Here is a 70,741-nt window from a genome sequence, read left to right on the forward strand (position 1 = left end):
AGAGGGATGGATTTGATTCACAAACCCTTGCACTCGTCAAGCAGGGGGAAAGGCTCAGGGTCCAAGATGGATTTACAGGGTGACAAAGGATCCCCTGAGCAAACAAAATAGGGTGTGATGCCCAAAAATATGAAGGAGAAAGCATTGAGTGGTGTGCATGACCATGCTGGCAACCAAGGGCAAGCTATAACTCTTCATTTGGCAAGGCAGCATTTCTTCTGGCCCAAGATGGAACATGATGTGAAGGAGTATGTCAAGTGCTGTCGGAGATGCATCCTGGCTAAGTCTCCTGAGCTGTCTGCTCGACCTCCCCTGGAAAGCATCAGAACCTCTGCTCCTATGGAGTTGGTATGTCTCGACTTTTGGCGTGCTGAGGGCAACAAGCTACGCTCAGTGGATGTATTGGTTCTGACAGATCACTTCATCAAGTTAGCTCACGCCTTTCCATGCTCAAATCAAATGGCAAAGCAAGTTGCCAGAAAGATATGGGATGAGGAATTTTGTGTTTATAGATTTGCTGAGCGGATCCACACGGATCAAGGTGCCAATTTTGAGAGTGAGCTAATCACAGAACTTCTCAACCTCTCTGGTGTCGCCAAGTCACACACAACTGCGTATCATCCCATGGGGAATGGGGGAACGGAAAGGTTCAATCGAACTCTGGGAAATATGCTTCGCTCACTCCCTCTAAAAGCTAAATTGAAATGGCCGCAGCAGATACAAACTCTAACGTTTGCCTACAATGCTACTGTACACGAAACCACTGGCTATGCTCCATTCCAAGTCATGTTAGGTCACATTCCGAGACTCCCTGTTGATATAATGTTCAAGCAAGTTTTGAGGGATCCTGTGCTTGTTGACTATAGTAGCTATGTCAAAACACTGAAGTCCCATCTCCATGAAGCAGTGAGCATCACTCAACGGCATACAGTTAAAGAACAACAGAAACAGGCCAAACATTATGACAGAAAAGTCAGAAGCACTCACCTGAACAAAGGAGACAGAGTGCTTCTCGCTAAAAAAAGGAGAAAGGGGGAAAAGAGAACTTGCCGACAAGTGGGATGCTAAGGTGTACACGGTCATTGACAGAAACTTACATACACACATATATAAGGTGGTGGATGATAAAGGAAACGCCAAGGTGGTACATCGGAACCTTCATCTAGACATCAGCTTTCTGCTGGTAGAAACACCTAAGGATGATTCACGTGAATCTCAATCAGATGGAGCTGTAGATCCAGAGTATGAGGGTCAGTCAATGGACCTTTCAGGCTTTGATGAAGAGGAAAGCTCTGGAGATATGACCAGTTCATGGATACTCAGTGGAGTAGATGACCCCGCAAATCAGGACTCTTCAGAGAGACAGGAGACAATCAGAGATGAGATGGAGCAAGAACAGTCAGCGTACAGCTGCAGGGACAATCCAAATCAAGACCGTCAAGCTCAGCTATCTCTCAATAATGAGTCTGCTATTAGCATTCCTGACTTTGACAGGGTAGCTGTAGTCCCTGACACAGAACCTTCAGGTATTCCTGACTCAATTGCACCCACTGATTTAGCTAGTGACCAAGACTTACAAAGTCCGGGTTCACGTGATTCACAAGATGTGGTCAGAACACGCACTGGCAGGGTAGTGAAATCTGTGAGTCGTCTTATTGAGACAATGGCTCAGAGACCATTCGTATGGAGGGCTTAGCCACCAAACTAGGAAAGTAGTCCCAGTCTCTTCCAACTCTGTTTAAAAAAAGGTTTTCTTTATTTCTTCTGTTGTTCTAAAGAATATTCATGGATATGTAAAGCCATCCAAGTGATGTGTAGAATGGTGTCAAGGGCTAATATAATGTGAGGACGAGGGTTGTATGATGTACTTGGTAGCGTACTTGTCCAGGAGGTTCTCAGGCCTGATCAACCTTAGATTCCTCTGAATCTGCCTGCAGATAGCTTGTATAACAAATATGAGATCTTGGAGTTCACTTGTGCCAGTAGTGACTCAGTAGAGTTTGTTATCTCTTGTGTTCCATATCTTGATTGATATGCATTCAGGATTTTGGTGAAATTCAGGAGGGGTGAAAGTAAGAGGTGTAAATATAATTGATGTATTTCACCGAAAATCCCTCATTTTGTGTTTTGTGAGACATAGGTTCCGCTTTGCAGACTACTTTATGGGGAAAAGATGTGACTATTACAATTTTTACTTTTAAAACCCATAAAAATTCAAGGATGTTTTCAGACCAGGAAATACCAAAACTGATGATGTTGGTAAGTTTTTAGGTCGATAATTATCACTCCTTGACCTCTCACAGGTGTTCAGAATTAAGATGATTAGGATCAATTGGTCCATAAATATTTCTAGTTTGTAGGCACTCCTTGATCATTCAGTCATGTCTCTCCTTTGGCAATGTGCAATTCTTTTGGCTGTCGTAGCAACAAGCGCTGCCAATGAAGGTATGTCTAATAATATGATTATGTAGCACTGATACCATGTTAACTTGAATAGGCTACTTATCTCATGCTGACCGCCTAACAGACTAGCCAAGTTGTGGTGTTGGCTCTTGAGATGTGAATGATGACATTATCAAATTTATATTTTTAGATTTTAATGTGGATTGTGAAAAACACTCCATTAAAGTGACATGGAAGGTCAGTCCAGAGTTGGTTGAACATGCTGCCCGTCTTTTCCTTGGACACTGTGTTCCGTCCACATTTTCTGTTCTTCCCACGGGAGAAGGGATGGCGACATTCCACTACAACCTCAATGGCTGTGCCATCAAGAAACGGGTAATGTCCAACTCTTGACCCAATGTATGCCATTTTGGATCCTGCGACGACTAATGCTTCTCCTTCTATTCCCCAGGTGACTGGCAAAAAACACATCTATTCAACCAGCCTGACTTACAGACCTAACCAAAAGCCCAAACCTGCTGCTATTAGTCACCATATTAAGTGTGTTTACATAAGGTAACCATCTATACCAGGGGTACTCTACTCTTACCCTAAGAGGTCTGGTGCCTGCTGTCTTTTGGTTCTACGTTATCATTAATTGCACAGACCTGGTGTCCCAGGTCTAAATCAGTCCTAATTAGAGGGGAATGGATTTTTTTTAAATGCAGTGGAACTGAGTTGAGTTTTAGGGCTCTATTGGGTGTAGTGCACTCTAGCTATGGTGTTGGAATCAAATCTTCCTAAGCCTTTGCCACCTTCATTATTAAACTAAACATTCCCCCTTGTATGTAGACCTGAGGGATTGATTCCCCCATTCCTTATCCCTGCCTATGGTAGTGCTGAGGGTCATGGAGGATTGGTTTTCCACATGGCACTCCTCAATGGTGAGTGACTCATACAACATCAATTATTGTAAGGATATGTTCAGTCAACTTACCTGGTAAAGAAATTCCTAGCAGAGGACACTTCCCAAAGCTAGTTGAAACCTGTGGCTGTACAGTACGTATGAGCATTGCGCCCCTTCCCCTCTCTGTTGCATGTAGAAGACCTTACTGGTCTGGCTAAGAGCAGCCTGTTTCCCCTGGGCTCTTTCATCCCCATCTGGGCAGCAGTGGATCAGAAGGACCATCAGCCCTTGCTGCTGCTCTTGGAGGAGTGTGTGGCGGCCACAACACCAGAACTGCAGTCTGCGAGCCTGGTGTACCCCATCATCACCAACAAGGGGTATGTACCAGACCTGGCTATGGCCACGTAGGGTGCACGTTTTGGTTTTTGACTGCCTAGCGCTACACAGCCTACAGCCTAATGTTGAAAAGTCTTGAATACATTTTAAAGTTAGCTTATTTGCTGGATGGAAGTTCTGTTTGTCTGCTCATTGCACAATGCATTTTCAGTTGCCTTGCAGATGGGAAGACTGGGAACTCCAGGTTCCTGCCTAGGTACCACTCGTCTGCTATTCTGCTTTACCTGCAGTCCTTCAAGTTTGCCTTAGGCGAGGAAGTGAGTGGACCACAAGTTCTCGGTAGGACTGGGTTGTTTTCATACTGTAGCTCTTGACTGTTCTCTTATTTCACCCCAGGTGTATATTCATTGTAAGCTTGTTGCATGGGACCCTGAGGTTTTTGATATAGAAAAGAAGGCCTGCCACTACATTAAAGAGACTGGAGAGTAAGTATTGGTCACATAACGACCATAATGACGTTAGTGCCAATGCAACAGCCAACTTTTTTTATTCATAGATGGGAGCTGCTGGACGACCCGTCTCAAAGTGACCTCTGCAAGTGCTGTGACTCGAGTTGCAAGCCTCGGTTGAAGAGGGGTGTGGATTCAGGTATTTTGAGGCACTTCATTTCAAGCCTGACTAAACTGTAGTTCCATATTCATTTGAGCTGATCACTCTTGAGTTCTGATGGGACTGCAGCTTGAAGTAACTTATATATTTTTTCTCAGAAGCCCAGGGCCTGGTTCAAAACTCTGTTCTTGGACCGCTCACAATAGTGGAAAACTCTGAAACCCGGATCCCCAGTGAATTTGTAAAATATCCTACTGTAGAACAAGGTTGGTGATTTTTGGCATTGAAGACTATAGTTTACACTTGGCTTTTAATTGTATCAGCTTTGCTGCCAAATGAACTTGAACCTGTAACCTACTCATCTGTCATTGTGTTCTGTATTCAGTTGACTGGTTGGTGTAATGGTCTGGAACACTTTGCTTGTCAGGTGTGTGTGTGTGCTGGTTATTTTACTGTAAAATCCCCCAACGGCAATGAGATGCATGTTACTAACAATTCTTCAACCTGTTACAGGGACGGCTGTCTTTTCTGTCTCTACAGCCATCTAATTGTAGGTGGCCTGAAGGGTGCATCACTTTCCACTATCCCCAGTCCTTTGCCTTGAGCATGTTTCAATAAAATGAGTACTTTACAATAGTGTTTGTTTCTAATGGTTGTCAAAATGCTATGATCCTGATGAGATGTACCCTAAATCCAGTAGTGCGGAGCCGGTATCTACACAAAATAGCCAAGAGGTGACCGTCTGGTTGTAAGAAGATGATCTCAATGAGAGTGCTCAGTGTTCTGGACTTCCCAGTGTCCTGACTACTCTTGAACTGTAACACTTTCTTCTCTTGGCATAATTAGTTTGCTAATGATAGTCACAGCAGGTGTTCATGCAATGGTAGCGCTATTTGAAAGATTGTCATAAGTGAACCTGCTTCTTGTTGGCTATACTTTTTCAGCAGTAGCCCACCCCAAGATGCAATTGACAAGCCAAGTTTAGGGATTGTAGGTGGCTGCTGGCCATGCTTATGTAACAATTCAGGAAAATGGCTGTAGTTTACCTTAATTTAAATGTGTTTTTTTTAGGAGAGTGCCCATCAGGGGAATATACCCCAAAGATTATCTTGGTTTCAGTGTCTTTCATACCTCACCGGCAAAAATGTCTACCTTTCTAACAGTTCAACTAGACTATCCTTCGCATAAGGCAAGATTGAAAATCCCAGCAGTTCAAGAGCAAACTGGTTTTGGCACATTCATTGACATATAACTGATTAAACATTTCCTAACACTGGCATTTCCCCCCTGACAGGACAAATGAATCCCACCCCAGTTAAATTTCATCACAGCTCATGAGCCCAGTACTTGCACTGTATCTGGTAACAGAACTCATTACAGACCAAGCGTCACAGGTTTCTTTCTCCCTTTTTAAAATGATTTCTTTGCGTTGTCCTCCAGGAACCTCTTGTGAAGATGTCGACTGTAGCTGACTTGGCCTTTTCCTTGGCCTGGGGGGTGACTCCAATATGGCTAGTGTTTGTGACCTTGTACTCTTGAAAGGGAACTCATGACTATTGGTTCAATAATGATGGGTTCCCGAGTGGCGCAGAGGTCTAAGGCACTGCATTTCAGTGCTGGAGGCGTAACTACAGACCCTGAATCGACCGGCCGTGATTGGGAGTCCTGTAGGGCGGTGCACGATTGGCCCAGCATTGTTAGGGTTTGGCCGGGGTAGGCTGTCATTTTAAATAAGAGTTTGTTCTTTACTGACTTGCCTAGTTAAATGTGTGCTGACGTTTCCCTTACCAATATTTGGAGGAAGGTCACTGGAGACCTGTGGGGTGTGTTGTGGAAATTTCCTGTATTACCAAGTCAGGAGAGCAAACCACACGCAAGTCTGTTAAATCATAAAGTCCATATTTAATGGAGCTTCACCATAGCCCTGTGACTCAGATCAATTCAGTGTCTATAAATTAATTCTGAGTGCTTACAGAACAATTCTTAGTATCATTTATAGTGAAGACACACCCCTCTCAACTCACATGACAAATAACAGATCTTAGGAACATTACAAAGGAAGACTTGACTTGAGAGAGGAGTATCCCATAGCCAGACACCATTAGCTATAAATTATCATTCAGTTTGGTCTCCTAAACAAAGTTCCTATCCACTTCTTGGTACCACTTAGGACCAAAACATTACTTCATCCAATGGCATATGTCAATTTGAGATACTCCCATCTCAAATACACCCCCTCCTTGACAAGATCAGAAAAGACAGTGAGCCTCCTAGGCTTCACACTAAATCAAGATAAGGACAACCTCAGAGGGGACATGTAATAGTTACAGACACATTCCCATAAGAAGATAAGCCTGCCCTCTCCCCTCTCTGGGGCACAAGTAACTTTCCCCATACCATAGATCATAGATCATACCAAGATGGCATAGCAGTTCAGACGTTTTTTGTCCTCATCTTGTCGTGTCCCGTATATATATATATATTTACAACTTTTTTCATACATTTTTTTTTTGTTTGATTTTTCCATGGACTCATTCTCGGAGCACTCTCTTGCGACCCGCCTCACCAATTTATATTTATAGAAAAGTATAGAAAAGTATTATTTACCTCAAGTCTGTGATCATCCAACAAGCTAGCCAGAAACTCCAAACTCCAAGAAGCTAGCCAGAAACTAGCCAGAAGCTAGCTAGGAGCTAATCCAGAAGCTTATCACAAGCTAGGTCAGAAGCTAGCCAGAAGCTAATCAGAAGCTAGTTAAAGCTTTCGTCGATTCCGGAGTGAACATCAGTTGTTCCGGAGCTGGCCAGCTGAGGAGTTCCATCAATCGCTCCTGGGCTGCGGTCACCTATCCGGACCCGTTTTGCTGCTTTCGCGGAGCCCCACCGGGCCTTCACGGCTGAACCGACTTTGTCTACCCGAGGGAGTTATCCGTCTGGTTCCTCCGTCGCGACGTTGCCTGGGCGCCCATCTGCGGCCTGCTAACCATTAGCTGTCTTATCGGCTGCTATCTGAATAGATAATCGGACAATTTTTTTCACGTTTTTTTTTTATTGTTATTGTTATTTTTTTCTTCTTCTTGGGCCTCTAGCTATATCTATTGTTTTTATTTTTGTTGTTGTGTGATTTGGATTATTATTTTTTTTACCTTAATTTTACTACGCATGTCAGTTAAGAACAAATTCTTATTTTCAATGACGGCCTAGAAACAGTGGGTTAACTGCCTGTTCAGGGGCAGAACGACAGATTTTGTACCTTGTCAGCTCGGGGATTTGAACTTGCAACCTTTCGGTTACTAGTCCAATGCTCTAACCACTAGGCTACACTGCCGCCCCAAGGCCCGGTTGGTCCCCTCTACCACACGGAACCCCACTAATCTACTGACGGAGCGCAAGAGGTGGCTAATAACAGACGTCCATCCTATGCTAGCTTGCTACCGATGGCCTGGCTGGCTGTCTGGATCGCCGTGACCCCCAACCAACCTCTCCACTCTCTGGACCCTTTTGATCACTCGACTAAGCATGCCTCTCCTTAATGTCAATATGCCTTGTCCATTGCTGTTCTGGTTAGTGTTTATTGGCTTATTTCACTGTAGAGCCTCTAGTCCTGCTCACCATACCTTATCCAACCTATTAGTTCCACCACCCACACATGCAATGACATCTCCTGGTTTCAATGAAGTTTCTAGAGACAATATCTCTCTCTTCATCACTCAATACCTAGGTTTACCTCCACTGTATTCACATCCTACCATACCTTTGTCTGTACATTATACCTTGATGCTATTTTATCGCCCCCAGAAACCTCCTTTTACTCTCTGTTCCAGACGTTCTAGACGACCAATTCTTATTGCTTTCAGCCGCACCCTTATTCTACTCCTCCTCTGTTCCTCTGGCGATGTAGAGGTGAATCCAGGCCCTACAGTGCCTTGCTCCACTCCTATTCCCCAGGCGCTCTCTTTTGACGACTTCTGTAACCGTAATAGCCATGGTTTCATGCATGTTAACATTATAAGCCTCCTCCCTAAGTTTGTTCTATTCACTGCTTTAGCACACTCTGCCAACCCGGATGTTCTAGCTGTGTCTGAATCCTGGCTTTGGAAGACTACCAAAAATTCTGAAATTTCAATTCCAAACTACAACCTGTTCAGACGAGATAGAACTGCCAAAGGGGGCGGTGTTGCAACCTACTGCAAAGATAGACTGCAGAGTTCTGTCCTACTATCCAGGTCTGTACCCAAACAATTTGAACTTCTACTTTTAAAAATCCACCTCTCTAAAAACAAGTCTCTCACCGTTGCAGTCTGCTATAGACCACCCTCTGCCCCCAGTTGTGCTCTGGACACTATATGTGAACTGATTGCCCCCCATCTATCTTCAGAGCTCGTGCTGCTAGGCGACCTAAACTGGAACATGCTTAACACCCCAGCCATCCTACAATCTATACTTGATGCCCTCAATCTCAAACAAATTATCAATGAACCTACCAGGTACCTCCCCAAAGCCTTAAACACGGGCACCCTCATAGATCTCATCCTAACCAACTTGCCCTCTAAATACACCTCTGCTGTCTTCAACCAAGATCTCAGCGATCACTGCCTCATTGCCTGCATCCGTAATGGGTCAGCGGTCAAACGACCCCCACTCATCACTGTAAAACGCTCCCTGAAACACTTCAGCGAGCAGGCCTTTCTAATCGACCTGGCCGGGGTATCCTGGAAGGATATTAATCTCATCCCGTCAGTAGAGGATGCCTGGATATTTTTTTTAAATGCCTTTCTAACCATCTTAAATAAACATGCCCCATTCAAGAAATTTAGAACCAGGAACAGATATAGCCCTGGTTCTCCCCAGACCTGACTGCCCTTAACCAACACAAAAACATCCTATGCGTTCTGCATTAGCATCGAACAGCCCCCGTGATATGCAGCTGTTCAGGGAAGCTAGAAACCATTATACACAGGCAGTTAGAAAAGCCAAGGCTAGCTTTTTTCAAGCAGAAATTTGCTTCCTGCAACACTAACTCAAAAAAGTTCTGGGACACTGTAAAGTCCATGGAGAATAAGAACACCTCCTCCCAGCTGCCCACTGCACTGAAGATAGGAAACACTGTCACCACTGATAAATCCACCATAATTGAGAATTTCAAGAAGCATTTTTCTACGGCTGGCCATGCTTTCCACCTGGCTACTCCTTCCCGGTCAACAGCACTGCACCCCCCATAGCAACTCGCCCAAGCCTTCCCCATTTCTCCTTCTCCCAAATCCGTTCAGCTGATGTTCTGAAAGAGCTGCAAAATCTGGACCCCTACAAATCAGTCGGGCTAGACAATCTGGACCCTTTCTTTCTAAAATTATCTGCCGAAATTGTTGCCACCCCTATTACTAGCCTGTTCAACCTCTCTTTCGTGTCGTCTGAGATCCCCAAAGATTGGAAAGCAGCTGCGGTCATCCCCCTCTTCAAAGGGGGGGACACTCTTGACCCAAACTGCTACATACCTATATCTATCCTACCATGCCTTTCTAAGGTCTTCGAAAGCCAAGCCAACAAACAGATTACCGACCATTTCGAATCTCACCATACCTTCTCTGCTATGCAATCTGGTTTCAGAGCTGGTCATGGGTGCACCTCAGCCACACTCAAGGTCCTAAACGATATCTTAACCGCCATCGATAAGAAACATTACTGTGCAGCCGTGTTCATTGATCTGGCCAAGGCTTTCGACTCTGTCAATCACCACATCCTCATCGGCAGACTCGACAGCCTTGGTTTCACAAATGATTGCCTCGCCTGGTTCACCAACTACTTCTCTGATAGAGTTCAGTGTGTCAAATCGGAGGGTCTGCTGTCCGGACCTCTGGCAGTATCTATGGGGGTGCCACAGGGTTCAATTCTTGGACCGACTCTCTTCTCTGTATACATCAATGAGGTCGCTCTTGCTGCTGGTGAGTCTCTGATCCACCTCTACGCAGACGACACCATTCTGTAAACTTCTGGCCCTTCTTTGGACACTGTGTTAACAACCCTCCAGGCAAGTTAGAATGCCGTACAACTCTCCTTCCGTGGCCTCCAATTGCTCTTAAATACAAGTAAAACTAAATGCATGCTCTTCAACCGATCGCTACCCGCACCTACCCGCCTGTCCAACATCACTACTCTGGACGGCTCTGATTTAGAATACCTGGACAACTACAAATACTTAGGTGTCTGGTTAGACTGTAAACTCTCCTTCCAGACCCATATCAAATATCTCCAATCCAAAGTTAAATCTAGAATTGGCTTCCTATTTCGCAACAAAGCATCCTTCACTCATGCTGCCAAACATACCCTTGTAAAACTGACCATCCTACCAATCCTCGACTTTGGCGATGTCATTTACAAAATAGCCTCCAATACCCTACTCAACAAATTGGATGCAGTCTATCACAGTGCAATCCGTTTTGTCAACAAAGCCCCATATACTACCCACCATTGCGACCTGTACGCTCTCGTTGGCTGGCCCTCGCTTCATACTCGTCGCCAAACCCACTGGCTCCATGTCATCTACAAGACCCTGCTAGGTAAAGTCCCCCCTTATCTCAGCTCGCTGGTCACCATAGCATCTCCCACCTGTAGCACACGCTCCAGCAGGTATATCTCTCTGGTCACCCCCAAAACCAATTCTTTCTTTGGCCGCCTCTCCTTCCAGTTCTCTGCAACCAATGACTGGAACGAACTACAAAAAGCACTGAAACTGGAAACACTTATCTCCCTCACTAGCTTTAAGCACCAGATGTCAGAGCAGCTCACAGATTACTGCACCTGTACATAGCCCACCTATATTTTAGCCCAAACAACTACCTCTTTCCCTACTGTATTTAATTAATTTATTTATTTTGCTCCTTTGCACCCCATTATTTTTATTTCTACTTTGCACTTTCTTCCATTGCAAATCTACCATTCCAGTGATTTACTTGCTATATTGTATTTACTTTGCCACCATGGCCTTTTTTTGCCTTTACCTCCCTTATCTCACCTCATTTGCTCACATCGTATATAGACTTGTTTATACTGTATTATTGACTGTATGTTTGTTTTGCTCCATGTGTAACTCTGTGTCGTTGTATGTGTCGAACTGCTTTGCTTTATCTTGGCCAGGTCGCAATTGTAAATGAGAACTTGTTCTCAACTTGCCTACCTGGTTAAATAAAGGTGAAATAAATAAATAAATAAATAAGCATACTTATGAAAATTGATAAAACATCTTATTTATTAATATTACCAAAAGAATTTGGATTCTGACACAACAGGTGGAAGTTATGTTGGAGGTTGATGCGGCAGGGGTAGCCTACAGCTCGAGCCAGACTGGTTGCTTGTGGGATATACGGATGGATAATCCTGGGTGCTGCTTCATAAAACTGTTAAAACCAGTCTATGCCTGCCAACTGCCTTTCCTTATTCAATGTGTTTTGGATTCCCATCCTCTCCGCCAGGTCAACTGACCCGTAACCTAATTCCTATTCTGAACCTAGCCTAACCGTAAACCCTATTCATATGCTATTTAGCATATGCTTTTATCCTAACCCCAAACCTTATTCTAATCCTAACCCTGGCTCCTATTCTAATTCCGACCCCTAATCCTGATAACTGGGGGATTATCTGACTATGATAAGACACATTATGCTAACTAGCTGGCACGCATTTAATTCACCTCAGATGTTCTGCTAGTTAGGTTGCTGGCTAGCTAACTTGGCTAGTCAGTGCCTAAATTACAGCTAGATACAAATAATCAACAATAAAGAGAGATATCTTGCCGCATTGGTGTGGCAGACGGATTCCTGCCCTCAACATACTAACCTAACATATTACCACTTTACTAATAAAATCCAAATGTTTCCCGCTAAACAAATGGATGATTTATCTAAAGCTTCCTTACATGTATTGATTATATATACAACTTCTTCTAAATGATAAATAATGAAATACATTTAACTCAAATTTTTTTGAATGCATGACTTCAAAAATGTTGAAATAGAGAACATTTGTTGTTGTTGTGCGAATTTCATTGGGGAGGGCACGCCTTACCCCAGGGTGCGTCTCGCCCCATAGTACCCTGTATCCCAGTTGATTTGTTGGTAAATTTACAACACTTCTAAGCGATGAATAAGAAATGGGAAAGTTCCAATTCCAAACAAGCTTAAGTCTCTTTCTGTACCTGTTCAAATTCTCTGGAAATGCAGTATTGCTTTCTTCCTTCCACTAGATCACGAGCTATTCCATACTTGTCAAGTGATTTTTTGTTTAAAAAAAATGTACATTTAGAAAGTTGGCATAAAAAAAATAGTCCCTACAATTGAATTGCCGACAATACGATGCGCTTTCATTTCTTATCTCGTATATCTCGTCACATCAACAACAACAAAAATTGCTAAAACCCAGTGTCAAATATAAATTATGTGGTTGAAGTGTTTTTATTACCCATTTAGGAAAAATGTGAATTAATACATTTGAGACAGGTGGCAGTGCATACAGGCTATCTGTTTCATGTCTCAGGTAGCCCTCGAAAGCCAGCATGGACAGAATGCAATAATTGTCTCATGCCATATTATAATTGCACTCCTCTAGATCTGAAATAATTGAATGGTGAAACTTGCATCCACCCAGTCAACCATAAAAGCAAGCCAAAGCAATTCAGGCATTCTTGAAAGTCTGGACTATCCTTGTCCTGCAAATAAACCTTTTTTTGTGGAAAAAAAATACTTTTGCAAGCAGTAGGCATTTATAATTAAATGAAGTGGAACTTTATAGTTAGACCTACTGGATGATGTTCTACCTTCAAAATTATTTGGCAATCATCATTTATTAGAAACAACACAGTTTCCATCATGCAAGAAAGTTTGACCAAACAAAAATCGCCCCATGTCAAATGGATAAAAAATGTGTCAATCTTCAGAAAATGTCTCCTACATCTGCCATTTCTACACTTGTAGCAATAATATTTTTTGCAACATTGCTTTTGTCGAATAAGCCTGGGTCAATGGAAACCTGCCTACTGATCTGATAAGACAGATATGACTGTGTTTAAACAGGCAGCCCAATTCTGGTATTTTCCCACTCATTTGTCTTTTGCTCAATCAGATCAGATATAGGGCAAAAGATCAGAAATTGGATGCTTGTGTAAACGCAGCCATAGAAACCACAATCAGTTTTATTGGCACAAGATTAAGGGTGTGTTCCTCTGACCAGGCTTTGCTGAGGCATGCCAGATAAGTATCAGCTAACCACATATGTTATAGCAATCTGGTTCCTGACACACTCATTGGTTGATGCATGTACTGTCTGAGCAAGGGATCGCAACCTAATGCTGTGTTCAGTAACCAAGTGGTAATTCACCATATATGACTGGGAAAATTCCACTTGAATGGCCCTCCAACTGGTAATTACGAGTGGGAAACTTGTCTATCATCCTGAGCTCCCACATGCTGACCTCTGATGTCATCTACTATGAAAATTACCTCAATAATTGCATTTTTTTCAGTTAAATGCAACAACAAAACATTATTTATAAAAAAGCAATCTATTAATATGGTTTTTGAACACTATAGTTTGTTTACAAGCATGATAGCTGTACTTTTAGTTTATTGTTCATGCAGCTTGGCGTTTCTCAACGAGTTCAAAGCATGGGAATGCATCCAACTAGTTACGAATTCACAACTGGTAAATTCAAATCTCCCACTTGGTTACAAACGCAGCATAAGTATCTGATAATTAATTGCAAGCCTGGAATGAGTTCATACTAATGATTTCCAGATCAGTGATTGATTTCCTGTGTAACAGGTGTAAAATGTACTTGATGTATCTCACCAAAAATCCCTCTAATTTATTTGAATTTATTATTCAAAGGTTATTTTAAGATGTATTACATTACTTTCAAGAGTGAATTATTTTTATTGTATTTAATTTCTAAATTGTGTTAATGCTGTGATGTCATCAACGGGAGCCATGCTCTTACTCCTCAGTTGCTCAGAGCGTGATGAGGAGCGGCAAATATACTTGTATGGAGTCCAGACTGCAGCAGTAACTTTTGCCTTGTATTTGTATCCATTCCATGCAGTCATTAAAAGAGAGACAACTGGCTGAATTGTGTCCAAAGCCTTATCTTCCACCTACACCTTACCAGAACCCAACGCAAAAAGGTACCGGTGCAGAACCGGTTACATTGGTGCCGTGGCCCGGATCAACGTGGATCATTGTGAATCGCCGTTGATCAACACCAGCTTGGTCACCAGGTGGCCAGTCCTGACTTTGGAAATCTTATCACACAACTAGCCCATCAGATAGGACAGTCTATATCATCTCAAATTAGGAAGGAAGGTGAGAAGAAGGAAGACATGCTCAGAGCTCCAGTGCAGGCCAGACATTCACTGACACACCCGCCCTTAATTTATCCGGTATGAACTTGGTCATGCAGTCTGACGTGAAAGAGCCTCCATGTTTCAGAGGGGATGGGTCTGACAAGTACTCAGTACATGAATGGGAGGAACTCATGGACGTTTCCCTGAGAAAGAGGGGCTTGCCGGTCATAGAACAGTCACAGGAGATCATGTCCAAGCTTATGGGGAGCGCTAGAGACATCATAAAGATAACACTCAGCAGCAATACATCTCTGAAACCTCACGAGAACCCCAAAGTGATAATAGATATACTGAAACAACATTTCAGTGAGTTGACATATTCATCCATGCCTCTTGACGATTTTTATAACACTTTCTTTGCCAGTACTAGGAGAAAATGCCATGGAGTACTGGATCCGGTTGAACAAGGCAGTAGATGTGGCCGACGAGTGTTTGAGGAGGCAGGGTCGGAGCACCGAGGACTCCAGCCGAGATGTAATGATGATGTTTGTGAAACACTGCCCAGATCCTTCTCTTTCTGCGGTTTTAAAGTTCAAAAAAGCTGATAGGTGGACAGCAGCTGAGATACAAGAACGTCTAGACGAGTATCAGTCTGAAATGAAAGCCCAAATGTTGACCAGGTCAAAGCACCCTGCTGCTGTGAGACAGGTGGTCACACATGTCCAGATGCCTGTACTTGAAGATGAAGTGACATCTTGTCCAGTGTCTCCTAACCAGAGTGAGGTAATTGTCACACCCTCTAATCAAACTGAAGGAAACTGCAAACCTTGATAAGCTTACTTGATCGCAGAACACTCAGACAACAGTAAGACCGCAGCACCCACCTAACCAAGGGTACTCTTACAGGAAATATTGCAAGGTGTGTAACGGTTCAAACCACTCTACACTTGCACACTGCAGAAGGGAGGGTCTGTGTTGGTCAGGTCACTGGAAGAAAAACTGTCCGAAGTCTGGGCCTAGATACAGTGAGGAGGACACACGAGCAACCAGTGGAGCGGAGCCGTTAAACTAGCGGGCCCGCATTTGGAGGGGGGATATGCGGGTGAAGAGAAACAAACCCTTGAGTGTGATGAAGATTTAGAACGACGATATGTGAACGCATGTAGTACAGCACCAGAAGGGGTTCGGGTCAAAGTGCAGAATATACAGAGTAGCGCCATTTGATGAACTGTTTTATGCCCCAGTCACTGTAAATAACCAGTTCCAATTGAAAGGGATGCTCGACACTGGCTCCATAGCCTGTTCTTTAAGCGAAGCAGCAGAACAAAGAATGCTGGCGGAAAATATTATTCTAGAGAAGAAGCCACCATCAGAGCCAGTCATTCTCGTTGGTTTAGGGGGAAACAAAATGCATGTTTGAACTTGACTTTAATGTGTATGGGATTAGTTGTTTAGTCCCTGTGCTCATAGTCCCAGGTCAGCATGATGATCTCATCCTCAGTACACACTTGATAAAACACCTTATGCATCAAATGAAGGGTACTGACGAGTACTGGAGACTCATATCAGAATATGCTTCGCATCCATCATCTATAGGTGAATACTTTTTGAACATGATGACTAACCTGACATGTTGGCAGAGTGAAGAAATGCCCAGAAAAATAGCGACAGTCAAACTCAACCAGGCTGTCACACTCCTCGCTAAACAAGAGCAGCTAGTATCCCAACAGCGTGCCAATGTCTCCAGGGAGCACCATGCCATGAAATATCATGGTGGGTCGATTCATCACACCCATGTGGGGCGACAGGTGGGTGCCCATGAAAGTCACTAACCTATCGGACAAACTCTAAAGATAAATTGCAAGCTGGCTGATGTGTCTCCCTGTCTGGCTGTGGAGGACTTCACCGTTTTCCAAGGCTCCTGCAAAATGGAAGGGGGAACTCTAGGAAAGCAGCCCATTACAACCGACTCCGTGGATTTGAAGCAGAAACTGCTTGATGTAGGGTTGGGAGAGATTGACATCAAACCCTGTAAAACCAGTCAAGAATCAAGAGAGGAATTAGTTCAGTTACTTCTTAACTACAATGATCTGTTCTCCAAGAGCACACTGCATTGTGGCAAAGCCAAGGGCTTTGAGCATCGCATTCGACTCACAGATGACAGACCATTTCGCCTACCATATCGGAGGTTTCCGCCTGCCCATTACCAGAAACTACGACAAGTGTTGACGGAAATGGAGGAACAGGAAATAATCAGGAAATCCGTTTACGAATATGCTTCCCCTCTAGTAATGGTGTGGAAGAAAGATGGTGGGCTTCGTATATGTACAGATTTCAGATGGCTAAATGCAAGGACACACAAAGATGCACATCCACTTCCACACCAATCTGACTGTCTTGCAGCTCTAGGGGGCTACACCTACTTCAGTACGATGGAATTGACGTCAGGCTTTTACAACATACCTATGTGTGAGGAGGACAAAAAGTATACAGCCTTCACTACCCCACTGGGTCTGCATGAATACAATCGAATGTCGCAGGGCCTATGCAATAGTCCAGCTTCATTTATAAGGATGATGCTTAGCATTTTTGGAGACCTAAACTTCAGTAGCCTGCTGTGTTACCTAGACAACCTCTTGGTGTTTGCACCAAGCGAAAGACAAGCCTTGGATAGATTGGAGCTGGTGTTCCAGAGACTAAGACAGCACAACCTGAAACTGAGTCCAAAGAACTGCAATTTCTTGCGGACGTCTGTGAAAGTTTTGGGTCATGTCATTAATGGTGACGGGCTGGCTGTGGACCCAACCAAGGTGGATGTGATATCCAAAATGACAAAGTCGGATCTAATGGAGGAAGATGGGTGCACTCCTTCAGTACGAAGGATCAAATCTTTCCTCGGAATGATATTCTACTATCAACATTTCATTCCAAACTGTTCTGCTATTGCCAAGCCACTCTTCGCTCTCACCGCAGGTCAGAAGAGAATGGGGAAGGTGAAGCCTGAGAAGCAAGCTGGCAGCTTCAGACAGTTGAAACCTAATGACTGGACAAATGGGTGTGATTCTTCACTTAACAGCCTTAAGGAGAAGTTGTTAAACTGTGCTGTTCTTGGTCATCCGGATTTAACAAGGCCATTGATCCTGTCAATTGATGCCTCCCTGGACGGGTTGGGCACTGTACTGTCTCAAATACCTGCTGGTGAAGATAGAGCACGTCCCATCGCTTTTGCCAGTAAAACATTGAGTGGCTCACAAAAAAAGATATCCTGTAAACAGACTTGAGTTTTTGGCCTGTGTGTGTGAAAAGAGTGTGTTTGAAAAGTTTAGCCACTGGCTCAAGAGACATTTATTTACAGTTTGGACTGATAATAATCCCCTGACATACATAATGACGAAACCAAAATGTGACACCTGCGAGCAACGATGGGTAGCCAAATTGGCGCCCTACTCATTCGATCTGAAGCACATAGCAGGTACAAAGAATGTTGTGGCTGATGCCCTCAGTAGGGACCCATTTGCTAAGTTAGTTAGTCACAGGCTGATCAGTGAGAACTATGTCAGTCTGTTTGCTGAAGACGATGCTATAGGAGAAGATGGGATTCAAGATGTGTTTCGCTTGAAGGTCCAGAGTCACATAGTGAAAAAACAAGCAAAGACAACCTCTACAAATCAGTCTGACAGCTGTCCTTTAACCTGTGGCTCTGCAGTAGTGAAAGCGATCTGTGAAGTCTATGATCAGTGTGATGTCGCGACCGAAGCTCGAGCAGTACAGTTAGTGCAGTGTGTGCAACTACTCATATCTTCAAGCCATGAGTCACTTCCTGCGATCTCTTTTGAGACGCTTCAGCGGAGTCAAGAACTTGATCCTACGATTTCTAAGGCTATCCTGTTTGTCATCCGCAAAAGACATCCTTCAAGACGAGAGAGGGATGGATTTGATTCACAAACCCTTGCACTCGTCAAGCAGGGTGAAAGGCTCAGGGTCCAAGATGGATTTACAGGGTGACAAAGGATCCCCTGAGCAAACAAAAGAGGGTGTGATGCCCAAAAATATGAAGGAGAAAGCATTGAGTGGTGTGCATGACCATGCTGGCAACCAAGGGCAAGCTATAACTCTTCATTTGGCAAGGCAGCATTTCTTCTGGCCCAAGATGGAACATGATGTGAAGGAGTATGTCAAGTGCTGTCGGAGATGCATCCTGGCTAAGTCTCCTGAGCTGTCTGCTCGACCTCCCCTGGAAAGCATCAGAACCTCTGCTCCTATGGAGTTGGTATGTCTCGACTTTTGGCGTGCTGAGGGCAACAAGCTACGCTCAGTGGATGTATTGGTTCTGACAGATCACTTCATCAAGTTAGCTCACGCCTTTCCATGCTCAAATCAAATGGCAAAGCAAGTTGCCAGAAAGATATGGGACGAGGAATTTTGTGTTTATAGATTTGCTGAGCGGATCCACACGGATCAAGGTGCCAATTTTGAGAGTGAGCTAATCACAGAACTTCTCAACCTCTCTGGTGTCGCCAAGTCACACACAACTGCGTATCATCCCATGGGGAATGGGGGAACGGAAAGGTTCAATCGAACTCTGGGAAATATGCTTCGCTCACTCCCTCTAAAAGCTAAATAGAAATGGCCGCAGCAGATACAAACTCTAACGTTTGCCTACAATGCTACTGTACACGAAACCACTGGCTATGCTCCATTCCAAGTCATGTTAGGTCACATTCCGAGACTCCCTGTTGATATAATGTTCAAGCAAGTTTTGAGGGATCCTGTGCTTGTTGACTATAGTAGCTATGTCAAAACACTGAAGTCCCATCTCCATGAAGCAGTGAGCATCACTCAACGGCATACAGTTAAAGAACAACAGAAACAGGCCAAACATTATGACAGAAAAGTCAGAAGCACTCACCTGAACAAAGGAGACAGAGTGCTTCTCGCTAAAAAAAGGAGAAAGGGGGAAAAGAGAACTTGCCGACAAGTGGGATGCTAAGGTGTACACGGTCATTGACAGAAACTTACATACACACATATATAAGGTGGTGGATGATAAAGGAAACACCAAGGTGGTACATCGGAACCTTCATCTAGACATCAGCTTTCTGCCGGTAGAAACACCTAAGGATGATTCACGTGAATCTCAATCAGATGGAGCTGTAGATCCAGAGTATGAGGGTCAGTCAATGGACCTTTCAGGCTTTGATGAAGAGGAAAGCTCTGGAGATATGACCAGTTCATGGATACTCAGTGGACTAGATGACCCCGCAAATCAGGACTCTTCAGAGAGACAGGAGACAATCAGAGATGAGCTGGAGCAAGAACAGTCAGCGTACAGCTGCAGGGACAATCCAAATCAAGACCGTCAAGCTCAGCTATCTCTCAATAATGAGTCTGCTATTAGCATTCCTGACTTTGACAGGGTAGCTGTAGTCCCTGACACAGAACCTTCAGGTATTCCTGACTCAATTGCACCCACTGATTTAGCTAGTGACCAAGACTTACAAAGTCCGGGTTCACGTGATTCACAAGATGTGGTCAGAACACGCACTGGCAGGGTAGTGAAATCTGTGAGTCGTCTTATTGAGACAATGGCTCAGAGACCATTCGTATGGAGGGCTTAGCCACCAAACTAGGAAAGTAGTCCCAGTCTCTTCCAACTCTGTTTAAAAAAAGGTTTTCTTTATTTCTTCTGTTGTTCTAAGGAATATTCATGGATATGTAAAGCCATCCAAGTGATGTGTAGAATGGTGTCAAGGGCTAATATAATGTGAGGACGAGGGTTGTATGATGTACTTGGTAGCGTACTTGTCCAGGAGGTTCTCAGGCCTGATCAACCTTAGATTCCTCTGAATCTGCCTGCAGATAGCTTGTATAGCAGAGAACAAATATGAGATCTTGGAGTTCACTTGTGCCAGTAGTGACTCAGTAGAGTTTGTTATCTCTTGTGTTCCATATCTTGATTGATATGCATTCAGGATTTTGGTGAAATTCAGGAGGGGTGAAAGTAAGAGGTGTAAATATAATTGATGTATTTCACCGAAAATCCCTCATTTTGTGTTTTGTGAGACATAGGTTCCGCTTTGCAGACTACTTTATGGGGAAAAGATGTGACTATTACAATTTTTACTTTTAAAACCCATAAAAATTCAAGGATGTTTTCAGACCAGGAAATACCAAAACTGATGATGTTGGTAAGTTTTTAGGTCGATAATTATCACTCCTTGACCTCTCACAGGTGTTCAGAATTAAGATGATTAGGATCAATTGGTCCATAAATATTTCTAGTTTGTAGGCACTCCTTGATCATTCAGTCATGTCTCTCCTTTGGCAATGTGCAATTCTTTTGGCTGTCGTAGCAACAAGCGCTGCCAATGAAGGTATGTCTAATAATGAACGCATAATATGATTGTGTAGCACTGATACCATGTTAACTTGAATAAGCTACTTATCTCATGCTGACCGCCTAACAGACTAGCCAAGTTGTGGTGTTGGCTCTTGAGATGTGAATGATGACATTATCAAATTTATATTTTTAGATTTTAATGTGGATTGTGAAAAACACTCCATTAAAGTGACATGGAAGGTCAGTCCAGAGTTGGTTGAACATGCTGCCCGTCTTTTCCTTGGACACTGTGTTCCGTCCACATTTTCTGTTCTTCCCACGGGAGAAGGGATGGCGACATTCCACTACAACCTCAATGGCTGTGCCATCAAGAAACGGGTAATGTCCAACTCTTGACCCAATGTATGCCATTTTGGATCCTGCGACGACTAATGCTTCTCCTTCTATTCCCCAGGTGACTGGCAAAAAACACATCTATTCAACCAGCCTGACTTACAGACCTAACCAAAAGCCCAAACCTGCTGCTATTAGTCACCATATTAAGTGTGTTTACATAAGGTAACCATCTATACCAGGGGTACTCTACTCTTACCCTAAGAGGTCTGGTGCCTGCTGTCTTTTGGTTCTACGTTATCATTAATTGCACAGACCTGGTGTCCCAGGTCTAAATCAGTCCCTAATTAGAGGGGAATGGATTTTTTTTAAATGCAGTGGAACTGAGTTGAGTTTTAGGGCTCTATTGGGTGTAGTGCACTCTAGCTATGGTGTTGGAATCAAATCTTCCTAAGCCTTTGCCACCTTCATTATTAAACTAAACATTCCCCCTTGTATGTAGACCTGAGGGATTGATTCCCCCATTCCTTATCCCTGCCTATGGTAGTGCTGAGGGTCATGGAGGATTGGTTTTCCACATGGCACTCCTCAATGGTGAGTGACTCATACAACATCAATTATTGTAAGGATATGTTCAGTCAACTTACCTGGTAAAGAAATTCCTAGCAGAGGACACTTCCCAAAGCTAGTTGAAACCTGTGGCTGTACAGTACGTATGAGCATTGCGCCCCTTCCCCTCTCTGTTGCATGTAGAAGACCTTACTGGTCTGGCTAAGAGCAGCCTGTTTCCCCTGGGCTCTTTCATCCCCATCTGGGCAGCAGTGGATCAGAAGGACCATCAGCCCTTGCTGCTGCTCTTGGAGGAGTGTGTGGCGGCCACAACACCAGAACTGCAGTCTGCGAGCCTGGTGTACCCCATCATCACCAACAAGGGGTATGTACCAGACCTGGCTATGGCCACGTAGGGTGCACGTTTTGGTTTTTGACTGCCTAGCGCTACACAGCCTACAGCCTAATGTTGAAAAGTCTTGAATACATTTTAAAGTTAGCTTATTTGCTGGATGGAAGTTCTGTTTGTCTGCTCATTGCACAATGCATTTTCAGTTGCCTTGCAGATGGGAAGACTGGGAACTCCAGGTTCCTGCCTAGGTACCACTCGTCTGCTATTCTGCTTTACCTGCAGTCCTTCAAGTTTGCCTTAGGCGAGGAAGTGAGTGGACCACAAGTTCTCGGTAGGACTGGGTTGTTTTCATACTGTAGCTCTTGACTGTTCTCTTATTTCACCCCAGGTGTATATTCATTGTAAGCTTGTTGCATGGGACCCTGAGGTTTTTGATATAGAAAAGAAGGCCTGCCACTACATTAAAGAGACTGGAGAGTAAGTATTGGTCACATAACGACCATAATGACGTTAGTGCCAATGCAACAGCCAACTTTTTTTTTATTCATAGATGGGAGCTGCTGGACGACCCGTCTCAAAGTGACCTCTGCAAGTGCTGTGACTCGAGTTGCAAGCCTCGGTTGAAGAGGGGTGTGGATTCAGGTATTTTGAGGCACTTCATTTCAAGCCTGACTAAACTGTAGTTCCATATTCATTTGAGCTGATCACTCTTGAGTTCTGATGGGACTGCAGCTTGAAGTAACTTATATATTTTTTCTCAGAAGCCCAGGGCCTGGTTCAAAACTCTGTTCTTGGACCGCTCACAATAGTGGAAAACTCTGAAACCCGGATCCCCAGTGAATTTGTAAAATATCCTACTGTAGAACAAGGTTGGTGATTTTTGGCATTGAAGACTATAGTTTACACTTGGCTTTTATTTGTATCAGCTTTGCTGCCAAATGAACTTGAACCTGTAACCTACTCATCTGTCATTGTGTTCTGTATTCAGTTGACTGGTTGGTGTAATGGTCTGGAACACTTTGCTTGTCAGGTGTGTGTGCTGGTTATTTTACTGTAAAATCCCCCAACGGCAATGAGATGCATGTTACTAACAATTCTTCAACCTGTTACAGGGACGGCTGTCTTTTCTGTCTCTACAGCCATCTAATTGTAGGTGGCCTGAAGGGTGCATCACTTTCCACTATCCCCAGTCCTTTGCCTTGAGCATGTTTCAATAAAATGAGTACTTTACAATAGTGTTTGTTTCTAATGGTTGTCAAAATGCTATGATCCTGATGAGATGTACCCTAAATCCAGTAGTGCGGAGCCGGTATCTACACAAAATAGCCAAGAGGTGACCGTCTGGTTGTAAGAAGATGATCTCAATGAGTGCTCAGTGTTCTGGACTTCCCAGTGTCCTGACTACTCTTGAACTGTAACACTTTCTTCTCTTGGCATAATTAGTTTGCTAATGATAGTCACAGCAGGTGTTCATGCAATGGTAGCGCTATTTGAAAGATTGTCATAAGTGAACCTGCTTGTTGGCTATACTTTTTCAGCAGTAGCCCACCCCAAGATGCAATTGACAAGCCAAGTTTAGGGATTGTAGGTGGCTGCTGGCCATGCTTATGTAACAATTCAGGAAAATGGCTGTAGTTTACCTTAATTTAAATGTGTTTTTTTAGGAGAGTGCCCATCAGGGGAATATACCCCAAAGATTATCTTGGTTTCAGTGTCTTTCATACCTCACCGGCAAAAATGTCTACCTTTCTAACAGTTCAACTAGACTATCCTTCGCATAAGGCAAGATTGAAAATCCCAGCAGTTCAAGAGCAAACTGGTTTTGGCACATTCATTGACATATAACTGATTAAACATTTCCTAACACTGGCATTTCCCCCCTGACAGGACAAATGAATCCCACCCCAGTTAAATTTCATCACAGCTCATGAGCCCAGTACTTGCACTGTATCTGGTAACAGAACTCATTACAGACCAAGCGTCACAGGTTTCTTTCTCCCTTTTTAAAATGATTTCTTTGCGTTGTCCTCCAGGAACCTCTTGTGAAGATGTCGACTGTAGCTGACTTGGCCTTTTCCTAGGCCTGGGGGGTGACTCCAATATGGCTAGTGTTTGTGACCTTGTACTCTTGAAAGGGAACTCATGACTATTGGTTCAATAATGATGGGTTCCCGAGTGGCGCAGAGGTCTAAGGCACTGCATTTCAGTGCTGGAGGCGTAACTACAGACCCTGAATCGACCGGCCGTGATTGGGAGTCCTGTAGGGCGGTGCACGATTGGCCCAGCATTGTTGGGGTAGGCTGTCATTTTAAATAAGAGTTTGTTCTTTACTGACTTGCCTAGTTAAATAAAATACACTATGCTACTATTTCCTAATGTGTGCTGACGTTGCCCTTACCAACATTTGGAGGAAGGTCACTGGAGACCTGTGGGGTGGAAGTTGTGGTTGTTGATGGGGTAGAGATCACGGAGGGTGTGAAGCCTACAGCTCGAGCCAGACTGGTTAATTGTGGGATTTTTGGATGGATAATCCTGGGTGCTGCTTCATAAAACTGTTAAAACTAGTCTATGCCTGCCAACTGCCTTTCCTTATTCAATGTGTATTGGATTCCCATCCTCTCCGCCGGGTCAAAGGCAAGTTTTCGGACATCCCAGGGCTCTTTCCATTTTGGGGTATGACTCACCAGGTCTCATTCTAAAGAACCAGAACTACTGGTTACCCACCCTAATGGTTTTGACCTGCTTGTCTCAGTGGCGCCTCATGGTTTTGGGTGGCACATTAAAAGCCCGGGCAGCTGCCTTAATGCCCTGCCCATTTTCAATAGCATTCAGGGCACAGCGAAGCTCCTCTTCGCCATAGCCTCCACCGTCAGATATTTTCTTGTTAACTCATCTAAATTTTGTTTTTATCTTAGGAATGGTGGAGAATGACCCGTAACCTAATTCCTATTCTGAACCTAGCCTAACCGTAAACCCTATTCATCTGCCATTTAGCATATGCTTTTATCCTAACCCCAAACCTTATTCTAATCCTAACCCTGGCTCCTATTCTAATTCCGACCCCTAATCCTGATAACTGGGGGATTATCTGACTATGATAAGACACATTATGCTAACTAGCTGGCACGCATTTAATTCCCCTCAGCCGTTCTGCTAGTGAGGTTTCTAGCTCGTGAGGTTGCAAGCTAGTGCCTAAATTACAGCTAGTGTTACGAATCCCTTTTTGGCCCGACAGTCTAGGGGGGATGGTAATGAGACTCGTAACATAACTCATGCAAATTATTATTGTGACAAAGGAAAAGGGTGACCGAAATATGCACGACAACTGAAATCTACCGTCAAACTCTAGGTTTATTTATAAACACACGGTAATGGGGGGAGCAGGAAAAAGGGGCTGAGCTGGACCCAAGGAAAGAAACAATAAGTATTCAAAAACACCCCTAAGCTAGACTAGCCTACTTTAACAACAGCTAACTAACTAACCAAAAATACAGTGGGTGGTCCGCCCAGTTCTAACTAGTGTATTTAACAAAGTTCACCTACGGGTAGTGTATGCCCATGGGCGACTTGTCTTGGTTTCCCCCTTTTCCACCAGCAATCACACACAAACACCATAACCAAAAACAATACTCACAGGTGATGACAAAGTGCTATGAGGTGCTTAAACAAAAGAGAGGTTACGACACAAAGCGAGAGTGAAACACAGAGACCTACAGACATGGCATTTACAGAGAGATTGAGCTGAGCTGAGCTGGGCTCCAGAACAAACAAATGATGGGGTTTTTAAACCATGGGGAAAGAACTGTGATAGGTTTAGGAAATTGGAGGAGGTGTGTCTTCTGATTGATGATTGGTTGTTGACTGATTGGGGAGTGATGATTTTCACCTGTGAGGGGAGAAGGAGAGAAAAGAAACACACACACAGGATACACACACACACAGGATAACTGTATCCGTAACAGCTAGATACAAATGATCAACCATAAACAGAGATATCTTGCCGCATTGGTGTGGCAGACGGATTCCTGCCCTCAACATACTAACCTAACATATTACCACTTTACTAATAAAACAATCAAAATGTTTCTCTCTAAACAAATGGATGATTTATCTTAAGGCTTCCTTACACGTATATATTGTATAAAAACAAAATTTATCTAACTTCATTGGATTATATCTACAACTTTTTCTAAATGATAAATAATTAAATAAATTTAACTCAAAATTGTTTTGATGGCATGACTTCAAAAATGTTGAAACAGAGGACATTTGTAGTTGAGCAAGACAAGCAGCCAGAGGAACTGTAGATTTTTTTGGGTTGTTGTGAGAATTTCATTGGGGAGGGCACGTCTTACCCCAGGGTGCGTCTCTCCCCATAGTACCCTGTATCCCAGTTGACTTGATGGTAAATTTACAACACTTCTAAGCGATGAATAAGAAATGGGAAAGTTCCAATTCCAAACAAGCTTAAGTCTCTTTCTGTACCTGTTCAAATTCTCTGGAAATGCAGTATTGCTTTCTTCCTTCCATGAGATCACTAGCTATTCCATTACTTGTCCTGTGATTTCTTGTTAAAAAAAATGTACATTTAGAAAGTTACGGCAATTGAATTGCCTGCTACGGTGCGTTTTCATTTCTTATCTCGTCACATCAACAAAAATTGCTAAAACCCAGTGTCAAATAAATATGAAGTGGTTGAAGTGTTTTTATTACCCATTCAGGAAAAATGTGAATTAATACATTTGAGACAGGTGGCAGTGCATACAGGCTATCTGTTTCATGTCTCAGGTAGCCCTCGAAAGCCAACATGGACAGAATGCAATAATTGTCTCATGCCATATTATAATTGCACTCCTCTAGATCTGAAATAATTGAATGGTGAAACTTGCATCCACCCAGTCAATCATAAAAGCAAGCCAAAGCAATTCGGGCATTCTTGAAAGTCTGGACAATCCTTGTCCTGCAAATAAACATTTTTATTGTAGAAAAAAAATGATTCCGCAAGCAGTAGGCATTTGTAATTAAATGCAGTGGAACTTTATAGTTAGACCCACTGGATGATGTTCTACCTTCAAAATGATTTGGCAATCATCATTTATTAGAAAAAAAACACAGATTCCATCATACAAGAAAGTTTAACCAAATTAAAATCGCCCCATTTCAAACGGATAAAAAAATGTGTCCATCCTCAGAAAATGTTTTGTATATCTGCCATTTCTACACTTGAAGCAATGATATTTTTTGCAACATTGCTTTTGTCGAATAAGCCTGGGTCAATGGAAACCTGCCTACTGATCTGATAAGACAGATATGACTGTGTTTAAACAGGCAACCCAATTCTGGTATTTTCCCACTCATTGGTCTTTTGACTCAATCAGATCAGATATAGAACAAAAGATCAGATATGGGATGCTTGTGTAAACGCAGCCATTGAAACCACAATCATTTTTATTGGCACAAGATTAAGGGTGTGTTCCTCTGACCAGGCTTTGCTGAGGCATACCAGATCTTACAACGCCTGGATAAGTGTCAGCTAACCACATATGTTATAGCAATCGGGATCCTGACACACTCATTGGTTGATGCAAGTACTGTCTGAGCAAGGGATTGCAACCTAATGCTGTGTTCAGTAACCAAGTGGTAATTCACCATATATGACTGGGAAAAGTCCACTTGAATGGCCCTCCAACTGGTAATTACTTGTGAGAAACTTGTCTATCATACTGAGCTCCCACATGCTGACCTCTGATGTCACCAGCTCGCTGTTCACCATAGCATCACCCACCTGTAGCACGCTCTCCAGCAGGTATATCTCTCTGGTCACCCCCAAATCCAATTATTTCTTTGGCCGCCTCTCCTTCCAGTTCTCTGCTGCCAATGACTGGAACGAACTACAAAAATCCCTGAAACTGGAAACACTTATCTCCCTCACTAGCTTTAAGCTCCAGATGTCAGAGCAGCTCACAGATTACTGCACCTGTACATAGCCCACCTATAATTTAGCCCAAACAACTACCTCTTTCCCTACTGTATTTATTTATTTTTATTTATTAATTTATTTTGCTCCTTTGCACCCCATTATTTTTATTTCTACTTTGCACATTCTTCCACTGGAAATCTACCATTCCAGTGTTTTACTTGCTATATTGTATTTACTCTGCCACCATGGCCTTTTTTGCCTTTACCTCCCTTATCTCACCTCATTTGCTCACATCGTATATAGACTTGTTTCTACTGTATTATTGACTGTATGTTTGTTTTACTCCATGTGTAACTCTGTGTCGTTGTATGGGTCGAACTGCTTTGCTTTATCTTGGCAAGGTCGCAATTGTAAATGAGAACTTGTTCTCAACTTGCCTACCTGGTTAAATAAAGGTGAAATAAATAATAAAATAAATAAAATCTACTACGAAAATTACTTCGATAATTGCATTTTCAGTTAAATGCAACAACAAAACATTATTTATAAAAGGCAATCTATTAATATGGTTTTTGAACACTATAGTTTGTTTACAAGCATGATAGCTGTACTTTTAGTTTATTATTTATGCAGCTTGTTGGCCATTTGCCAATTGGCGTTTCTCAACGAGTTCAGAGCACGGGAATGCATCCAACTAGTTACGACTTCACAACTGGTAAATTCACATCTCCCACTTGGTTACAAACGCAGCATAAGTATGGGATAATTAATTGCAAGAGTGGAATGTGTTCAAACTAATGATTAGTGATTGATTGCCTGTGTAACAGGTGTAAAATATACTTGATGTATTTCACCGAAAATCCCTCATATTTATTTTAATGTTTTATTTGAAGGTTATTTTATGATGTATTTCATTACTTTCAAGATTGAATTATTTTATTGTATTGCTAAATTGTGTTAATGCTGTGATGCCATCAACGGGAGCCATGCTCTTACTCCTCAGTTGCTCAGAGCGTGATGAGGAGCGGCAAATATACTTGTATGGAGTCCAGACTGCAGCAGTAACTTTTGCCTTGTATTTGTATCCATTCCATGCAGTCATTAAAAGAGAGACAACTGGCTGAATTGTGTCCAAAGCCTTATCTTCCACCTACACCTTACCAGAACCCAACGCAGAAAGGTACCGGTGCAGAACCGGTTACATTGGTGCCGTGGCCCGGATCAACGTGGATCATTGTGAATCGCCGTTGATCAACAACAGCTTGGTCACCAGGTGGCCAGTCCTGACTTTGGAAATCTTATCACACAACTAGCCCATCAGATAGGACAGTCTATATCATCTCAAATTAGGAAGGAAGGTGAGAAGAAGGAAGACATGCTCAGAGCTCCAGTGCAGGCCAGACATTCACTGACACACCCGCCCTTAATTTATCCGGTATGAACTTGGTCATGCAGTCTGACGTGAGAGAGCCCCCATGTTTCAGAGGGGATGGGTCTGACAAGTACTCAGTACATGAATGGGAGGAACTCATGGACGTTTCCCTGAGAAAGAGGGGCTTGCCGGTCATAGAACAGTCACAGGAGATCATGTCCAAGCTTATGGGGAGCGCTAGAGACATCATAAAGATAACACTCAGCAGCAATATATCTCTGAAACCTCACGAGAACCCCAAAGTGATAATAGATATACTGAAACAACATTTCAGTGAGTTGACATATTCATCCATGCCTCTTGACGATTTTTATAACACTTTCTTTGCCAGTACTAGGAGAAAATGCCATGGAGTACTGGATCCGGTTGAACAAGGCAGTAGATGTGGCCGACGAGTGTTTGAGGAGGCAGGGTCGGAGCACCGAGGACTCCAGCCGAGATGTAATGATGATGTTTGTGAAACACTGCCCAGATCCTTCTCTTTCTGCGGTTTTAAAGTTCAAAAAAGCTGATAGGTGGACAGCAGCTGAGATACAAGAACGTCTAGACGAGTATCAGTCTGAAATGAAAGCCCAAATGTTGACCAGGTCAAAGCACCCTGCTGCTGTGAGACAGGTGGTCACACATGTCCAGATGCCTGTACTTGAAGATGAAGTGACATCTTGTCCAGTGTCTCCTAACCAGAGTGAGGTAATTGTCACACCCTCTAATCAAACTGAAGGAAACTGCAAACCTTGATAAGCTTACTTGATCGCAGAACACTCAGACAACAGTAAGACCGCAGCACCCACCTAACCAAGGGTACTCTTACAGGAAATATTGCAAGGTGTGTAACGGTTCAAACCACTCTACACTTGCACACTGCAGAAGGGAGTGTCTGTGTTGGTCAGGTCACTGGAAGAAAAACTGTCCGAAGTCTGGGCCTAGATACAGTGAGGAGGACACACGAGCAACCAGTGGAGCGGAGCCGTTAAACTAGCGGGCCCGCATTTGGAGGGGGGATATGCGGGTGAAGAGAAACAAACCCTTGAGTGTGATGAAGATTTAGAACGACGATATGTGAACGCATGTAGTACAGCACCAGAAGGGGTTCGGGTCAAAGTGCAGAATATACAGAGTAGCGCCATTTGATGAACTGTTTTATGCCCCAGTCACTGTAAATAACCAGTTCCAATTGAAAGGGATGCTTGACACTGGCTCCATAGCCTGTTCTTTAAGCGAAGCAGCAGAACAAAGAACGCTGGCGGAAAATATTATTCTAGAGAAGAAGCCACCATCAGAGCCAGTCATTCTCGTTGGTTTAGGGGGGAAACAAAATGCATGTTTGAAGTTGACTTTAATGTGTATGGGATTAGTTGTTTAGTCCCTGTGCTCATAGTCCCAGGTCAGCATGATGATCTCATCCTCAGTACACACTTGATAAAACACCTTATGCATCAAATGAAGGGTACTGACGAGTACTGGAGACTCATATCAGAATGTGCTTCGCATCCATCATCTATAGGTGAATACTTTTTGAACATGCTGACTAACCTGACATCTTGGCAGAGTGAAGAAATGCCCAGAAAAATAGCGACAGTCAAACTCAACCACGCTGTCACACTCCTCGCTAAACAAGAGCAGCTAGTATCCCAACAGCGTGCCAATGTCTCCAGGGAGCACCATGCCATGAAATATCATGGTGGGTCGATTCATCACACCCATGTGGGGCGACAGGTGGGTGCCTATGAAAGTCACTAACCTATCGGACAAACTCTGAAGATAAATTGCAAGCTGGCTGATGTGTCTCCCTGTCTGGCTGTGGAGGACTTCACCGTTTTCCAAGGCTCCTGCAAAATGGAAGGGGAAACTCTAGGAAAGCAGCCCATTACAACCGACTGTGGATTTGAAGCAGAAACTGCTTGATGTAGGGTTGGGAGAGATTGACATCAAACCCTGTAAAACCAGTCAAGAATCAAGAGAGGAATTAGTTCAGTTACTTCTTAACTACAATGATCTGTTCTCCAAGAGCACACTGCATTGTGGCAAAGCCAAGGGCTTTGAGCATCGCATTCGACTCACAGATGACAGACCATTTCGCCTACCATATCGGAGGTTTCCGCCTGCCCATTACCAGAAACTACGACAAGTGTTGACGGAAATGGAGGAACAGGAAATAATCAGGAAATCCGTTTACGAATATGCTTCCCCTCTAGTAATGGTGTGGAAGAAAGATGGTGGGCTTCGTATATGTACAGATTTCAGATGGCTAAATGCAAGGACACACAAAGATGCACATCCACTTCCACACCAATCTGACTGTCTTGCAGCTCTAGGGGGCTACACCTACTTCAGTACGATGGAATTGACGTCAGGCTTTTACAACATACCTATGTGTGAGGAGGACAAAAAGTATACAGCCTTCACTACCCCACTGGGTCTGCATGAATACAATCGAATGTCGCAGGGCCTATGCAATAGTCCAGCTTCATTTATAAGGATGATGCTTAGCATTTTTGGAGACCTAAACTTCAGTAGCCTGCTGTGTTACCTAGACAACCTCTTGGTGTTTGCACCAAGCGAAAGACAAGCCTTGGATAGATTGGAGCTGGTGTTCCAGAGACTAAGACAGCACAACCTGAAACTGAGTCCAAAGAACTGCAATTTCTTGCGGACGTCTGTGAAAGTTTTGGGTCATGTCATTAATGGTGACGGGCTGGCTGTGGACCCAACCAAGGTGGATGTGATATCCAAAATGACAAAGTCGGATCTAATGGAGGAAGATGGGTGCACTCCTTCAGTACGAAGGATCAAATCTTTCCTCGGAATGATATTTACTATCAACATTTCATTCCAAACTGTTCTGCTATTGCCAAGCCACTCTTCTCACCGCAGGTCAGAAGAGAATGGGGAAGGTGAAGCCTGAGAAGCAAGCTGGCAGCTTCAGACAGTTGAAACCTAATGACTGGACAAATGGGTGTGATTCTTCACTTAACAGCCTTAAGGAGAAGTTGTTAAACTGTGCTGTTCTTGGTCATCCGGATTTAACAAGGCCATTGATCCTGTCAATTGATGCCTCCCTGGACGGGTTGGGCACTGTACTGTCTCAAATACCTGCTGGTGAAGATAGAGCACGTCCCATCGCTTTTGCCAGTAAAACATTGAGTGGCTCACAAAAAAAGATATCCTGTAAACAGACTTGAGTTTTTGGCCTGTGTGTGTGAAAAGAGTGTGTTTGAAAAGTTTAGCCACTGGCTCAAGAGACATTTATTTACAGTTTGGACTGATAATAATCCCCTGACATACATAATGACGAAACCAAAATGTGACACCTGCGAGCAACGATGGGTAGCCAAATTGGCACCCTACTCATTCGATCTGAAGCACATAGCAGGTACAAAGAATGTTGTGGCTGATGCCCTCAGTAGGGACCCATTTGCCAATTTAGTTAGTCACAGGCTGATCAGTGAGAACTATGTCAGTCTGTTTGCTGAAGACGATGCTATAGGAGAAGATGGGATTCAAGATGTGTTTCGCTTGAAGGTCCAGAGTCACATAGTGAAAAAACAAGCAAAGACAACCTCTACAAATCAGTCTGACAGCTGTCCTTTAACCTGTGGCTCTTCAGTAGTGAAAGCGATCTGTGAAGTCTATGATCAGTGTGATGTCGCGACCGAAGCTCGAGCAGTACAGTTAGTGCAGTGTGTGCAACTACTCATATCTCCAAGCCATGAGTCACTTCCTGCGATCTCTTTTGAGACGCTTCAGCGGAGTCAAGAACTTGATCCTACGATTTCTAAGGCTATCCTGTTTGTCATCCGCAAAGACATCCTTCAAGACGAGAGAGGGATGGATTTGATTCACAAACCCTTGCACTCGTCAAGCAGGGGGAAAGGCTCAGGGTCCAAGATGGATTTACAGGGTGACAAAGGATCCCCTGAGCAAACAAAATAGGGTGTGATGCCCAAAAATATGAAGGAGAAAGCATTGAGTGGTGTGCATGACCATGCTGGCAACCAAGGGCAAGCTATAACTCTTCATTTGGCAAGGCAGCATTTCTTCTGGCCCAAGATGGAACATGATGTGAAGGAGTATGTCAAGTGCTGTCGGAGATGCATCCTGGCTAAGTCTCCTGAGCTGTCTGCTCGACCTCCCCTGGAAAGCATCAGAACCTCTGCTCCTATGGAGTTGGTATGTCTCGACTTTTGGCGTGCTGAGGGCAACAAGCTACGCTCAGTGGATGTATTGGTTCTGACAGATCACTTCATCAAGTTAGCTCACGCCTTTCCATGCTCAAATCAAATGGCAAAGCAAGTTGCCAGAAAGATATGGGACGAGGAATTTTGTGTTTATAGATTTGCTGAGCGGATCCACACGGATCAAGGTGCCAATTTTGAGAGTGAGCTAATCACAGAACTTCTCAACCTCTCTGGTGTCGCCAAGTCACACACAACTGCGTATCATCCCATGGGGAATGGGGGAACGGAAAGGTTCAATCGAACTCTGGGAAATATGCTTCGCTCACTCCCTCTAAAAGCTAAATTGAAATGGCCGCAGCAGATACAAACTCTAACGTTTGCCTACAATGCTACTGTACACGAAACCACTGGCTATGCTCCATTCCAAGTCATGTTAGGTCACATTCCGAGACTCCCTGTTGATATAATGTTCAAGCAAGTTTTGAGGGATCCTGTGCTTGTTGACTATAGTAGCTATGTCAAAACACTGAAGTCCCATCTCCATGAAGCAGTGAGCATCACTCAACGGCATACAGTTAAAGAACAACAGAAACAGGCCAAACATTATGACAGAAAAGTCAGAAGCACTCACCTGAACAAAGGAGACAGAGTGCTTCTCGCTAAAAAAAGGAGAAAGGGGGAAAAGAGAACTTGCCGACAAGTGGGATGCTAAGGTGTACACGGTCATTGACAGAAACTTACATACACACATATATAAGGTGGTGGATGATAAAGGAAACACCAAGGTGGTACATCGGAACCTTCATCTAGACATCAGCTTTCTGCCGGTAGAAACACCTAAGGATGATTCACGTGAATCTCAATCAGATGGAGCTGTAGATCCAGAGTATGAGGGTCAGTCAATGGACCTTTCAGGCTTTGATGAAGAGGAAAGCTCTGGAGATATGACCAGTTCATGGATACTCAGTGGAGTAGATGACCCCGCAAATCAGGACTCTTCAGAGAGACAGGAGACAATCAGAGATGAGATGGAGCAAGAACAGTCAGCGTACAGCTGCAGGGACAATCCAAATCAAGACCGTCAAGCTCAGCTATCTCTCAATAATGAGTCTGCTATTAGCATTCCTGACTTTGACAGGGTAGCTGTAGTCCCTGACACAGAACCTTCAGGTATTCCTGACTCAATTGCACCCACTGATTTAGCTAGTGACCAAGACTTACAAAGTCCGGGTTCACGTGATTCACAAGATGTGGTCAGAACACGCACTGGCAGGGTAGTGAAATCTGTGAGTCGTCTTATTGAGACAATGGCTCAGAGACCATTCGTATGGAGGGCTTAGCCACCAAACTAGGAAAGTAGTCCCAGTCTCTTCCAACTCTGTTTAAAAAAAGGTTTTCTTTATTTCTTCTGTTGTTCTAAGGAATATTCATGGATATGTAAAGCCATCCAAGTGATGTGTAGAATGGTGTCAAGGGCTAATATAATGTGAGGACGAGGGTTGTATGATGTACTTGGTAGCGTACTTGTCCAGGAGGTTCTCAGGCCTGATCAACCTTAGATTCCTCTGAATCTGCCTGCAGATAGCTTGTATAGCAGAGAACAAATATGAGATCTTGGAGTTCACTTGTGCCAGTAGTGACTCAGTAGAGTTTGTTATCTCTTGTGTTCCATATCTTGATTGATATGCATTCAGGATTTTGGTGAAATTCAGGAGGGGTGAAAGTAAGAGGTGTAAATATAATTGATGTATTTCACCGAAAATCCCTCATTTTGTGTTTTGTGAGACATAGGTTCCGCTTTGCAGACTACTTTATGGGGAAAAGATGTGACTATTACAATTTTTACTTTTAAAACCCATAAAAATTCAAGGATGTTTTCAGACCAGGAAATACCAAAACTGATGATGTTGGTAAGTTTTTAGGTCGATAATTATCACTCCTTGACCTCTCACAGGTGTTCAGAATTAAGATGATTAGGATCAATTGGTCCATAAATATTTCTAGTTTGTAGGCACTCCTTGATCATTCAGTCATGTCTCTCCTTTGGCAATGTGCAATTCTTTTGGCTGTCGTAGCAACAAGCGCTGCCAATGAAGGTATGTCTAATAATGAACGCATAATATGATTGTGTAGCACTGATACCATGTTAACTTGAATAAGCTACTTATCTCATGCTGACCGCCTAACAGACTAGCCAAGTTGTGGTGTTGGCTCTTGAGATGTGAATGATGACATTATCAAATTTATATTTTTAGATTTTAATGTGGATTGTGAAAAACACTCCATTAAAGTGACATGGAAGGTCAGTCCAGAGTTGGTTGAACATGCTGCCCGTCTTTTCCTTGGACACTGTGTTCCGTCCACATTTTCTGTTCTTCCCACGGGAGAAGGGATGGCGACATTCCACTACAACCTCAATGGCTGTGCCATCAAGAAACGGGTAATGTCCAACTCTTGACCCAATGTATGCCATTTTGGATCCTGCGACGACTAATGCTTCTCCTTCTATTCCCCAGGTGACTGGCAAAAAACACATCTATTCAACCAGCCTGACTTACAGACCTAACCAAAAGCCCAAACCTGCTGCTATTAGTCACCATATTAAGTGTGTTTACATAAGGTAACCATCTATACCAGGGGTACTCTACTCTTACCCTAAGAGGTCTGGTGCCTGCTGTCTTTTGGTTCTACGTTATCATTAATTGCACAGACCTGGTGTCCCAGGTCTAAATCAGTCCCTAATTAGAGGGGAATGGATTTTTTTTAAATGCAGTGGAACTGAGTTGAGTTTTAGGGCTCTATTGGGTGTAGTGCACTCTAGCTATGGTGTTGGAATCAAATCTTCCTAAGCCTTTGCCACCTTCATTATTAAACTAAACATTCCCCCTTGTATGTAGACCTGAGGGATTGATTCCCCCATTCCTTATCCCTGCCTATGGTAGTGCTGAGGGTCATGGAGGATTGGTTTTCCACATGGCACTCCTCAATGGTGAGTGACTCATACAACATCAATTATTGTAAGGATATGTTCAGTCAACTTACCTGGTAAAGAAATTCCTAGCAGAGGACACTTCCCAAAGCTAGTTGAAACCTGTGGCTGTACAGTACGTATGAGCATTGCGCCCCTTCCCCTCTCTGTTGCATGTAGAAGACCTTACTGGTCTGGCTAAGAGCAGCCTGTTTCCCCTGGGCTCTTTCATCCCCATCTGGGCAGCAGTGGATCAGAAGGACCATCAGCCCTTGCTGCTGCTCTTGGAGGAGTGTGTGGCGGCCACAACACCAGAACTGCAGTCTGCGAGCCTGGTGTACCCCATCATCACCAACAAGGGGTATGTACCAGACCTGGCTATGGCCACGTAGGGTGCACGTTTTGGTTTTTGACTGCCTAGCGCTACACAGCCTACAGCCTAATGTTGAAAAGTCTTGAATACATTTTAAAGTTAGCTTATTTGCTGGATGGAAGTTCTGTTTGTCTGCTCATTGCACAATGCATTTTCAGTTGCCTTGCAGATGGGAAGACTGGGAACTCCAGGTTCCTGCCTAGGTACCACTCGTCTGCTATTCTGCTTTACCTGCAGTCCTTCAAGTTTGCCTTAGGCGAGGAAGTGAGTGGACCACAAGTTCTCGGTAGGACTGGGTTGTTTTCATACTGTAGCTCTTGACTGTTCTCTTATTTCACCCCAGGTGTATATTCATTGTAAGCTTGTTGCATGGGACCCTGAGGTTTTTGATATAGAAAAGAAGGCCTGCCACTACATTAAAGAGACTGGAGAGTAAGTATTGGTCACATAACGACCATAATGACGTTAGTGCCAATGCAACAGCCAACTTTTTTATTCATAGATGGGAGCTGCTGGACGACCCGTCTCAAAGTGACCTCTGCAAGTGCTGTGACTCGAGTTGCAAGCCTCGGTTGAAGAGGGGTGTGGATTCAGGTATTTTGAGGCACTTCATTTCAAGCCTGACTAAACTGTAGTTCCATATTCATTTGAGCTGATCACTCTTGAGTTCTGATGGGACTGCAGCTTGAAGTAACTTATATATTTTTTCTCAGAAGCCCAGGGCCTGGTTCAAAACTCTGTTCTTGGACCGCTCACAATAGTGGAAAACTCTGAAACCCGGATCCCCAGTGAATTTGTAAAATATCCTACTGTAGAACAAGGTTGGTGATTTTTGGCATTGAAGACTATAGTTTACACTTGGCTTTTAATTGTATCAGCTTTGCTGCCAAATGAACTTGAACCTGTAACCTACTCATCTGTCATTGTGTTCTGTATTCAGTTGACTGGTTGGTGTAATGGTCTGGAACACTTTGCTTGTCAGGTGTGTGTGTGTGCTGGTTATTTTACTGTAAAATCCCCCAACGGCAATGAGATGCATGTTACTAACAATTCTTCAACCTGTTACAGGGACGGCTGTCTTTTCTGTCTCTACAGCCATCTAATTGTAGGTGTCCTGAAGGGTGCATCACTTTCCACTATCCCCAGTCCTTTGCCTTGAGCATGTTTCAATAAAATGAGTACTTTACAATAGTGTTTGTTTCTAATGGTTGTCAAAATGCTATGATCCTGATGAGATGTACCCTAAATCCAGTAGTGCGGAGCCGGTATCTACACAAAATAGCCAAGAGGTGACCGTCTGGTTGTAAGAAGATGATCTCAATGAGAGTGCTCAGTGTTCTGGACTTCCCAGTGTCCTGACTACTCTTGAACTGTAACACTTTCTTCTCTTGGCATAATTAGTTTGCTAATGATAGTCACAGCAGGTGTTCATGCAATGGTAGCGCTATTTGAAAGATTGTCATAAGTGAACCTGCTTCTTGTTGGCTATACTTTTTCAGCAGTAGCCCACCCCAAGATGCAATTGACAAGCCAAGTTTAGGGATTGTAGGTGGCTGCTGGCCATGCTTATGTAACAATTCAGGAAAATGGCTGTAGTTTACCTTAATTTAAATGTGTTTTTTTAGGAGAGTGCCCATCAGGGGAATATACCCCAAAGATTATCTTGGTTTCAGTGTCTTTCATACCTCACCGGCAAAAATGTCTACCTTTCTAACAGTTCAACTAGACTATCCTTCGCATAAGGCAAGATTGAAAATCCCAGCAGTTCAAGAGCAAACTGGTTTTGGCACATTCATTGACATATAACTGATTAAACATTTCCTAACACTGGCATTTCCCCCCTGACAGGACAAATGAATCCCACCCCAGTTAAATTTCATCACAGCTCATGAGCCCAGTACTTGCACTGTATCTGGTAACAGAACTCATTACAGACCAAGCGTCACAGGTTTCTTTCTCCCTTTTTAAAATGATTTCTTTGCGTTGTCCTCCAGGAACCTCTTGTGAAGATGCTGACTTGGCCTTTTCCTTGGCCTGGGGGGTGACTCCAATATGGCTAGTGTTTGTGACCTTGTACTCTTGAAAGGGAACTCATGACAATTGGTTCAATAATGATGGGTTCCCGAGTGGCGCAGAGGTCTAAGGCACTGCATTTCAGTGCCTGAGGTGGAAATACAGACCCTGAATTGACCGGCTGTGATTGGGAGTCCCTACGTGTGGCTCACGATTGGCCTAAAGTGCTGTACAGAAACCAGTGGGTAAATTGTTGACCTTTGTCATCTTCCATGAAAATTCTCGATAATTGGGTTTTCAGTTAAATGCAACAAAACATTTATAAAGCAATCTAATATGGGTTTTGAACACCATAACTTGTTGACAAGCATGATTGCCTTACTTTTAGTTTGTTTGCACAGCTTGTTGGCCATTAGCCAATCTGCGTTTCTCAATGAGTTCAAAACACTGGAATGGATCCAACTAGTATTTACAACTTCACAACTGGTAAATTAATAACTCCCACTTGGTTACAAAAACAGCATAAGTATCTGATAATTAATTGCAAGACTGGAATGAGTTCATAATGATTTCCAGATCAGTGATTGATTGCCTGCAGCTGGAGGTTTTTAATATTGCAAAACACACAGATGGCAGTGGTTAACCTGCTTGCTTGCTGACAATTATTATAGGCATCCCAACTGAACCTTGGTGTTCAATCATGATGCCTTTATTTTGCCGCAGTGGGGCTCTCCTATGCATGGCTTTTCTGCCATTGTGGCACCAGAAGGTAATTTGTATCATTGTCTTTCATGCAGGCCTATTGCATTTTTAATTTTAACTTTACTAGCAGCAGATGTTAGTTTGTAAAATATTTTTAACAATTATCCTACTAGATATGGTAGAAGCCCTGATTCAGTCACTCTGAGATGCAGGGCAGCCAGTTCACAAATCGATCCCTCACTCCTGTCTGGGAAGTTGTTAGCCTCCCCAACAGAGACACTGGAGGGATATGTTCCATGTGGCACTAAATGACTACCTTCAGGAGGATGGTAGGCTTTAGCAAATGTACCCATGTGTATTTGGTAAGATTTAAGGTTGTTTAACTCTCTCCTTCCTCACTACTGGGGACACACTGATGTACTTGAATGAGCTGACCTATGTCTACTCCCAAAGCTCACCTGAACTCTGACTTTCAGTCTTACCCAGTTTGTCTATGACAGGTGAGATGTGGCTGTTTGTGTACCTCTAAGGAATATAATAATTGTTCTGTTGTCATGTATGTTAATGCTGGAGAACTATTCCAACCCTGAACTTGCATGGTCAGCTACATGTTTAATATATTTCCTTTGTACTGTAGATTGAGCACCTCCCATACTTGACCTAGTGCTGTTTCATACAAATGGTGAAGGAGATGTGGTCTACCACATGGGACTTATGACGGATAGGTTTTTGAGAATACCTCCATGGCGCCTTCATCCACATCTTGGCAACAGTGGAGCAGAAGGACCATCAGCCCTTGAAGCTGAGTGTGTGGTGATCGCAACACCAGAGCTGCATCCGGGGGGCTCCGTGTACCTCTTCGCCAAGGAGTTTTTACAATTGGTTTATACAGCAGGATGTGACTGGTGCTTTTGTGCGATGTGGCTTCATGTGGCGAACCATTCCTGATTGATGGCAAACCATTTGACATGTATGGTGGATAGCATGACTTCAAACTCAATTTGAACCAAGACATTTCTGAAATCCGTCTCTCTGCAAGCCTTCAAGTTTACCATTGAAGTGGTAAACTTATGCGACTTACATTTTGACACTGATGAATATGAGCACTGATCCCTAATCTCTTCTCAGGTCTATATACACTGCAAACTTTTGGCCTGGAACCCCAGCGGCCTTGATACCAGCAGGAAGGCCTACCATTATGTGCAAGGGCATGGGTAAAAAATATTGTATACGCCTATTCAATTGAAATACTTTTACTGAAAGGAGGGACCTCAACTTGCCCAAAGTATCTAATTTGGAGAGAAACGGTGCCATTCAAATCTTGACTTAATTTAAAAAAAATATCAGTTGGGACCTCCTTGATGACCCCTCCCATAGTAACCTCTGTAGCTGCTGTGACTTCAGCTGCAAGTCCCAGAAGGGGAGTAACATCAGGTTTTACATGACTTGAGTGGGGTGCAGAAAGATTCATTTACTTATCGTCCCAGGGCACTAGAATGGGATGTCGGGGGAAAAAAGGCATGTCCAGCCACCCTTTTCAATGCTTAAACTCTTTTATTTTTTAGGTCAACTCAAAATGCTGTCCTTGGACCACTTATAACAACTGACAATTCACTGGCCTGTTATGTGAACCTGGTTTTGTTACACCCCAAATGATCATGTCAAAGTTAATTTTTGTATACTGTTTCATTGACTGTACTTGTGTTTGTTTCAGGTGTGACCCTGAGTACGGCTGGGTTTCCTGGGAGATGGGCAGCCATCTACCGTGCATGTCCTGACTCTGGAATGGCTGACGTGACTTGAAATAATGTGTCGCTTTTTCTTGGTTTTATTCTCACTTGTTTACTAACAAGAACCTAAGCTCAAGCACAAACTTGACTGTGCCATGAGTTTAAACTCTATTTTGCAAGCAGGTCATTGTGCCGATGTGACGCAAGTCAATGGTTTGAAGCCTTTTATTAAACCAAGCGCGCTTAGGCAATTGTATAGTTCAACTATGCTTAAAAGGAGATCAGAAATCCATGGACTGTGCTAGACTTGTCTTCATGATCTCAAACCAGATGACTCTTCAAGGCTCACGTAATTCTCTCTCCAGTTGTAGCACCGCTGCATTGTCTGTAGTTGCCAGCGTTTTGATATTCATAGATGCTGTTTCTACGACAGCCTCGATATGTGCTTCATAACTGCCGCTATTGACTCTGCAGTACCTTCACTGTCTTAAAATGCCTGTATTTGTGAAATAATTGAGTGCCGTTGTCTTGGTTATTACAATGGTAAAAATATGCAGATGAGTCTGTAAGCATTGCAGTATTTAAGCTGTTTCTGTAGGTCAAGGTGATGTCCTGATTGGCGGGGCCTATATTGACCTAGCAGAGAAGGCAACCTTTTATGAACTGAGGTATTTGTTACAGATCACAAACCAGTCACGGGAAGCCGGAGCCAAGTCACTCCCATTACACTATTTTGAAAAACAAGTCTCACTTTCAGTCAGATGAATGTTTATTTTAATAGTAGCTGAGCTTTCATTCAGTTGCTCTGCAGAGCATATCTCTACAGTGGGACAGAAATAATTTGACACCTTTGGTAATCTGAAGTACCCAAAAAATCCACTCACACAATCAGAAATACAAATACTAGATGAGTATTTCCACTACAAATACAAGAGAAAAAGATTTGTATAAGGAACCCATGCTTTCAAAAAGAGCAATAGCGCAACAATGGAATAAATAAAATGCCTTTTCCCACTATTGTTTTGATGGTTTACTACCTGAAAGTTCAGCTACTATTAAAATTAATTTAGATAGTGTTCTGAGGCGTTTTGCATTTTGCCTCTAATCGGTTTTGGGTGTGCTGGAGATTCTGCCTATTATCGACAATATTTTACCTTCATTTGCTCTCCAGTTCTTCCTCTAGGTGTTCACTTGCCTGTAGTCTGGCCTCAATGGCTTTCAGTTCAACATCTTGTGCTTAAACACGCAAGCAAAACCAATCAATATCACACAAAGGCTATTTAGTTGTAATGCAGTGTGTAGGCATGTAGCTCAGCAGCTGTGAGATCCCCTACCTTCATTCTGTCTGATCAGGTCTGCCACCTGGTTTTCAGGCTGACTTTCACTTCAGCAAGTTCCATCTTGGTGTATTTCAGTTCAACGATTTGCTCTACCAACATCTCTCATCTGTCTCAGCTCATTCCAGATGTCATGCATGGGCTGCTGCCAGGTGATATCGTTCACTTTGTCTGCCACTGACAGACAGCAGCACAGTACCAACAGAACTACGGTGGTCTCCATACTATAGTAGACCTATACCTAACCTCAGTGGTGTAAAGTACTTCAGTAAAAATACTTTAAAGTACTACTTAAGTAGTTTTTCAGGGTGTCTGTACTTTACTATTTATATTTTTGACTACTTTTACTTCACTACATTACTAAGGAAAATACCCGTTACATTTTGAAAGCTTAACAGGACAGGAACATTTTCCAATTCACAATTTTTTTGAAGAAAACATCCCTGGTCATCCCTACTGCCCCCGATCTGGTGGACTTACTAAACACAAATGCTTAATTTGTAAATTATGTCCGAGTGTTGGTGTGTGCCCTTGACTATCCATAAAATAAAAAGCTTGTGCCATTTGGATTGCATAATATAGTAATTTGAAATGATTTTTACTTTTGAAACTTAAGTATATTAAATTTACTTTGATACTCAAGTATATTTTAAAACCAAATACTTTTACTCAAGTAGTATTTTACCAGGTGACTTTCAATTTTACTTGAGTCATTTTCTATTAAGGTATCTTTACTTTTACTCAAGTAGGACAATTGGGTACTTTTTCCACCGCTACCTAACCTCCTCACTTGAAACCTTTTGAGTCATAGCATTCCTCTATACAGTGTATTCGGAAAGTATTCAGACCCCTTCACTTTTTCAAAGGAATTCTCCATAGAGCTCAGAGACAGGATTGTGTCGAGGCACAGATCTGGGGAAGGCTAGCAAACAATGTCTGCATAATTGAAGGTCCCTAAGAACACAGTGGCCTCCATCATTCTGAAATGGAAGAAGTTTGGAACCACTAAGACCCTTCCTACAGCTGGCCAAACTGAGCAATCGGGGGAGAAGGGCCTTGGTCAGAGAGGTGATCAAGAAACTGATGGTCCCTCTAACAGAGCCCCATAGTTCCTCTGTGGAGATGGGAGAACCTTCCAGAAGGACAACCATCTCTGCAGCACTCCACCAATCAGGCCTTTATGGTAGACTGGCCAGGCGAAAGCCAATCCTCAGTAAAAGTCACATGACAGCGTGCTTGTAGTTTGCCAAAAGGCACCTAAATGACTCTCAGACCAAGAGAAAACAAGATTCTCTGGTCTGATGAAACCAAGATTGGACTCTTTGCCCTGAATGCCAAGCATCACATCTGGAGGAAACCAGGCACCGCTCATCACCTGGCCAATACCATCCCTAAGGTGGAGCATGGTGGTGGCAGCATCATGCTGTGGGGATGTTTTTCAGCGGCAGGGACTGGGAGACTAGGCAGGATTGAGGGAAAGATGAATGGAGCAAAGTACAGAGAGATCCTTGACGTAAACCTGCTCCAGAGCACTCAGCACCTCAGAATAGGATGAAGGTTCACCTTCCAACAGGACAATGACCCTAAGCACACAGCCAAGACAACACAACACAGGAGTGGCTTCGGGACAAGTCTCTGAATGTCCTTGAGTGGCCCAGACAGAGCCCGGACTTGAACTCGATTTAACATCTCTGGAGAGACCTGAAAATAGGTCTGAAAATATGCTCCCCATCCAACCTGACAGAGTTTGAGAGGATCTGCAGAGAAGAATGGGAGAAACTCCCCAAATACAAGTGTGCCAAGATTAGTGTCATACCCCAAAAAACTTGAGGCTGTAATTGCTGCCAAAGGTGCTTCAACAAAGTACTGAGTAAATGGTCTGAATACTTATGTAATTTGTACTTTTTTTATTTATTTTTATACATTTGCAACATTTTCTAAAAACCTGTTTTTGCTTTGTCATTATGGGGTATTGTGTGCAGATTGAGGGGAAAAAACTATGGAATCCATTTTAGAATAATGCGCTCCCACTGCACAGCGAGAAAGGGCCCCCCAGGCCGCTCTCATGCTCAGCTCCAACAGTTCCCAGTGGGGGCTCCCATGGAGAGGGTGGGAGTGGATGTAGTTGGGCCGTTCCCCACCACAGACAGTGGAAACCGCTGGGTGCTCACGGCCATGGACTATTTCACAAAATGGCCCGAGGCCTATGCTCTGCCTGACCAGGAGGCAGAGACCATCGTCGACGCCCTGACAGCGGGGATGTTCAGCAGGTTTGGAGCTGCAGAGTCCATCCACAGCGACCATGGCAGAAACTTTGAGTCCCGTGTGTTCGCCACCATGTGTGAGAGGCTTGGTATGCACAAGACCCGCACTACTCCTCTCCATCCTCAAAGTGATGGCCTTGTGGAGCGCTTCAACAAAACGCTTGGACAGCAGCTGGCCATCGTCTCTTCCAAACACCAGCGTGACTGGGACAAGCACCTGCCTATGGTCCTCATGGCATGCCGCTCCGCTGTCCAAGACTCCACCTCCTGCACGCCTGCCCTCCTCATGCTGGGGAGAGAGATCCGCACCCCTGCGGAGATGGCGTTTGGTCGGCCCCTGCATAGCCCTCATGTTCCTCCGGGGCCGGAGTATGCCCGGAGACTCCAGGACCGCCTGGAGACAGCCCACACCTTCGCCAGAGAGCAGCTGGTGAATGCAGGTGTGAGGCAGAAAAGGAACTATGACGTGCACACCCGGGGAAGGCACTTTGTGGCTGGGGAGCTGGTCTGGGTCTACAGCCCCCTAAGGAAAAAAGGCAGATGCCCCAAGTTGGACAGTCACTGGGTGGGACCCTGCAGTGTCCTGGAGAGGGTAGGGGAGGTTGTGTACCGGGTGCAGCTTCCTCCCAGGGGGAGAAAGGTGGCACTGCACCGGGACAGGTTAGCCCCATACAGAGGGGCCTCTTTTCCCCAAACCCCAGGAACCCCCACAATTCCCCTCTCTGGCAATGACATTCTCCAGGCACCCACCCTCAGGTGCCGCAGACAAGGCTCCAGACAGCCCACTCCCCCTGTCTCCCCCCCTGTGTCACCGCGTGGTTCCCCAGAGCCACGGACTGTATTACCCGTTCCCGCTTCCTTGTCCCCCATATCCCTGCCTTCATCCCCTGGTTCCCAGAGGGGCACTCTGCGACCATCACAGACACGCAGGCAAAGGAGACCTCCGGGTCGCTTCAGAGACTTTGTTTGTTCCTCGGGGACGAGGGACTTTGTGGTGGGGGCTGTGTAGCGACCCGCACAGACAGCTGTGTGTTATGTGTTAGGCTAGGAGGTGGTTGTGTTGTACTGACCAGTACCCGGTGTTCGCGGGGTCCGACATGTCAATCAACCTGCTATCTGCCAATCACGGTTGGGCAGGGGGGTGGAGCATTGGAAGTTAAGACCAGGTTCAGCTTTTTGTTCTCTCTCTCTTACGCCTGGGCTTCCCAAGAGAAGGTCACGATTGGCTTGTGGGTTATCTGTCATCTTTTTGGCGTGTGCTACGGCCCAAACAGTAGCCTGTGTAAAGTTGGTTTAATAAACCGTCAATTCGCAAACTCAAGCCTCTGTCTGGACAATTGTTCATTTATGATCTAGTCAGGTCATTACAATAAGGCTCAAATAATTTACCAATGCGCTGTGCAGACCTACACAATGTGAAAGACTAACAACAGGATGAATGATTAGCCACTGTTCTTAGTTTAATCATTTTTCCTGGTTAAACTTGGATATTTTGTAAATTCAAGGTGAAATCGAGCAAACAATGACCAGAGTATTGATACTGTTGTGACAAGTACATCTGTTGCGCACCTGTTTTTGCTCAGTCTTGTCATACAATATTGACAATGGAATACACTTTTAATATTTTAAAACCCATATAGTTATCATCAAAGACATATCTTATCCAGGACATTTTGTTCACTGGGATTTCTCTCTGCACTGTTACCGTATCACGTAAAGGGATGAAATTGGGCAACCATCCAAACGTCTACTAATTTAGCGCGCTACGGAGGACTCGACCAATCAACGGTACCAACACCCTGCAGTGCAGGAGAACAGGACTAGTAGCTACAGTAAAAATATAAAATAAAGCAGACTTTTCAGCTCATCTTCGGTTTATGGTCAACATTTCAAAACTAAGGTAGTCAACAACATTGAAATGAGTCATATTTGAGTGTGTCGGACGTGTTTTCTCTGCCCTGCATCACTTTACAACCTTATGCTAGCTAGCTGGTTTGCTAGGTAACGTTAGCTGCTAAGCTAGCATTACTGGCGAGTCAGACTAGGTTTCAAACCAGTCATTGATCATATCTAATGTTAGCTAGCTGGCTAGTTTGCTAGCGACACGAAAGTCCAATTGATACGCAAACTTGAGACAATAAACCTGGTTAAAATGCGTGAACATAACTAGTTAACGTTATTATGATGGAATCCAGTCATCCTGAATTCTAACCTTTCTCTCCGCGGTTTTGTGTCAAGATTCAAGAGCTAGTCAAGAACAAGGCATTAGGATGGATTGGTTCCACTGTAACAGCTGCTTCCGAAGAGAGGGGCAGAACTTTGCTGTCTCCAGCTGTGGTCACATCTGCTGTGAAGGCTGCATCAACCCTAATAAAAGTATGACTGTTGTCATTTCCCTGTCCCCCGCCCACACCCATCCTATGGTCCCAGATCTGTTCTTATTTCATACTGTTGCGTTGTCTCGAAATGTTGCCTTTTTTCCCCCTCAGAACATTGCACTGTGTGTGGAGCCAGCTGCAATTACCTGGCCATCTCAGACCAGGTTGGTTTAATTTGTTCAATTCAATGACTGTCACTGATTCATCAACAGCAACATGTAGCCTACCTAGTAAATCAAGTGTCCCTCATCTCTACATACGTATAACACTTTCTTTTCCCTACATCACTCTTCCTATATTGGAAGATGAAGCCTCAGGAGCAGGTGTTCTTCAAAGACCCTGTTAAGCTCATTCAGTCTCGTCTGGAGCACATAGCACAGGTTCAACTCTGTTTTACATTTTGTGTTAGGTGTATTTGATATAAAAGTTGTGGGGTAAAAGCAGTGTAAAAATGAAAGTTAAACACAAATGTTTATTATGGGCCTACCAGCGCAATACCTATTTGAACAATGATATATCTGCCTGTCAGATTGCTCTATTCCAGCGAAGGCAGAAGGAAAGGGTCATCGTCTACTTCAAAAACAAATCTATGGAGCTGGAGAGGAGAATGAAGGATGTCACAGATCAGTGTTACAGGTTCAGTAACAACAACTGATAGTATGTTACTATTATTCTTCTGTCTTACTTCAGTCAATTACAGTGACATTTCTTTCTCTCACATAACCTTTATGCAGGCAAGTTTTAGAGCTGAAAAGAGAGAATGCCGAGTTGAAGAAACCTCTCTCTCAGAGGAGGGTATGATTTTCAGTGTGTTTAGCATCGAATGTCTTTGAGCATTAGTAAAGACTGTCTTTTGACTTTGATTAACCAAGTACGGTATTGCTGTCACAATACTCATTTTAGACTTACCTCTTTTTTTCACAGGCATCACCTGGACAATTTCAAACAAATGGGTATAAGTCTCAAATATTTATCACATCTGAGAAATATATTTTCAATATGTTGTCATTATCTCATTAGTTCAAAGCGTTTACTGACAACTGATCTGTTTCCCCTAGCAGTGCCCAAAGGATGTCTCTCCCAGTGGCTGTTACCTCCCCAGGTAAAGATGAATGTTGATGGGTTGTGGTCAGAGGCATTTCAGAGATCTTAGCAAGACGATACAATTTAAATTAATCCCCAATAGGAGAAATTCCAATCCATTTTAAACCTCAGATGAGCAATGGTGTGTAACTTTCCTTATCTGTCTTTACACTTACAGTCACCCCTCGCTCACGTCCTGTTAGGTAGGAGATATATGAATGTGGTTGCACAGACAAGCATGTATGCATACACACATCACACTGACTCTATCAGCAGTCTTTCAAACACAATGTCCTATATTCTCTCAATTTATTAAATTCAGAGATATTTTCACCTGTCAATAACTGTTTCAGCCACCAAGGCTTTGGTGAAACCCAGGAGAGATTCAGAGATAGAAACCCTAGGCTCACCCTCGCAGTGAGTTTTCATTCCTTCTTTGCTAAAGCAGTTTTCATGTCCCTTCTCTGTCTTTAACTGTAGCAGACTGAGAAACCCTCCTCCAGTAAGTGTCTTTTCTTATGGTCTGTTTCTCTCCTGCTCCTGCTCTCAGACTCCGCCTGGTTCTGCCACATCAATCTCCAGCCTTGGCTCTCTGCACGAGCGTGGTGGCTTCAGTGAGTGGCACACAACAGATTAACTTAATGTCATGAAAAAAAATAATCATTGGCACATTTTCATGCCAAACATTTTTGAAAGATGTCACAGAAATATATCAACAATCCACAAACAGATGGTTACAGATTGGCATAGAATTGTCTTAGCATACCATGGTAGTTCATTCAACCAACACAACTATTTTTCTGTAAATCACTTTGAACATCAAACTGTCTAATGTGGGACTGAATTTTTTATTTTTTTCTCTCTCTTCTCATAGGGACTCCCACCATTATTAGCACTCCCACCCGGTAAGAATTTCCATTTCCATGGTGCATCGTTGAAAGTAGTGGTAAGGGTGGATTTACATAAGTCATGTTGTAGTAAGATCTCTCTTCAACATCAGATTTGCTACTTTTCTGTTTTCACTATCCTTACTTCATCCTTTGGATGTTCTGTGACCAGTGCCACGTTCCTGCTTCATGCATGTGTGTGCACCTATTAGCGTACCGTAAATACCATAGTATATAGACAAACAGAATAAGGAACGCACATCAAACTATACAGGAGCGTCTCATCTAAACCATAATGTTGCACTCTTGGTTAATGCAATGATTCACAAATGTGTTAATATTTTTAGCCTTTAATTAGCAATTTGGCTAACAGCAAAAATGCTATCTACTGGTATTAAGGTAATTCTTACAGGTACATGTAGTGTGGGAGATTCTCATTTGGACAAAAGTCAGCCAGAAACTGATAATTGGTTGAGTGTCAATTACACTGAACAAGAATATAAAAGCAACATGTAAAGAAATTTTCATACGCACAAAAAGCTTTTCTCTCAAATTTGTTTACATCCCTGTTAGTGAGCATTTCTCCTTTGCTAAAATAATCCATCCACCTGACAGGTGTGGCATATCAAGCAGCTGGTAAAACAGCATGATCATTAAACAGGTGGACCTTGTGCCAGGGACAAAAAAAAGGCCATTCTAAAATGTGCAGTTTTGTCACACAATGCCACAGACGTCTGAAGTTGTGCCATGCTGACTGCAGGATTTTCCACCAGAGCTGTTGCCAGACAATTGAATGAACATTTCTCTACCATAAGCTGCCTCTGTCGTCATTTTAGAGAATTTGACAGTACTTCCAACTGGCATTACAACCACAGACCACGTGTAACCATGCAAGCCAAGGACCTCCACATCCGGCTTCTTCACCTGCTGGATCGTCTGAAACCAGCCACCCGAACAGCTGATGAAACTGGGTTTGCGCAACAGAAGAACTTCTACACAAACTGTCAGAAACTGTCTTGGGAAGCTCATCTGGGTGCTCGTTGTCCTGTACCGCAACAAGATCCTGAGGCCCATTGTTTTCTGATCCATGCACCTACCTTTTTTAGTTAAGTATCTGTGACCAACAGATGCATATTAGTATTCCGAGTCATGTGAAGCCCATAGATTAAGGCCTAATGAATTTATTAATAATTGACTGATTTCCTTACATGAACTGTAACTCAGTAAAATCTTTGAAATTGTTGCATGTTGGAATATTTTTGTTCATTATACTTAATAGGCGATTGGAGGATTGTCCTCACCTCAGATCTATGAAGCACAACTGCCCTACCTGAATCCTTTGCAGAAGAGTTGTGTGGGAGACATCTCTCAAACAGAGTTGAATCTAGATCTGTCTCTTTATACTACAAAAGTATCATTCCTGGGACTGTGTCGTCAAAGCAGTTTAGTGTAAAGCTAAATGAGCAAACTTCTCTCCCCAATTCTCAGGTCTGAGAATCTGACTCCAAACATTTTCCAGTTCTTGACTGGGTCATCACTGCACTCCCCAAGGCCTTTCAGAAATGGCCAGTAAACTGGTAGGTTGTTTCATACTGTCTCATACTGACTTAATTTCAATTCCAGTGACAAAATTGAGATGCAGTTGAATTTAGGTTTTAAATTAAGTAGCTCCTAAAGTGACTGGAGTTGAAATGGCAAAGACCCAACTTTGATTTCAGTATGTGTCCTTAAGCATTTTGGCATAGTTCTTACTTTTTTTTCTGCAGAATCTGATGAACAGCTGACCCCGATCTCAGAAAGTGCAGGGAAGCAGTTAACACACAGTTTTTTTCAATATTTTTTTTTTACTTGTTTCGAGTGATGCAGTTGTGCAAATGTTAAATTGAACATAATACAACATTAAAAAGACATGCTCCGGTACTTTGGCAAATAAAGTATATATATATATATATTTTTTTTTTTAGACCTCCCGCTTTGGGATGTGTCAATGTGTAGTTCATATGCATAATCTATGAGCAGAATTACTGTCTTCAATTCAATTAGCCACAAAATCCCTAGTTTGAAAATACTTTTCTTGAAACTGTGCAGCACCATTTCCCCTACATTTCACCCCACGAGGGCCAGCCCCTTAACAATTTGAGTTCGAGCCCTTGCATTGAGTGGAAGCTAGCAAGAGGCCTGCCCAGCATTATCCAATGAGGTTGCAGGACGGGCCCAACAACTCAGGGGAAACAGTAGAGAGCAATGAGGTGGTGCACATATGTGACACAGTACGCAATTTTCAGGGACCACTTTTGATTTGGAGTGTTACTTTCACAACTACTAGATATAAAAGATACAAAAGTATGGGAGAATCTGACTTGAAATTAGTGCCATGTGTCCAGTTAAGTAGAACATTGAAAAACTGTTTACAACTACAATTAAAGGGATTGGCAATTGAGATAGTGTTCAGACAAACATTTCTCCTTCAGCATTCTTGTACTTCCTTTGTAATATTCTCATAGCTAATAGAAAAAAAACATTTACACTGTAGAAAATGTTGCTTAATGTTGATTAAAATACTTTTACTGGTATACCTGGATGACTGTAACAAGTAATTTTCCTCTCAGAGGCATAGAAAATGGCCTGCACAAAACACTATTTATTGCTTTGGATTAAAGTAGACTAAGACAATCTATTATGCTTCAATCCCTTCTCTGCTGAACTTGGTTGGATTACACAATTCCAGTGACTTCTTTTGCCCCTCAATCACCTCACACAAATGCTCAATATAGGAAGAATACTGTCCCCACTAATCTGGGGCATGGACTAGGTGAAATCAACTGAAAACCCAACGATAAAATAAGCCTGTATTGCAGCCCTTCACAGGTAAACAGAAATTGAGACAGGTGAGCAGAGTGAAAAATACAGGATTATACCGAACCAAAGAGTGCAGTTCTTCAGTTTATCCAAAATATGGTTTGAACTTAGTCTTCGTGGACATTGAACTTCACTTTAAAACATTGCAGATCAGTGCAAACTGCATAACAATTAATAGGAATTCAATTTTTTCTGAAAAGGAATGCATTTAATAAACATTATCACAGCTAAAATGTTACGGCTCAAAAATTCAAGTGCAACCTGTCTATTCAGAAGTATTACGTGTGGATGTCCAGTTTGTTGTTGTAAAAAGGACATGTAGGTTGTAAAGGAATGATTTCTACATTAAGTGATTAATCAGTGTCTTTACCCTAAGACTCATGATATGTTTAGGTTTTCCCAGTGCAGTTTCACTTCTGTAAAATACAGAACTAAACTACAGTACCTAAGGAGCTCCAACCAATACACACTTTTTATCCAGTTAATATGTTGCTACAATACTGGGACTACAAATGATATAGCACAAACAAAATAGGAGGGGGAGGGGGGGGGAATTGAACCAGTGTACTATGTACTGCCCTGTCTACAGTAGGCAGCACCATCAGGATTTAAAGTCCAAACTTATGGGGGGAAAAAGAATGCAGCCATAATTCAGCACAGTCGCAAAATCTGTGCTGATACTAAGCATTTAAGAGTCACACCTGCTCAAATTAAAGCAAAGTAATTCAATATGAAAAGTTTGTCAAATTTATGAGAAATTCTGGGTAAAACATGATCAGTCGTCCTCAAAAAAAAAAAAAGGGGGGAAAAAAAGACTGCTATTTTCCAACCCCTACCATTCCACAAGTTCCTCATCTCAATCAGTAACATTGGCCTCTGGGTCAAATGCCTTGCTCTCCTGAGATGCAAACCAGTCCCGCACCTGCTGGTAGCTCATTCGTGACTTTTTGCAGAGGGCATCTAGGTCTTTCTCCTGAAGAACCCCTGTCGAGCGATGGTAAACCTCCAGCGGATTGATGTCCGGGGAATCTGCAGTGGATGTTGGTGCTGTTGCGCCATTCACTTGAGACTTTCGTTTGCGGCTACCCGTAACCCGAGGAGTTCCACTGGAACCGTTTCCACCACTGCCATTTTGCTGTGTGGCTAGTTCAGCCAGGAATTGCTCTCGGAATTGCTCACGGACCCCCTGCACCCAACGTAGCTGACCATTTTTAACAGCATAGCGCGTATCCCCAAACCACTGGCTGACGTCTGCACGAGGCAAGCCTGTGAGCTCTACCAGCTGGGTGTAGTCCTCACTCTTAGGCCACTGGCAACGCAAGAAGTGCTCCTTTAGTATGTCCAGTTGTTCCTTGGTCTTCCGTGGTCGGCCAGCGGGTGTAAGAAGAGGAGATGAGGATGAGGAAGGACTGGAGAGAGACAGGGCTGTTAGTGAGGCTTTGGCTGAGCGAGCAGACCTCTGCACCGTGCTAGTAGAACTACGCTTATTAGCGGTCAAAGTTGAAGGGGTGGTAGAATGAGAGGGGGGAGGGGAAGTGGAGATGGTAACGGCTGATGGTGGTTGTTTAATCTCTGGGGTATTACTGCCCCTAAATTGTAGAGGCTTTTCTTGTTTCACCACCGCCTCGTTCTCTTCCTTAACAGTTTCAGTGTGAACTGAGGCTTCCTCCGCAACCTCGTCCTCCTCTGCCTCCACTCCCACTGCTCCCTCCCCAAATGCCTCCAAGCTGTTTGACAGAAAGTTCTGGAAGAAGTGTGAATCTTTCACCCCGTTGCTGCGAGCGCCCTTCTCTTGAGCCCTTCCCTGCATTTCAACACCATTTTCTTGATCCCGAGGCCTGTGTGCTACGAGTGGAAGAGGTCGAAGTTGCTGAGACTCGTTCTTTGCTTCTCCTGTGGTCAACTGAGGATAGACCATAGATGTTCCAAGCAGTCCACGCCCATTTCTAAGCTGGTACCGGCTGTCGCTGAACCACTTGCGGATGTCATTGCGGCTCAGGCTGGTTTCCTCTTGCAGGCGTCGGAGCTCAGTCTCTGCGGGCCAGTTTTCCTGCAGGAAGCTGCTGCGAAGGACTGCAAGTTGGGCTTTGGTCTTTTTGTAGCGTCCACGTTGTTGTTGCTGTGGAGAGCCAAGTGAGGTCTCAGAGAGGCTCAGGGAAGCATCAGTTGCGGTAGTTGCTGGCATGTCCACAGGAGGGCGGTAGTAGTATGAATCCTGAGGGGGTGGGAGAGAGGAACTGAAATGTTGGACAGTGGCGGCTGGTTTGCAGTGTTCTGGGGTCTCATGTCTGGCTCGTTTTCTTGGGTGAAGCAGATAGGAGTGAAGACCATTATTAACTTGATCATCGTCCTCTGCCTCCACAGATATTGCCCCACACCCATTCCTAATTTTTATCTCCTTCTCATTTGCATTGTCGTTAGTCCGCTCAGGTCCGGCCAACTTGCGACGCGTCTCCTCAATCTCCTCTGAGGCCCAGCTGATACCGTATTTGATTCTCTGCACCATGAACCAGACCTTGACTTTGTCCAGAGGCAGGGCACAGAGCCGTGCCAAGGCATTCACCTCACGAGATGTTGGGTATGGGAACACATTGAATGCCTGGACCAGCTCTGGGATGGTGTCAAGCTCACGTGTCTGATCTGACTGTGTCCATACTAGCTTCAGGCCCTCAGAGACCAAAGGCAGGCACACCACAGAGTTATGGTTGGTGCTGAAACTAACACCCCCATCTCTGCCCTCACTTACATCACTGTCTGTTGCACTGGGGTCAGAGGATAGATTGCTCTTTCCATTGGTGATCTGATAGTGTGAAGTCTTGGAGAAATGCAGGGAGGCATGCTTGCCTTCATTCTCTGTCCATGTGACATCACACTGGGATGACTCCTTCATGTTTACCTCCAGTCCTATTCTCCTGTTACGGTCAACCTGTGTTGCCATCGGTGATGTCACCGCCCGTCACTCCAGTCTGGTAGAGATATGATAAAGATATCAAATACATTGTGTGCTTTATAAATTGATTATAACATTAACAGTGAGAAATCGCACTGGAGGTTGCCAATGTCTAGATACTATAATGGTGTCATGTGCTTTAGGGGAAAAAGTGTCAAAGGAGCAGTATATGAGTCACAGTCTAGAAGAAAGTATCTAGAGGAGGACTTTCTATTCCCAAAGTCAAAGACCTGACAGCTGTTTCCCCTCCCCCCTCTAAGTCACACTCCCTTCTCAAAGTCTCAACATGAAACTGGTTGTATACCCTCTGTCCAGATTGTGCTCCCCTCCCCCTTGGAACCAAAGTGTGGTGATTGACTTTTGTGTTGTGAGTGGGGTGTGAGGGTGGGGTGTGAGAAATCTGACACAGACGCTTCTTACCCTTTCCAGCACTGGCTTTGTTCCGTCGTCCTTGTTTCCCTTCAAGTCGTCAGTCCTCAGAATCAAGTTTGACCCCCCCTGACAGAGGCAGTGAGGCACAGCAGAAACACCTATGGAAAGACAAGAGATATTCAATGTGTAGGCAATTCATACATGATAAAATATATACATAAATAAAACATTGTCATTTATATAGGAAAGTATTGTATAATAACCTGCATTATTAAAAAACATCTGAAGCAGAGGCATTGACTATATACAAAAGGCCAACTTGAGAATATATGTGCAACCTCTTGTCCTTACCTGGCCAAAAGCATAAGTTCACAGAACAAACTATGACATGCAACAGGTGTAAATTTAAAGTAATTTCCCCCTGACAAACACACAAAACTGGGATTTATTCCAAGTGCCCATACTCAAGCGGTCTATTTACCCTGGCGGGCCGCAGTGTGCATGTCCCAGACTGGCAGTGTAACACCCGATTCAACTTTCTTTGATGACCAATACCGAAGCTTTGTTAGCTGAATCGGGTGTGTATGATGAATGAATAAGTGTGCAGGACTGTGACAAATGACACACACCCTGTGTCCTTCCAGCTAGGAGTTCACATGATTACCACAGCACAGGGTTTCCCAAACTCAGCCCTTGGTCTTCCCAATGATGCACGTTTTAGTTTTTGCCCTAGTGCTACATAGCCGATTTAAATAATCAAAGCTTGATGAGGTGATTATTTAAATCAGATTTGTAGTGTTAAGGCAAAAAACAGTACACCCCTGGGAGGCCCCAGGACCGAGTAAGGGAAACCCTACGATTGTTTAATAATAAACATAAACTAACACGAAAGAGTCAAGTATTTGAAAAATTTGATCAAGTTACGCTGACCAATTTAAGACGGTCAGGAATATTTAGTATCGGAACCCAGAACCAAATCACTCAAATTATTAGCGAACTAAATGTATCCTGCTGTGGTCTGTTGGAACTCTTGTTCTCGGAAGTTATTCGTTCATATCCCAAAAATGATTGGGCCAACCAGGGAGCAAGTAAACTAATAGCCCGTTAACATTTTATATTGCCGACGACAGAAAGATATTCGTTGCTTTACTAACGGTAACCAGGCCTCATATCATACATCAAGACAGCATACGATGTTAAACAGCTCACAGGTTGTAGTGGCCATGACAATAGGCCTACCCTTCCGATGTCTTGATCCTTTGTGGCGTACTCGCTAAAATGGTCAGACTGCACAAGCGCACTCACACGGACACGCTTCAGTAATAACAAAAAATAAAAACTTACCGGAATCGCGTACTTCACTCTGGAGTTGGGTAAAGTGAAAACAAAATATCCCAATCTTTTATTTTGTTAATGGCTGAAGTTGGAGAACAAAACGGGGGAACAATACCGTTTGTCTGACCCTGATGCTTTATTTATCCGTCGAACCTCAACGGGTTCTCGTTTCGGAAACAATTCTAGAACTTTGTAGCGGTCTCAAGTTGAGACCCAAACTGATACTTGATATGATACGCCTTTAGAATTGAATAATCGATTTGTTAATTGTTTGAAATTGTTTCCTTACTGTACCTACCCCCCTCGGTCCGTTGTTGCTTTTGTTCTGTAAATCCGAAAGTGTGTCGTGTCCGGCCAAATCGAGGCTAGGAGGACCAGGAACTCAGAGCACCCCCCCCCCTCCCTCAGTATCTCCTGAGTGACGGTAAAGAGGGTGTGCCATTCTATGCAAAGACAGGGATTGGAGGAGGGAGGTGCCGGTCATTGGGACTGTTCGGCAAAATAACTCTTCCATTACACACTTATAGGAATCGCCATGTTTGTAAGGTTATCTTTGTTGTTTAGAAAGAGTACGTTCAGATTCCATTAGACCAACGATGGTCTATTATATTGACATCATAGTCAAGTGACCACTCTAACAATAGAAGTACATGTCATCGAAAGCAGACGGGAGGATCGAGATCAGGTGGGACCATTCTAGCCAATGAGAGGGCAGAGACGCGTGTGAACAACAGGCCATAGAGATAGATGACTCATCTTTGTATCTGTGCCAATATAGTCCCTTTGACAGCATGGGCAGCGCAATTGAGCAAGGCTTAGTCAATTTTCTTAATTTGCTGATTGCTTCCAACTCATAGGACTCCCTACCTAGTTTACTACATATAAAAAGGTGTAAGCCCTCGATGGCAATGTCCATGCTAAAGTGGAGCTGCGTTCAGTACGTTTTTACGCTCTGGGACATTCAAATGAACGGAAACGTTGCTGTACTAAACCAGTTGAAAAACGGGGAGGGGTTGGGTTGTGGAACGCTGTCTGCATGGCCACTGCCCTTTAAACACGTTACTTCAAGCCTCACCACACCCACCAAACATACCTCAAAGTCTGTTCAAGAATGTTTTGGAGAAACATGTCGTTCAGCACAAACCGTTCGCAAGGTAAACCTCTGGTTATATCCACGATGACTATCTCCATGACAACAGGCACAATTCAGATTAAAAGTCGTTTTTTTCCCTCTAAATTGCCGGAATGCAATGTGCGTTCACTTACATCAGTACATTAATAACAACCTAACAATTTCCGAACTTCTATTTCATCAAATAAATCTCATGTAGCAAATTAGCAATTCCATTTTTGTTGACCAAATTCAACACTCATTGATATCCAAAAAAAAAAATCCTCACCTCATGGGTTTATTTTTCGTGTACAGATTTTGGGCTGAGTAAAACATCTGGCTTCACATTCCTCTTTGATGAGGCTATTAATAAAACATTTAAATAACTGTTTAAATAAGTGCTGTGACGACCCTCCCACTCCGTCTGCCATATTCTCTCTTTGTTCTTGTTTCCTTATTAGGATACAAGTGGGAGGAGTTGGGAGAGTCGTCAGCTACATGGGAAACACCTGGGCCCGAGTGTGTCCCAGGATAAATAGACCTCTTCCAGATTCATTGGGGGAGACTCGCCATGCAGACACCTTCATAGATTTCACATTTATGCATGCAAAACACTCAATTACACACACACACACCATTGTTAATTGCATTTAGGTTACCTTAGTTAATGTATTTAGTTATTCCTTATCTCCACATTGTCTCCCTTTTGTTACGAGCTTCGAGCTGGTTCGTGACAGTGCACAACAAGAGCCCAAAGGAAACTCCTGCAATAACAATTACCCTGCTACACAACATATTAGTGTTAAGTGGTATAGGAATGTAGATACTTTTATTGCTATCAGTATTACAAAATACATTCACATTTGGTTAGTGTTTTAGGTGCAGCTAAAAATCACAGCTGGCATGTCTCTTCATACAATGCTCTCTATCCGTCATTTTGTGTTTAAACGTGGTAGCATCTCCCAACTTTTGTAAATCTGAGGCAATAGTTTGGCAAGCTTAATCACATGCAAGCTTATTAATTGGTAAAACTCATACTCAATAAAAAACAATGGTGTAGATTCTCCATAGGAATATGAACACAGAATTATAATGATTTAGTATTCTATGTATAGGAATACCGTGTAATGTACATTACTGCCACTCCAGTAGTCCATGTGTCACGAGTTTGAGGAGTCTCAGAAGCAATCCATGGTGAGGGTAAGAACAAATTGAGGAAACCGGAAAAATGCGGGTACCACCTAGGAGAGCCAGGAAAGATATAGGACCTGGGTAAGGAGGAATTTGAAGGAGGTGTGGTCTGTCACACTCCGACATGAAAATAGAGTAAGTTAGAGACTCGTGTATAGGCCTATGCACATTTCAGTTCAGCGTGCAAATAGATTATCTCCCTAACGTCAACATCTTGTCGCCCCTAACCAGGTCAACACATTTCCTGACAGCGACATCAGGTTATCTTCAATTCGGAAACGGAATGCAAAACAGAACTTGAACTTTGAAAAACATCTGCAAATCAAAAAACAGTTAAGGTGAGAGCCCAGATCTAAAACAAACAAATCTTCAAAAGGATATTCAGCCAGTTTTGTTAAGGCTTTATAATTAACTGCAGAAATACTCACTGGACAGTTTATTAGGTACACTCATCTAGCACTGAGTCGAGACCCCCTTTGCCTCCCGAACAACCCGAATTCTTCAGAGCATGGAAACATTGCTCAATTGGTATCAAGGGACCTAATGTGTGCCAGGAAATCATTCCCCACACCATTACACACCCACCACCAGCCTGTACCATTGACACAAGGGAATGCCAATTCCTGACTGCTATCAGCATGATGCTACAAGAAATGGGATTTGTTGGACCAGGAAACATTTTTCCACTCAATTGTCCAGTGTTGGTGATCGTGTGCCCACTGGAGCCACCGCTTCTAGTTTTTAGCTCATAGGAGGGGAACCCGGTGTGGTTGTCTACTGCAATAGCCCATCCGTGACAAGGCCCGACGAGTTGTGCATTCCCGAGATACTGTTGTGTTGTGCTATTATTTGCCTGTTTGTGGCCTGCATATTAGCTTGCATGTTTCTTAACATTCTCATTCGACCTCATCAACTAGCTGTTTTCACCCACAGGACTACCACTGATTCAAATCAAAATCAAATGTATTTATAAAGCCCTTCTTACATCAGCTGATATCTCAAAGTGCTGTACAGAAACCCAGCCTAAAACCCCAAACAGCAAGCAATGCAGGTGTAGAAGCACGGTGGCTAGGAAAAACTCCTTAGAAAGGCCAGAACCAAGGAAGAAACCTAGAGAGGAACCAGGCTATGAGGGGTGACCAGTCCTCTTCTGGCTGTGCCGGGTGGAGATTATAACAGAACATGGCCAAGATGTTCAAATGTTCATAGGTGACCAGCAGGGTCGAATAATAATGATCACACTGGATGTCGAGGGTGCAACAGGTCAGCACCTCAGGAGTAAATGTCAGTTGGCTTTTCATAGCCGATCATTCAGAGTATCTCTACCACTCCTGCTGTCTCTAGAGAGTTGAAAACAGCAGGTCTGGGACAGGTAGCACATCCGGTGAACAGGTCAGGATTCCATAGCCGCAGGCAGAACAGTTGAACCTGGCGCAGCAGCACGGCCAGGTGGACTGGGGATAGCAAGGAGTCATCAGGCCAGGTAGTCCTGAGGCATAGGCCTAGAGCTCAGGTCCTCCAAGAGAGAGAAAGAAAGAAAGAGAGAGCATACTTAAATTCACACAGGAGAAATACTTCAGATATAACAGACTGGCCCTAGCCCCCCAACACAAACTATTGCAGCATAAATACTGGATTCTGAGACAGGAGTGGTCGGGAGACACTGGCCCCATCCGACGATACCCCCAGACAGGGCCAAACAGGCAAGATATAACCCCACCCACTTTGCCAAAGCACAGCCCCCACACCACTAGAGAGATATCTTCAACCACCAACTTACCATCCTGAGACAATGCTGAGTATAACCCACAAAGATCTCCGCCACGGCACAACTCAAGGGGCGCCAACCCAGACAGGAAGATCACGTCAATGACTCAACCCACTCAAGTGATGCACCCCTCCCAGGGACGGCATGTAAGAGCACCAGTAAGCCAGTAACTCATCCCCTGTAATAGGGTTAGAGGCAGAGAATCCCAGTGGAGAGGGGAACCGGCCAGGCAGAGACAGCAAGGGTGGTTCGTTGCTCCAGTGCCTTTCCGTTCACTTTCACACTCCTGGGCCAGACGACACTCAATCATAGGACCTACTGAAGAGATGAGTCTTCAATAAAGACTTAAAGGTCTTTGGGTAGGCAGACCATTTCATAAAAATTGAGCCTTTTTGGAGAAAGCCCTGCCTCCAGCTGTTTGTTTAGAAAATCTAGGGATAGTAAGGAGGCCGGAGTCTTGTGACCGTTGCGTACGTGTAAGTATGTACTAGAGGTTGACCGATTATGATTTTTCAACACCGATACCGATTATTGGAGGACCAAAAAAGGCTGATTTATTTAAAAATTTTGTAATAATGACAATTAAAACAATACTGAATTAACACTTATTTTAACTTAATATAAAACATAAATTAAATCAATTTAGCCTCAAATAAATAATGAAACGTTCAATTTGGTTTAAATAATGCAAAAACAAAATGTTGGAGAAGAAAGTAATGCATGCCATGTAAAATATGTGCTGTGTAAAAAAGCTAACGGTTAAGTTCCTTGCTCAGAACATGAGAACATATGAAAGTTGGTGGTTCCTTTTAACATGAGACTTCAATATTCCAAGGTAAGAGGTTTCAGGTTGTAGTTAATATAGTATTTATAGGACTATTTCTCTCGATACCATTTGTATTTAATCTACTTTTGACTATTGGATGTTCTTATAGGCACTATAGTATTGCCAGTGTAACAGTATAGCTTCCATCCCTCTCCTCGCCCCAACCTGGGCTCGAACCAGGAACACATCAACAACAGCCACACTCGAAGCATCGTTACCCATCGCTCCACAAAAGCCGCGGCCCTTGCAGCGCAAGGGGAATAACTACTCCAAATCTAAAAGCGAGTGAAGTTTGAAACAGTATTAGCGCACACCCAGCTAACTAGCTAGCCATTTCACATTGGTTACACCAGCCATTAGGCTGATAGGCTTGAAGTCATAAACAGCGCTGTGCTTGCGAAGAGCTGCTGGCAAAACGCACAAAAGTGCTGTTTGAATGAATGATTACGGGCCTGCTGCTGCTCAGTCAGACTGCTCTATCAAATCAGACTTAATTATAACATAATAACACACAGAAATACGAGCCTTTGGTCATTAATATGATCGAATCCAGAAACGATCATTTCGAAAACAAAACGTTTATTATTTCAGTGAAATACGGAACCGTTCGGTATTTTATCTAATGGGTGGCATCCCTAAGTCTAAATATTCTTGTTACATTGCACAACCTTCAATGTATGTCATAATTTAAAATTCTGGCAAATTAGTTTGCAATGAGCCAGGCAGCCCAAACTGTTGCATATTCCCTGACTCTGCGTGCAATGAACGCAAGAGAAATTACACAATTTCACTTGGTTAATATGGCCTGCTAAACTGGATTAGTAGTTATAACTAGTGATTATGATTGATTGTTTTTTTATAATATAAGTTGAATGCTAGCTAGCAATTTACCTTGGCTTCTACTGCATTCGCGTAACAGGCAGGCTACTCTTGGAGAGCAATGGTTGGAGCGTTGGACTAGTTAACTGTGCAGTTGCAAGATTGGAACCCTGAGCTGACAAGGTGAAAATCTGTCGTTCTGCCCCTGAACAAGGCAGTTAACCCACAGTTCCTAGGCCGTCATTGAAAATAAGAATGTGTTCTTAACTGACTTGCCTAGTTAAATAAAAGGTATACAAAAACTAATTAAATAGAAAAATAATTGGAAATCGTCTCCCAAAAATACAGATTTCCGATTGTTATGAAAACTTGAAATCGGCCCTAATTAATCGTCCATTCCGATTAATCGGTTGACCTCTAGTATGTAAGGTAGGACCAAATCGGAAAGATGGGTAGGAGCAAGCCCATGTAATGCTTTGTAGGTTAGCAGTAAAACCTTGAAATCAGCCCTTGCCTTAACAGGAAGCCAGTGTAGAGAGGCTAGCACTGGAGTAATATGATCAAATGTTTTGGATCTAGTCAAGATTCTAGCAGCTGTGTTTAGCACTAACTGAAGTTTATTTAGTGCTTATTTAGTAGCTGGAAAGTAGAGCATTGCACTAGTCTAACCTAGAAGTGACAAAAGCATGGATTACTTTTTTTGCATCATTTTTGGACAGAAAGTTTCTGATTTTTGCAATGTTACATAGATGGAAAAAAGCTGTCCTTGAAACAGTCTTGATATGTTTGTCAAAAGAGAGATCAGGGTCCATAGTAACACCGAGATCCTTCACAGTTTTATTTGAGATAACTGTTCAACCATCAAGATTAATTGTCAGATTCAACAGAATATCTCTTTGGTTCTGGGGACCTAGAACAAGCATCTCTGTTTTGTCTGAGTTTAAAAGTAGAACATTTGCAGCCATCCACTTCCTTATGTCTGAAACACAGGCTTCCAGCGAGGGCAATTTTGGGGCTTCACCATGTTTCATCGAAATGTACAGCTGTGTGTCATCCCCATAGCAGTGAAAGTTAACATTATGTTTCCGAATGACATCACCAAGAGGTAAAATATATAGTGGAAACAATAGTGGTCCTAAAACGAAACCTTGAGGAACACCGAAATGTACAGTTGATTTGTCAGAGGACAAGGTGATATCTTTCCGACAGATAAGATCTAAACCAGGCCAGAACTTGTCTGTGTAGACCAATTTGGGTTTCCAATCTCTCCAAAAGAATGTGGTGATCGATGGTATCAAAACCAGTACCAAGGTCTAGGAGCACGAGAACAGATGCAGAGCCTCGGTCTGACGCCATTAAAAGGTAATTTACCACCTTCACAAGTGCAGTCTCAGTGCTATGATGGGGTCTAAAACCAGACTGAAGCATTTCGTATACATTGCTTGTTTTCAGGAAGGCAGTGAGTTGCCGCGCAACAACTTTTTCTCAAATGTTTGAGAGGAATGGGAGATTCGATATAGGTCGATAGTTCTTTATATATCCTGGGTTAAGGTTTGGCTTTTTCAAGAGAGGCTTTATTATCTAATCCCCGAGCTGACAAGGTACAAATCTGTCGTTCTGCCCCTGAACAAGGCAGTTAACCCACTGTTCCTAGGCCATCATTGAAAATAAGAATTTGTTCTTAACTGACTTGCCTAGTAAAATAAAGGTACAATTAAATTAAAATAAAAAATTACTGCCGCTTTTAGTGAGTTTGTTACACATCCGGTGGATAGAGAGCCGTTTATTATGTTCAACATAGGAGGGCCAAGCACAGGAAGCAACTCTTTCAGTAGTTTAGTTGGAATAGGGTCCCGTATGCAGCTTGAAGGTTTAGAGGCCATGATTACTTTCATCATTGTGTCAAGAGATATAGTACTATAACACTTGAGTGTCTCCCTTGATCCTAGGTCCTGGCAGAGGATGTTTTTGGTTTGTCGCACCATTCTCAGTAAACCCTAGACACTGTTGTGCGTGAAAAGTCCAGGAGGCCGGCTGTTTCTGAGATGCTAGGACCAGCGCGCCTGACCTGATGATCATACCATGCTCAAAGTTGCTCAGGTCACTAGTTTTGCCCATTCTAATGTTTAATCGAACAGTAACTGAATGCCTTCATGCTTGTCTGCCTACTTTATATAGCAAGCCACGACCACGTGACTAACTGTCTGTAGGAGCTAACCATTTTTGTGAACAGGGTGGTGTACCTAATAAACTAGCCACTGAGTGTATAACGGTGCATGACCATGTACATGCTGTAGTATAATGTAAATGTAATGTACCTTTCGCCAGCTCCACAATGCACTTCCCACTCAGCTCTGTGGTGTCTTCATTGGCAAATACATCTCTGAATTGAGAGAAACGGGGTAATGCCTTTATCAAAGTCACTACAGTGAAATAATAAGAACTTGTAAAGCCTATGAAAATGTATAATTCAGGAAATCATGAAGAAAACAGCATCAGTCTTTCAAACTCATATTGAAGAGCAATACTGTCAAATGGTTTATCATCTACCTTAGGATCAATACCTGGTGGAGAATCCTTCTCAATGATGATGAGTTGAGACACCAACTCTGTCTGAACTACTCAAGGTCATAGACTGACAGAGGCCACTCCCCTTCTCCTCAGCTCAATGGCTGTGTCTGCAGCTAGCCTGTCACACTGAAGAGGATAGGATACGAATATCACAGTCAAGATAAAAAGCATGGAAGGTTTGGTAAACTTGTTTAAAGTTGACCAAGGGGTCAAGATGGCGGCATGAGAGGGTGTAACACTTCTAGCTGAGGAACAATTTTAGGATTTTCTCACAAAGTTTATAGTTTTAGGCTGCAGTTGTAATTTGTTTGTTTTTTTCACAAACAAGTGATATCTAACCATACAATGTAGCTATTTTGAATAATTTTGTAATTAATCAAACCATTGAAATATATTTTTGACGATTTCCAACGTATACGCTAACGTTAGCTATCGAAAGGTTTCAGCGTGTGTAGTTAAATTAGCTTGCTAACGTCTTCATGGCTAGTAGCATGGAATCAGGACATGACCAAACTGTTGCTGAGATAATGGATGTTGAAACTTCCAAGGAGAAAAGAGAAGAACATTGTTGAAACTCACTCATGTGTTTGCAGTGTAAAAAAGGGGGTAAATGTGATTCATACCTGAATACCCCAACCAAAGAGCAACTTCCAAAGAAGCTGAGAAGTGAACCATCACTGAGCCAGCTACAGGACAACATCTTCCGTATCCTCACGGTTAAAATCAAAGAGAACGCAGATGAAATCATGGATTTGGTGATAAAAGAACACTGTCAGTATCGTTAACAGTATCGTTTTTCCGAGCCACCGTGCTTCTACACCTGCATTGCTTGCTGTTTGGGGCTTTAGGCTGGGTTTCTGTACAGCACTTTGAGATATCAGCTGATGTACGAAGGGCTATATAAATAAATTTGATTTGATTTGAACATAAAGAAAGCGATTGATTTCAATGCTGATGAAGTAAAAACTGAAGCAGCAGAACACAATGTTAAAAATTCAGGTTGCAAAGCAGGAGAAAAAACTCACTGAAATGGAGTCAAATGTAAACAAGAAGGACCGATATGGTCGGAGGTGGAATCTTCGAATTTATGCAATAGCAGAAAAATCTGACGACAACATCAAAGCAAGAGTGAAGGACATTTGCAGGGCAATAGTCGCGGAGGAGGAGCGAAATGTTGTTGCAGGTTCTCTGGATGTAGTGCACTGCCTGGGAAGGCTGAGAGATGGGGAAAACAACCAGCCACCACAACCAGTGATCATGAGATTCATCGCCAGGACAGCGAGGGATATGTCATGGAAAAGTGCAAAGAAAAAGGACTATTTAAAGAACAACCTGAGGATCTGACAGCATTTGACAAAGAAGCTCGGAATCAAGTGTGGAGGATGATTGACAGAGGAAGGAAGGGAAAAGTGCATACTTTGTGGGAGCCAAGGCTTTTGCTAATCAAAGGGAAATTCACGCTGATGCCTAGCTTGTTGACTGCTGGATTTATCAAGTGAGTGGTGCAGCACTGAGTTTTATTTGCATCTGATAAAACTTTATATTTCTTGAGGAAAGAGCATCGTTTGTGTGAGCAAAACTTTTTTTATATATATATCTATTTTTATGGCAGGGAAATTCGCACTGACAATGTTATCTTGATGGCTATTCGTTTTACCAATCTATGGTACAATGTTATTTGCAATTGTATAAAACAATATATATATATATATATATATATATATATATATATATATATATATATATATATATATATATATATATATATAATTTAGGTCAACCACTCGCGTGGTGCATAGGACTGTTTTTATTTGCAACTAGTAAGACCTTTTCTTTTTGTGAGAACCCGATTCATGTGAAAACAAGTGTAATGTTCTTCATATAGTCACTGTGATAGTAAATGTCCATTTCTGTTTTTTCTATTAATGCCAGGGAAATCCGTCATATTTTGAAAAGGAAATATTTTTTTGTATTGTAAGAGTGCTGACTTTTATTTAATTCAAGAAACTCATGCCTTTTCCACAGATACTGCGTTTTGGAAGTGTCAATAGGGGGAATGATATTTGGTTTTCATTTGCTACTAATCGGTCAGCAGGTGTCACTATTTTAAAAGGCAACTTTAAGGGTCATATATTGAGTCATGAAGCAGATAATACAGGGAGATGGTAGATGTCAACCACATTCAATTCATTGTTGTAAATACTTATTCTTCCAATAACTGTATTTTATTTAGAGACTTTGAGAGGAAAATAAGTAAAATTGTCTAAATTTCCATTGGCCTAGGTAATACTGGGTGGAGATTTTAATACAGTATTACATGATAATCTAGAAAGATGGCCTCCTAAGGATAGCAATTCTGTTTGTGAGATAAGGAATATATGTCTAAGGTTAGGTGTTCTAGATATTTGGAGACAAAATAGCCCAGATATTATGTTTACATGGGGTACCAAAGATGTATCTATGCAATCCTGTATTGATTTCTGAAGAAATGGCTGACACGGTTGATATAGTCTCGATTGAACCATCGATTTTTAACAGACCACAAAGGGATCTCAATAAAGATAAATATGCATGTTTTGTCAACAAAAAAAGTTAGTAAATGCTACTGGAAAATGAACAAGACTTAACTAGATAATGAAGTGTTTAAGAAGGAAGTAGCAGGAATTATTGATAAATACTAGAATTGTGCCTGTTATGAATACGTCTGGAAGTTACTGGGAGCTAGTGAAATTTGATATAAGGCTTTTGGCTATTTCAATGGGGAAAGAAATTGCTCATGCCAAGAGAGTGAGAATGTGACATCATAAAGGGAATAATGGATCATACTAAAAAAAAACTGAACTAACTAATCAGGAATTACTGGAGCTATCATTGCAAATACACTTAGACTCTATCTACGAGGAAAAGGTTGGGGGAGCATTTGTAAGATCAAGACGGAAATGGATGGAAGAGGGAGAGAAAAATACAAATTATTTATTTAATTTAGAAAAAAGGGCAGGTGAAAATATGTTAATGAATGATTAAAAATACTCCCAATGAAAATCCAAAAGTGTCACAGTCGTCTGAATAATTATTGGACCAAGCTGCAGCGCGATATGTTTTCCACATATTATTTATTAAAAACGCACAAAACAACAAAGACAGAACGAAACAAACAACGAACCGTAACTAAGAGGTGTAACATACACTAACTCAAAACAATATCCTATAAAACATAGGTGGAAAAAAATTCTACTTAAATATGACCCCTAATTAGAGACAATGATAGCCAGCTGCCTCTAATTGGGAATCATAACAAACACCAACATAGAAAAACTAAACTAGAAAACCCCCCAGTCACCCCCTGACCTACTATACCATAGCAAAACAAAGGCTCTCTATGGTCAGGGCATGACAAAAATAAATCTCTCAGCATGTCCAGTTTGATCAGAATATGTATACACCAGTCCAGTCAACTTCCAATATGGATCTTTTCTTAGACAATGTAGCAAACATTGCTAAGAAGATAGATTATGATTTCAGGGATTTTTGTGATGATAAATTATCTGAAATTGAGACAAGACTATTAAAAGCCTTAAGGACAATAGGTCCCCTGGAAATTATGGTTTAATAAGCTAGTTTTATAAAGCATTCAATAATAAATTGATTCCTTTCATTCTTGCTATGTTCCAAGAATCATTAGAAAAAGGCGAGTTACCGGCTTCCTTAAAGCAAGGTGTAATTACTTTGATTCCCAAACCTAATAAGGATAGTCTTTATATTGACAACTGGAGACCCATTAGCCTGTTGAATAATGATGGGAAATTATTTGCTCTTGTATTTGCTAAGAGGTTGAAACAAGGCTTGCATCATATAATAGATTTTTTAATTTTTAATTTACCTTTATTTATGAAAGGTAAATATGATGAAGAACAATTTGGTTTAATGCATTGTCGACACGTGAGTAATAACATCAGGTTGATCTTAGATATGATTGACTATAATGACCTCATCCTTGATGATAGTTTTCTTAAGTTTGTATTTTATAAAGCTTTTGACACTGTAGAACATGAGTTTATGTTCAAAGCAATATGTTTTTTGGGGATTTGGTGATTTTTTTTGAAAGCAGTCCAAACTTTATATAGTGGTTGTTCTAGCTCTGTAAAACTCACGGGATATCCCGAAGATTTGATATTGGCCGTGGCATTAGGCAGGGCTGCCCAATCAGTCCATTTTTATTTCCATTGGTTACTCAAATTATGGCTCTTCATATCAAGAAAGGGAATTTTCAAGGTGTTTTAGCACTTGGCAAGGAATTTAAACTATGTCAAATGGCTGATACCACCATATTTTTGAGAGACAGAAATTAGATTTCTAAAGCAGTTTCCTATATTGAAGATTTTTCCTTAGTTTTGAGTTTGAAAATGAATATCAATAAGTCAGTCTTATTTCCACTCAAGGACTGTGTTTTACAGTAAGTATATGGTATCCCAATTAAAGATAAGGTTAATTATCTTGGAATTGTTATATGCGAGAATGAAAAACAAAGGAGTGAATTCAACTTTAGCCCCATTATTGAGAAAACAAAGAAGAAATCGAGCCTCTGGTTGCTGAGAGGTTTTTCTTTATACGGTCAGGTTTTATTGTCCAAAGCTGAAGGGTTATCCAAATTGGTTTATGTCTTGTTATCACTTGAATTATACCCTAAAATTGTAAAGTACTGAGATAAGATTTTTTTATAATTTTATTTGGAGGAACAAGCCTCACTATCTACGGAAAGATATTATCACTAATACCCAATAACAAGGAGGTCTTGAGGTTTTAGATTTCAATACTCTAAATAATAGTTTGAAAATAAATTGGATTCTGAAGTATATCAAGAACCAGAACAGTATTTGGAATGTCTTCCCAAAGTATTTATTTGACTCTGTTTGTCACAGCCTACTAGGAGTGGTGGGTTGGAATCAGGCGCAAAGAGCAGGGTTCGGTAAATCGTAATTTATTCTCCGGCAAAAAACTGTCACGCCAACATACAGGGCGCATAAAACAGACCAGCCCAAACACAGGACCAAACAGTCCGGAGAATACAAACATGAAACCACAACCAACAGAGTAACAAAAAACAATCCAGCACGAAACAAGGGCGGGTCAAACTACTACATATAGGGAAGCTAATTAAACCAAAATACACACAGATGAAACTAATAAGACAAAACCAACAGACAAACGAAAAAGGGATCGGTAGCGGCTAGTAGGACGGTGACGACGACCGCCGAGCACCGCCCGAACAGGCAGGGGAGCCAACTTCGGCGGAAGTCGTGACAGTACCCCCCCCCCAACCCCCCCCCCCCCGACGCGCGGCTCCCGCAGCGCGCCACCACCGGCCTCGAGGACGACCCGAAGGACGAGGCGCCGGGTGGAGGCGGTGGAAATCTCTCAGGAGAGAAGGGTCCAAAATGTCCCCCACCGGAACCCAGCATCTCTCCTCCTGACCGTACCCCTCCCAGTCCACGAGGTACTGTAGGCCCCCAGCCGGCGTCTCGAATCCAGAATGCCA

General features: G+C 42.9%; 5 protein-coding genes across 13 annotated transcripts; 4 read left to right on the forward strand and 1 right to left on the reverse strand.

Annotated features, from left to right (window-relative positions):
• The first annotated feature begins 2,381 nt into the window (after positions 1-2,381).
• On the forward strand, positions 2,382-16,396 carry LOC135506833 (uncharacterized). Its single transcript, XM_064926229.1, has 11 exons — positions 2,382-2,445; positions 2,594-2,778; positions 2,855-2,958; positions 3,235-3,326; positions 3,486-3,666; positions 3,837-3,942; positions 4,022-4,110; positions 4,182-4,273; positions 4,393-4,467; positions 14,989-15,098; positions 16,205-16,396. Exons 1-11 carry the CDS (start codon positions 2,382-2,384, stop codon positions 16,394-16,396), a joined length of 1,290 nt encoding a protein of 429 aa, XP_064782301.1.
• Positions 16,397-20,874: 4,478 nt separating this feature from the next.
• On the forward strand, positions 20,875-31,230 carry LOC135506840 (uncharacterized). Its single transcript, XM_064926242.1, has 11 exons — positions 20,875-20,938; positions 21,098-21,282; positions 21,359-21,462; positions 21,740-21,831; positions 21,991-22,171; positions 22,342-22,447; positions 22,527-22,615; positions 22,689-22,780; positions 22,900-22,974; positions 29,822-29,931; positions 31,039-31,230. Exons 1-11 carry the CDS (start codon positions 20,875-20,877, stop codon positions 31,228-31,230), a joined length of 1,290 nt encoding a protein of 429 aa, XP_064782314.1.
• Positions 31,231-35,700: 4,470 nt separating this feature from the next.
• Positions 35,701-41,502, forward strand: LOC135506849 (uncharacterized). The gene is made up of 11 exons (XM_064926255.1): positions 35,701-35,764; positions 35,924-36,108; positions 36,185-36,288; positions 36,566-36,657; positions 36,817-36,997; positions 37,168-37,273; positions 37,353-37,441; positions 37,512-37,603; positions 37,723-37,805; positions 40,853-40,938; positions 41,439-41,502. Exons 1-11 carry the CDS (start codon positions 35,701-35,703, stop codon positions 41,500-41,502), a joined length of 1,146 nt encoding a protein of 381 aa, XP_064782327.1.
• Positions 41,503-46,821: 5,319 nt separating this feature from the next.
• Positions 46,822-59,080, forward strand: LOC135511288 (RING finger protein 212B-like). Of its 6 annotated transcripts, none has more exons than XM_064932886.1 (14): positions 46,822-46,955; positions 47,294-47,431; positions 47,545-47,597; positions 47,739-47,813; positions 47,963-48,069; positions 48,168-48,228; positions 48,358-48,386; positions 48,492-48,535; positions 48,695-48,719; positions 48,870-48,933; positions 49,067-49,130; positions 49,391-49,421; positions 50,892-50,980; positions 58,492-59,080. In XM_064932886.1, the coding sequence occupies exons 2-13, from the start codon at positions 47,326-47,328 to the stop codon at positions 50,974-50,976; spliced, it is 744 nt and encodes a 247-aa protein (XP_064788958.1). In that variant the 5' UTR covers positions 46,822-46,955; positions 47,294-47,325; the 3' UTR covers positions 50,977-50,980; positions 58,492-59,080. The 6 variants fall into 6 exon arrangements, with proteins under 6 accessions (XP_064788958.1, XP_064788957.1, XP_064788954.1 ...); XM_064932885.1 differs by lacking the exon at positions 58,492-59,080 and adding an exon at positions 51,170-52,381; XM_064932882.1 differs by lacking the exons at positions 50,892-50,980; positions 58,492-59,080 and adding an exon at positions 50,240-50,865.
• LOC135511248 (zinc fingers and homeoboxes protein 1-like) lies at positions 52,236-58,416 on the reverse strand. 4 transcript variants are annotated; one of them, XM_064932880.1, is made up of 3 exons: positions 58,320-58,416; positions 55,633-55,742; positions 52,236-55,228 (listed from the first exon to the last, which is right to left on the reverse strand). In XM_064932880.1, the coding sequence occupies exon 3, from the start codon at positions 55,198-55,200 to the stop codon at positions 53,119-53,121; it is 2,082 nt and encodes a 693-aa protein (XP_064788952.1). In that variant the 5' UTR covers positions 55,201-55,228; positions 55,633-55,742; positions 58,320-58,416; the 3' UTR covers positions 52,236-53,118. The 4 variants fall into 4 exon arrangements, with proteins under 4 accessions (XP_064788952.1, XP_064788951.1, XP_064788946.1 ...); XM_064932879.1 differs by lacking the exon at positions 58,320-58,416 and adding an exon at positions 57,218-57,313; XM_064932874.1 differs by lacking the exon at positions 58,320-58,416 and adding an exon at positions 56,929-57,307.
• Positions 59,081-70,741: the final 11,661 nt, after the last annotated feature.

This window comes from Oncorhynchus masou, chromosome 3 (genome assembly GCF_036934945.1).
Source record: "Oncorhynchus masou masou isolate Uvic2021 chromosome 3, UVic_Omas_1.1, whole genome shotgun sequence".
NCBI lineage: Eukaryota > Metazoa > Chordata > Actinopteri > Salmoniformes > Salmonidae > Oncorhynchus > Oncorhynchus masou.

Bases quoted from the DNA above. Each gene is read 5' to 3' on its own strand.
- LOC135506833 (XM_064926229.1), top strand. From the start codon at position 2,382: ATGTCTCTCCTTTGGCAATGTGCAATTCTTTTGGCTGTCGTAGCAACA. The intron at 3,943-4,021 runs GTGAGTGGACCA...ATTTCACCCCAG, and splicing joins AGTTTGCCTTAGGCGAGGAA to GTGTATATTCATTGTAAGCT. The intron at 4,111-4,181 runs GTAAGTATTGGT...TTTTATTCATAG, and splicing joins TACATTAAAGAGACTGGAGA to ATGGGAGCTGCTGGACGACC.
- LOC135506840 (XM_064926242.1), top strand. From the start codon at position 20,875: ATGTCTCTCCTTTGGCAATGTGCAATTCTTTTGGCTGTCGTAGCAACA. The intron at 22,172-22,341 runs GTATGTACCAGA...ATGCATTTTCAG, and splicing joins CCCATCATCACCAACAAGGG to TTGCCTTGCAGATGGGAAGA. The intron at 29,932-31,038 runs GTAATGATGATG...ACATCTTGGCAG, and splicing joins CCGAGGACTCCAGCCGAGAT to AGTGAAGAAATGCCCAGAAA.
- LOC135506849 (XM_064926255.1), top strand. From the start codon at position 35,701: ATGTCTCTCCTTTGGCAATGTGCAATTCTTTTGGCTGTCGTAGCAACA. The intron at 36,289-36,565 runs GTAACCATCTAT...CCTTGTATGTAG, and splicing joins ATTAAGTGTGTTTACATAAG to ACCTGAGGGATTGATTCCCC. The intron at 37,274-37,352 runs GTGAGTGGACCA...ATTTCACCCCAG, and splicing joins AGTTTGCCTTAGGCGAGGAA to GTGTATATTCATTGTAAGCT.
- LOC135511288 (XM_064932882.1), top strand. From the start codon at position 47,326: ATGGATTGGTTCCACTGTAACAGCTGCTTCCGAAGAGAGGGGCAGAAC. The intron at 47,814-47,962 runs GTTCAACTCTGT...TCTGCCTGTCAG, and splicing joins GTCTGGAGCACATAGCACAG to ATTGCTCTATTCCAGCGAAG. The intron at 48,070-48,167 runs GTTCAGTAACAA...ACCTTTATGCAG, and splicing joins GTCACAGATCAGTGTTACAG to GCAAGTTTTAGAGCTGAAAA.
- LOC135511248 (XM_064932880.1), bottom strand. From the start codon at position 55,200: ATGGCAACACAGGTTGACCGTAACAGGAGAATAGGACTGGAGGTAAAC.